General features: G+C 43.1%; 1 protein-coding gene across 1 annotated transcript; it reads left to right on the top strand.

Annotated features, from left to right (window-relative positions):
• Positions 1-980: 980 nt before the first annotated feature.
• map3k8 (mitogen-activated protein kinase kinase kinase 8) lies at positions 981-19,239 on the top strand. Its single transcript, XM_073054749.1, has 7 exons — positions 981-1,570; positions 2,612-2,782; positions 4,631-4,892; positions 4,986-5,092; positions 11,748-11,900; positions 13,021-13,267; positions 17,423-19,239. Exons 1-7 carry the CDS (start codon positions 1,199-1,201, stop codon positions 17,548-17,550), a joined length of 1,440 nt encoding a protein of 479 aa, XP_072910850.1. The 5' UTR covers positions 981-1,198; the 3' UTR covers positions 17,551-19,239.
• Positions 19,240-60,948: the final 41,709 nt, after the last annotated feature.

The raw sequence follows: 60,948 nt of genomic DNA, 5'->3' as shown, positions 1-60,948 counted from the left end.
CCGTCCTCTAGGGGAGGTAAAGTGACAAGATCATCCTTTTTGTATATTTAGCAGCGTTACAGGCTTTGCAGGCGCTCCCACTCCCCTGAGCATTTTATATTCTACATCATTACATGAACACACTGTAGCCAAAGAACTAAAAGCCAGTAAAGGCTATTAGAGGCGACTTGATATTCGCCTTAAAATGTATCACTAACAATTACATTAGTAATTGGTTTAATTGATTGATATTTATTTAAGACATTGGATATTATTAAATAATTGCAATAACGAAGTCCCATTGTTAGTTGTTTTGACTGATCTTTAGTCAGCCCCGATCAGCAGCAGCTGTGGCGCCGGTAGCGCCGCGATAGGCGCGGGGCTGGTCAAGCGATCTTCCCGCATCGGGGTGGACAAGCATACCTATTGCCTCACTGGCCCGTGAGACATCAACTATTTGTATTTTAATTTTTGTTATAGGTGCCCGCTTCAGGTAAGGCGGGGGGCAGGGGAAGGAGGCGCAGGGGTGGTCGTCATTACCGATCACTTTACTGCGGTGATCTTTCCCTCTTTCTTTCCGGACTTCGTACCAGATCTCGGATACTGGCTGCAGTTAATGTGTGCAGAATCTATTTGAAACATTTAATAGACAGCGTTCCGCTCTTGTTCAGTGAGGGCCAAGATGTTCTGGGGAGCTCTGACGACAAACAAGACGCTGGAGGTACTCAACGGGTCAGGCAGCGTTAGTTGAAAGAAATGTGCAGTCGACCTTTCTGCATCCTGCTTGTTATTATGGATTTCAGCATCAACAATCTCTCGTGTCCTTTACTACAATATGTAAGGACAAAGTCTGATTAAGTTTCTATTCCGCAGCACCCTCCTTTACGTTGCCTTGAATTAATATATGATAATAAACGATTGCTTTAACTGATAAGGTAGCATATACCGTTCATGGGTTTGCTTTGCTGACATTGATGGTGTTGTGATATTTTCGTGACTTTCAGATCTGGGGCAACCCCAGGCGCTCTACCCTCCGCCCCCGCTGATTTCCATAGCAACGCCCCATATGTCTATGTGCTCGGGAATCCCGGCACGTCACTCAGTCAGGCTGGTTAACAGAGAACAGCGGAGTATGTCCCAGACGCCGAGAGGAACGGCGGGGTGAGTCTGCGTCTGTTTCCGAGCAGCCCGCTGAGCTGATGGTACCTGCCGACCCCTTATGCTCAGCACGGACAGCCGGGAGCGACAGAAGGCGATGGATTCCATGTTGACCGAGAGCATCGAGAACGCAAGCTTGGAACTGCTTCTGGAACAGATGGACGACATGATGGATGCGCTGGAAGTGCTCTTCCCGCTGGAGGAGTGCACGGCGCTATACCAGCAGAATCTCCTGGGGCTGACCCAGGGCTCCGATGAACTAGAGAGGGGTCTTCGAGAGGAGGGAGGCGGGGACAGTCTTCAATCGAACTTGCTCGCCACTGTCAGATATGGGACGGTGGAGGACTTACTCAACTTCGCTAATCAGGTGTCAAGCACTTCCCATAGTCTTAAACGGGACAGAAACTACCAGGCAGGAGTCATGTTGAATAAGGTGAGGAATTTGCAAATCCAACAACTCTTGTCAAACACTATAAGTTTACTTACGATAAGCGAGTATTTACTGCGTGATGGTTCGGACCAATAACATAAGAAGTTTTACTGAGGCGGATGTCGACCATTTTAAACGTGTTCAGAACGGTGAAAGAAAAGCTGCGTTTATGCCGCTTAGGATGGTTGCTATTGTAACGTCGCGGCAAGATCTTACAGATGGCAGTGCCGTAAATGACCCAGTTGGTCTGTTTCGAAAAGTTTGTTTTCAAAATTACGTTAGGGAATGCATACAAGTTTTCCTGCGCTCAGGGGAAAGTTCCTGGGACGATGGGAGCCTGCACTTCCACCTATCGAAGAGGTAGAGTCATATAGCAAACAAGAGAAAATCTGCAGATGCTGGAAATGCTGGAGGAATTCAGCAGGCCAGGCAGCTGCTATGAAAAAGAGAGTCCCAAATCAGCGACTGTACTTTTCTGTATAGATGCTGTCTGCCCTGCAAAGTTATATATTCTTTCCCTGCCGACCGTCAAGTACTCTTCAATACCAATCTACTTACCAGCGCCTGATTTATAACTTTCTTGGAAATTCAAGTGCTGGTCTAGATATTTATTAAATATTGCGAGATGCTTTATCTCGTACAGAAGATGGGATTTTACCAGTTTTGCTCTGTGGTGCACTGAAGTGTCACATTCAGTGACAGTAGAAAATATTTTGCATCTTAAGCTAACTTAAATTTATTTCTCAACACATTTGATGTAGGTTGATGAATGCATTTTTAATCCATTCAGCGAACTGGGTCGTTAACATGAATTCTTTTTCTTGCTGTAATTTTTGATTGTTGATTCTTAATTGTTCTCAAAAGAAACAAATTCGTTCTTTTTTCCAATGCAACCCTTGGTGTTTCACAATTAGAGTGCTATCAGTGTAGCAGTGAAAGATAGCAGCTAATTTGCACACAGTACGCGCCCAGTAAAGAGCAAAATGATAATGACTCGAGAATTTACTTCAGCAATGTTAAATTATCAATCCATTTATTTAACAGACGGCAATAACTATCAACAATGGGCATTATTGGGTCAACACTGATGTCTCCTTGTTTCCATGGAAATTTGCCCATAGAAATATCGGGCCTGGCTACATCCCTCGAGGTACTTTTGGAAAGTGCCACCTTGCACAAGATGAGAAGACAAAAAAGCGCATGGCATGCAAATTGGTAAGCTGCAAAAGATATTTCTAAATCAAACTTCCTCCCTTACAGAAATACATATTCAACTTCAGAGAATAATTTTTTTAACACGGAGTATTTACACAATGCAGTAGGTTTGGTAATAGAAACTTGATGGCACGGCAATTCAATTCCACTTTGGTTAGTCTCAAAATCATGTGTTAAATACATCATCACATCCCGTAAGCTCTCTTCTCAGTAAAACAATTAGTTGACCCTTAAATCACGTATGTTCATTTTAGAGTTATGTTACTGGAACTTGCACCGTCGTTCTTTATGTAGAAATCATTTCCGTGTGACTTCCCTTAGTTTGCAGCCTGCTTTTAAATTTGCCACAATAATAGTAAGCCTGGATCAGATTTTTGCTAATTCTGTTCCTGATCTTTAAAATTTCATTGGTTTCTGACACAAGAGAAGGTAACTTAAATGGGGCAGATACCTTTACCAGTCTGTGTTTTGTCCTCAGTTTTCAGACAGTTGGGCACCCGTGCATTCCTGTACTGTGGTGGGATAGACTGAGGAAGCTCTCCTTGTGTTTCTGTTTAATTTTGGTGAAGGAATGCAAATGTGTACTTTAAAAAGTAGACTTATTTTGTGGAGTTTAAAAGAATGAGGGGTCTCCTTGGAGGGGTCTTGAGGGATCAGCAGGCTCACTGCAGACTGTTAATGAGAAACCTGGAACCTGAAACCTGGAACTAACCAATCTCAGAGTAAGGCGCAAGACATTCATGATTGACATCTATTTTCTTTCTAGCTTCTCTGCACTTTTTTCTGTAGCTGTTGCACTATATTCTACATTTGGTTTTCTTTCTACTACCCTAATGAACTTATGCGTGGCATGAAGACCACACAAAGCAGAACTTCTTCATGGTATCACAGTACTTGTCACAACAGTAAGCTTTTAAGTCATATTTCCGTGCAGCTGATGGTGTATCCTTGTAACTCAGTGTATTGAGTTCGTACAAAGCGGAGATTTTTGGGAGGGAAGAGATACGGGAATAATGCAAGAAAACAGCGTACTGGTAAATGTTCAGCCATCAGCTTAAGGAATTTGGAGAAGACTCCAAGGGCCAGATGGCCTACTCCTGTTTCTAATTCTTCAGTATTTATATTCTTATGAAGCTTATTTTAAAATTAGATCACAGTGCATACAGCTGAACTTTCTGAATGAAATGCAGAACATGAAACAACTGCAGTCAAGCTGCAAAACAGTTTGCTTTCACATATTTAACAGTATAATTATTTAATACAAGGGTGTGTTACAGTGGTGTGTCCCTAAGCAAATAAAAGTTCTCATTCAGTTGGAATAGGACGGTTGTAGCAGAGGGAAAGCTGAAAGGAAATTACAAAAAACTCAAAGTAAGAGGAAAGTTTTTAATTTACAACATGAAAATTCTATCTTTGGTAAAAGTACCCTTAATTCCTGCAGTACATATTAGCGGAAGGAATTCCCCAGAAGGCTCTTGTGGTGAGGTAGGCTGTGAGCTACTTTACTGAGCTGGCTAGGCTGGTGTTGTTGCCACTGACAGAGATTTATTTACTTGACCTCATTATTCTTTGGTAAAGGGTGTAATAAAGTGGCTAAGAGGCTATTGATCAGCATCATATAAAATTTTGCTCAAAAGTCTGCAGTCAGCAGATGTGGAATGTGTGGCACTCCCTAAATGTTGAAATAACTTGGACAGTCTATATTCTTACTTCAATATAAGCTATTTGTATAACATAGACAGGAAAAGAGCAGAAATAAACGTGTTTCTTTGTATTCTATATAGTATATAGATGTATTGCAAATCCAATTTCTTTAATTACACAGTGCATTTTCTTTTTAATTCTAAGATACCGATGGAATACTTCAAACCTGCCGACATTAAGATCCAAGCACGGTTCCGACATGAGAACATTGCAGAATTGTATGGGGCCTTACTCTGGAATGAGACCATACACCTCTTCATGGAGGCAGGAGAGGGAGGTTCTGTCCTGGAAAAACTGGAAAGCTGTGGGCCAATGAAGGAATATGAAATCATATGGTTGACTAAACATGTCCTCAAAGCCCTTGACTTCCTACATTCCAAAAGAGTGATCCATCATGACATTAAACGTAAGTCTTTTTTTTGAGATGTGTGAATAGCAACAAATCTGCTAAAGGATATTGGTGCATAAAATAATAACTGATTTGGTCTCTTCCTCACAGCCAGCAACATAGTTCTCATGTCAACCAAAGCAGTGCTGGTAGATTTTGGACTCACTGTACAGATGACTGAAGAAATCTACATTCCCAGAGATATTCGAGGGACAGAGGTAAGAATGACTATTCTGATAGTAACACTTCAGTTATTTCAGCCTGTACTTTTTTTATCTATCATGTTTCATCCCTTGAGTTCTTACAAACTGGATGGGTTCAGCTTTGATTCTTTTTCTGTGTATCTCCGAAATATTAACTCTTCCCCAATTTTTAAAAGTATGAAGGTAATTTAATATATGTTATTTTTTTTCTAGCTCTTTGCATTCTCTAGTTCTCTGCAACTACAAAAGGGCAATAGTATTTCTGATTCATTATTCAAACTGTACAGAAACTAGCGGAATCAACAGATCTGTTATTTTGCATGACCTCAGAACTGAGGTTTCAATTCCTTTTAGGGATTTCTGTTTTTAACTGCTTTAACAATTTGGAGTGCCTATATCTCTGATGTATTTTTATAATAGTGGGATATTTTCACAAAGTTTTGCTGGCAGACCCTTTTGGTGATTGCTTCTTATGTGAATGATTTGCTCCATGTTCCGTACCCATTTTATGGTTTATATTGACAGTAGCTGAGAACAGGGAACTCATCAGAGGGGGCCTAGTGTAGGAGAATAGAGAAGGTGGTCGAATGAAGGACAGAACAAGGGAATTTGAACCCAAGCACTCTTGTGTTCAGCAAACATTTGCTCCAAATAATCTTATCATGTTGTCATCGAAACGTCAATTATAATTAATACCCGTACCCAGCCGGAAGCAGGAGAAGAGTTTATTCGTCACATATGCCGGGAAAGCACATAATTTTTAGTGATATTTTTATGTGCAAAATTTTCAAGTGGGAAATTGCAATGCAAAGTTAGAGGCAGGATAAAGGTCTATAGAAAGCTAAAGAAGCAGATAAAGATGTGATAGCATATAACACAAGATTTGCATTTGTAATGGTGCATTCCAAAGAGATATGGTTGTGAATGTTTTGAATTCTCTATCTCAGAGAATTGTGGAAGTTTGATCATTAGGTAGAGTTAAGGACTAGATAGACATATTTTTGGACTATTAGGGATTCCAGGATTATGATGGAGTTGAGGCCCAGATCAGAACAGTGGTGATCATGTTATATAGTGGAACAAGTTGAGGCTTATGCCTGCTTTTATCTCTTACATTCTTATGGTTGTGCTTACCTGATTTATGATCTGATACTGGAGATGAGGCAGGTCAGCCATCCAGAGCCTAATGCAGGGAGCAGTGAGGGAGTCTAGAAATACTTAAGTGGTTTCTCAGCAGAAACTTGCACAATGACATGGGAAGATCACGGCAGCAAGGGAATTACAAAGGTAGTTATTGTGCAGGTACAGAGACGTGTTCAAACTATTTCAACTGATTACTGAATACAAACTGGTAATGTTATAGATACAGTCCCTGAGCAACCAATTTTGTGACCTATGCCAGTGATATTAAACCTGATTCTGACTCTGATTCTAAGCCCCACTCATCATGGAATTGAGCCAGCGTGTCAAGTTGGCCCAAACTCTGTGCAAGGTCTGTTGAACTGACCTCATGGGAGGAAGCAGTTTAAATGATGAGTGTCAGGGCTCCTGGGACATGAGGGCCTACGCATCCCTCAGGTTCTTTTCTCACAGACGTTATCCAGTCATAGCTGGAGATAAATGTGGAGGTTGCTCAAGAATTGGTCAAAGTGCCAAGGAAATGTTGCTAGTGACATTAAAGGTGAAAGTATTGATAGAAGATAGCATGAATGGGAATGAGTCTAGTGGTGTTAATAATAGCTTATCATTTATTTAAATCTGCATTAAGCCATGGGATGCCTTTCCCCCAATGGCTTATGTAAAGAATGATGACGTTCAATCAATTTCAGTTAAAGATGACAAGCAGAAACCTGCAAATCTGAACGTGAATAGAAAATACTAAAATCAGTATTAGGAAACGTATGAACTGAGTGACAAAGTTAAAATTTCAGGTCAAATATCCTTGTAAGAACTCGGCATACAAATAGTTTAATTTGCAGAGAGGATAGGGGAAGGGATGCAAATTAAATCTAACTCATTTCCTCTTCTTCCTGGTCTTGGAAAAAGGTCATTGACTGAACTGTTAATTCTGTTTCTCTTTCCACTTAATGAAGTTTGTTTCTAAGCATAAAAGGCAAGGAACTCATTAATAGATCCCATATTAATTCATTCCAGTTCATTTTTTTTCTTTTGGTAATTGAGGAATTAATGATGTATTTCTCATCAGTAAAGAATTCATTCCAAATAAAAGATATTGGATGGAATTACCCAGATTTTTATCTGTAAGTCACTGTAAAAGTTTCAAAGGACAGATTGCTGCCTTTAGTAGCATTTATGAACGCTACCTCATTGTGAGTCTTTAAAATGGGATAAACACAAATCCAGCAAAGTAGGTTCTACCATCAAACGTGGATCCTAAAGATTGTTAAATGTTGTAGAGGATGCAGGCTGTCACCAGATTTTTCATGAAGTCCAGTGGCAAAGCTTTGATAGGAGTTTCCAGTGTTACCCTGGAGAATTACCTTAAAGATAGTGCATCAATCAGACATGATGAGTCATCTGAAGGGCCACTGATTTCACTGGGGATTATGTACTTGCAGACAGGAGGCAATAAGATTTTTAATCATTTTTAAAGATAATTTGTGCGTGCTTTTAATGATTTTAATGGAAATATTTACTTAAGTTTAAATAGTTTTTAAGCAAAATCAATGGCAATATGCAGTGTGATTGGGGATGGGGAGACAGACTGTGTGCAGAGGATTGCTTTTCAGATTGGTGGTCTACCATAGGGATCGGTTTTGGGTTGACTATATGTAACACTTACCCAACAGGCTGGTATATGTCTAGGGGAAAAAGAGATCCAGCCACACACCAACCCACCTCCCGTACACGCAGGTGCTGTGAGAATCGCGTTTATGCCTCGCGCCCGCCAACAGTATCAAACCCACAACAAATACCGTTATGAAATACACTTTAAAGAGTTTACTAAAATTAAAAGAGTATTAGGCAATACAATATATATATATATACAAGAAAAAAACAAAAGGCGCCAACTTATCAAAGTTCAGTCAGTTTAGTGCACATCGGTGGAGCTCATCCAGCGAACCATTCGACTCCTCGGTAGTCGTCCTCCCGAAACTTCCACTTCGGACTCCCCGGTGGTCGTCTGAGCGCACGTCCTCCATCCTCGGCGTCTCCCTCTGGACTCTCCTCACACCCCAAGCCCGCGCAACCCCTCCCCCAAGTTCCCAGCCTCACAAAACACAATAACATTCCCCATTGATTAACAAATGAATACAATTACCATATCAGCCATTCTAAAGCGAAACAACGGCAAGAGAAACTTTTAACAGACAAAGAAGCATTCCTACTCGTAATAAACCAAAGAAGCCCTTTTTAGTAACATACACAGGACATTGTACATATACATTAACGATTTGGAAGAGAACTTAGGTGGGCAGATTAGTACATTTGCAAATAACACCAAGATTGGTGGTGTAGTGAACAGTGAAGAAAGTTGTTTAAGTTCAGATCAACTGAGAAGGTAAGGAAGGGATTGCCTGAGGAAGGTGCAAAGAGGTGCATTTTGGGAAGTTAAACCAGGCAGTTCATGAACCCCTCCACCCTCCCCCCCCCCCCCCATGCACTTATCCCTGCAGTCAGCCTAAGTGTTAATACCTGCCTCTATACCACCCTCAACACCATTAAAGGCTTTAAAGAGCCCTTTCAGGTGAGCCATTCCTTCAAATGTGAATCTGTGAGGATCATTTATTGCAGCTGGTGCACCTGGAGTGGCCTCCTCTACCACAGTGAGACCCAACACAAATTGGTAGGTGGGGGGAGGAGTTGCTTCATTGAGTACCGATGTTCCACTTGCCTTAACAGCTGGGATTTCCCAGTGCCCAGCCATTTTAATTCCACTCCTCACTCCTATACCAACATGTCTGTCCACAGACTCCTCTACTGCCAGGTTGAGGGTAGATACAGATTTGGAGAACAACACCTCATATTTCACTTTGGTCGTTCCAACCTGAAGGCATGAGCATAGACCTCTCTAACTGCTGCACCCCCCTGTCTCTCCCCCCCCACCCACTTCTTTTGATTTCTCTTATCCCTCCCATCCTAGCCCCCCCTTCCCTTTCTGTCCCCATCCTCCCAATCTAACCACAACCCATTTCTCCCTTTGGTACCCCTTCCCACCTCTTTCCCTTTATCATGTGACCCACTGTTCTCTCCTATCACATTCCTTCTTCTTTGTCCCTTTGTCACTTCCACCTATCGCCTCTCAACTTCTTGTACCATTCCCATTCCTCACCCCCCTCAACTGCCGGTCGTCGACCTCTCCTCTGAAAACCACCTATCACCCGCCCGCCAGCTCTTTCTCTATCCGTCCCCCCATCTTTTTATTCTGGCTATCTCCCTATTTCCTTCCAATCCATGAGTCTTGACCCAAAAAGTTCTGTCCATTTTCCTCCATAGTTTCTGCCTAGTCAACTGACTTCCTCCCACATTTTGTGTGTTGCTACATACACATCAATGGTAGGGCCCTGGGGAGAGTTATTAAACAGTAAGACCTTGGGGTGCAAGTATATAGTTCCCTGAAAGCAGCAACACAGGCAGACAGAGTGGTGAAGGAGGTATATACTATGTCACCTGAGGTGTTGTGATATTGTGTTACGGTTGTACAAGTGGTTGGTTAGGCCACACTTGGAGTATTGTGTGCAATTCTGGTCACCATACTATAGGCAGGATGTGATTAAACTACAGAGAATGCGGAGAAGGTTAATAGGACTGTTACCCGGACTGGGGAGTTAGACTTGTAAGCAGTGATTGCATAGGCTGGAATTTTTTCTCAGAGTGAAAGATGGTGATTTTAGAAAACTCTTACAACACTTACAGAACTTTTAATTCTCGTAGACCTTATAGAATTTTATTACATTCTAAAGCGCATAGATAGTCACAGGGTAAGGGAGTCTAAGATACAATAGGTTGAAAGAGGCTCTAAAGGCCACGCTTTTCATACAGAGAAGATAGTTGGTATATCGAATGATCTACCAGAGGAAATGATAGAGATAGACGCAACTGCAATGTTTAAAAGGTATCTACACGAATGGGAAGGGCCTAGATGGGTCAAATGCAGACAAATAGGATTAGCATAGTTAAGCATCTTGGCCAACATGAATAAGTTAGGCCAAATGGCATGTTTCCATGCTATATACTATCTATCTATCTATCTCTCTCTCTCTATATATATATATATATATATATATATATAAAATATAATATAATGTACACTTACTTTAGATGTGACAAGGTTTGTCCAAATTTTGATCCAAGGCAATTCTGTCTGTTGTCTCCAATCAACATTTACCAGGCTAAAAACTCCAGGTGGGATTACAAAAGATTATCAGCATTTTAATCAGAATAAAACATGAAATGAGCTATGTTATATAAGGAGCAAATCCTCTATTTGGTTACAAAATTGAACATTAGTGTTTATAATCAATCTTTATGTCATTCCAACAACAACTTTTCCCTTTTTAAATTCAAATTCTCACACTGACCTGGTGGAATTTTGAGAATTTTGGATTCCTAAACCATAGCACTATGATCATATCTATCTTTCATTTATTGGTTTATTAAAAAGTGCTAACCATATAATTTGACATGGTATTCTACATGGAATATACTTTATAAACACAAACACGAGAAAATCTGCAGGTGTTGGAAAACCAAATAGCACACACAAAATGCTGGAGGAGCTCAACAGGCCAGGCAGCATCAATGGAAAAGAGTCTTGCTGAAGGGTCTCGGCCCAAAACATCAACTGTATCCTTTCCCACTGAGTCCCTCCAGCATTTTTTGTGTATTCTACTTTATAAACATTCTTCATGTACTTGTGTAGCACATTGATGAATAATAGAGGTGCTTAACATAGAATGTTAATATATTTGGTACAATGTATTCATTGGGCAGACTGTGACTGTGTCTTGTACGCTCTGTTCCTTTTCAACTGATTAATATGGCATTATATCTATTCAGTGTACATAGAAACCGCTCAATTTCTCAGCTTTGTGCTGCGGGGGACAGGAGGTGGTCTAGGTGCCAAAGATCAGTTAAAGCCTATTCTGACGTTTAATTTATCAGTTAAAGGGGGGAATCATGGGGGTTCTGAATGTATGTCTTAACACTCCTGTAGGTGCCTGCAAGAAAATGAATCTAAAGGTAGTATATGGTATCGTATGTGTACTTTGATAATAACTTTTAGTTTGATTTTGACTTGTGTTGAATGTGAAATACTTCCTACACATTTGGAAAGATACTGAAGAGCGGATCCTTGTATGTCTAAACACAGAGTGTAACTCTTGTATTGAGTGCTGAACACTGGACATAGATTGCATGTGTAGAAATTTTACATTCTCCAGACACTAAGAAAGTAATATTATCTGAATTCAATATGAAATCCTTTTGACCAACTTTCTTTTTTAGACTGAGTAGTAATGATTTCATATTTAAAATGACCAATTCCGTGGTTACTAAATATTCTTAGCACAGGTGTATATTGTATGGATAGAAGGTAAAAACATTTATATCTCAGTGGTTCTGTAATTGCCAAGTGGAAAGATATTGTGAGAGTAATTATAAACCATGAATTAACCATAGATTTACAGTATGCATTTTTCAATTTTAGTTTTATATGAGTCCAGAAGTTATTACCTGCAGAGGACATTCAACAAAATCAGACATCTACAGTCTTGGTTCTACGATTATCCACATGCAGACTGGAAATCCGCCCTGGGTGAAGAGATACCCTAGATCAGCTTACCCATCATATCTGTACATTGTAAGTTTCCACCACAAAAGATCTGAATAAAAAGCAGGGATTGTTTCAAATTTAAATATGTTTTTTAAATCAAACAAATGCAGTGTTTGTTAAGATCATCTACATGGGATAAGGAGATAATCTATTTGATTTGCATTGAAATTGGTCCCTGTAATTGATGTAAAACTGTGGATTCCTATCTTAACTGGGTGTGTGGCCAAGGCATGGATTACGAGAAACCAGAATAAGTGAAAGAAGTCAAAGGGATGGTGAGACTGGAAAACATTAACCTTCAAAGAATCTGAGCATCATTATACATAAGCTACTGGAAACTAACATGCAGTGGGTATTTTAGAAGGCAAACGGCTCAGTGGTGTTTATTGAAAGAATACTTGAGTGCAAATGTAAGGATATCTTTTTGGAATTACTGCATATAGGATCTTAGTGAGATCACAACTAGGGTACTGCCAAATTAACTTAATCTGTTCTGCATGTGCATGATTCATATTCTTCCGTTCCTTGCAGAATCACATACCTATTTAAAATCCTCTTTAAAGCCACTTTTGTATCTGGTTCCATCAACACACAGGTACCCACCATCTCTGTGTAAGAAATGTGTCTTGCACGTCTCCTTTAAGTTTTCATTCTCTCACCTTAATGTTTTTCAATTATTTCATTCTACCCGAGAAAAGATTCTGACTGTTAACCTTTTCTACACTTATAATTTTATAAATTTCCACTAGATGTCCCCTCAGCTTCCAGCCCTCTAAAGAAAACAACCTAAATTTGTCCAACCTCTCCTTTTAGCTCACCCTCTAATCCAGGCAGCATCCTGGTAAACCTCTTCTGCACCCTTTCTAAAGTGAAGAGATTTCTTCTCAGTTCAGACTTAAATAGCATACCTCTTATCTTGAGCATGTGACCTCGAGCTCTGTAGTCCTTAGCCAGGGCATACATCCCTTCCTGTAACGCACAGTGACCAGAATTGCACACAGTGGGTATGAAAAACCAAAACACTGTAAGGACTTGAGTGAAAATTAATAATAAGGAATAAAAATATCAAATATAAAAATGTATTCCTTACTTCATTTCTAGTTTGTAAACTCTACATTTATTTTTGGTAAATTCTATTCTTCTGAAGATTCACAAACAGGCTCCGCCGTTAGAAGATATTGCAGAGGATTGCAGCTCGACCATGAGGCAATTCATTGAGGCTGCATTAGAGAGAAATCCAAAGGAGCGCTGGACTGCAGCGGAGCTGTTGAAGCACAAAGCACTGAGCCAACCAGCCGAAGATCAGCCACGCTGCCAGAGCCTCGACTCAGCGCTCTTTGAGCTAAATCGTACCTTCAGGAGAAAAGAGCTGGAGCTGCCTGAGCAAATTTGTGGTACGCCCTTTCATTTTCTTAGGGATGAGGGAATTAAAGGTTTTTTGGCAGCAACTTGAGTGGGTGATTTTAGCCCCACACAAGTTGTGGAACTTAGAGGATTGGGTGCAGAGTCGTGTTACTTTCTGTTCAGTATCACATTGCACTGGGAAGTGAAAGTGGCACTGCACCCAGTCCCATCAGTCTGATGATGGGCAAGCTAGGTTGTAATATTACAACACCTCACTGTTGGCTTCAATGGTGCTCTATCTACCAAAGGAAAATCTGTTGACTCTTTTGTACAGTGTTTGACTGCAGTAATTAGTCTCAGCATCTTTGTCTTGGGGAGGGTGGAAAGTGATCCAAAGCTTCTACTTCTAATCCTGCTAATTGATCATTGACTGAGAACAAAGTGCCATTACCTCTGATTCCCTCCAAACCCTGCACATTACCGCCCCTTCTCGGTGTAAGCTTGTGTGAACCAACAAGCACAAACATCTATTGGAGTAGAATTTCTCAAGGTCATTAAAGTCTCTCTAGTGGTTTATAGAAGGGGAACTCCTTTGTGGTAAAGTAAGTAACAGGACATGGAAATCTGAGCAGAGTTACAACATAACAATTACTAAGGCATTCTGTGATTCAGGAACAGCTTCTTCCCCTCTGCCATCTGGTTTCTGAATGGACATTGAACCCATGAACACTACCTCACTACTTTTTTATTACCATTGTTGCACTACTTATTTAATTTAACTATTATTTATTTATACTTCCTGCAATTCATGTCTTTTCTAATATTATGCATTGCATTGTACTGCTGCTGCAAGGTTAACTAATTTCATGACATGTGCCAATGATATCACACCTGAATCTGACCCTGATCTTGATTGTGAGGTAGGAGTAAGACTAATTTTTCAATGAAATGACCTTCATGTGATCACAGGATTTAAACATCTTCTGGAGGGAATAGACTTGTTCAAGAAGGCTTTGACTTAATGTGCCATCTGAAAACTGGCACCTGTAACAATGCAGCATTCCAAGTAGCTCACTGCGAGGCCTCTGCTAGATCATAAGGAATGCTGCTGAGGTGACTTACAGAGGCTGGATCTATCTGAGTACCAGATATCAGGACCTTAAGGTATATCGGATATGATAATAATAAAGAAAAATATAATTGAAAACAAATGCTGTAGCCAATCACACGGATTTGGGCATCTTAGTTCAAACTCAGGATAAAATTCAGATTTTTTTTGTGTTGACTAAAGTATCAGACATAAACAGAAGTGAAAAAACACATTGACAGGAAGAATGTCTTGGTGACAATGGTTAGCTCCAACATTAGGCACAGTATTTCCACTGTTTATGATCCATTATAAATAACATGCTTGGGTTAAAACAGATTGTAAAATAGACCTTGTTTAAATAACAAACAAATGCAGGTTATCTGAAAGCATTAAATGGTTTGTTCAAGATGACAAAAAAGGAATTTCTACTCAGACTGTGGAACACTGTGACCTGAGTGACAGAGTCTGTTGGCCCAATGCAAGAGATGGCTGAGTGTAATTTTCAGCCAACGTTTATCACCTTACACTGACAAGGTAGTTTTCATTGCTTCACCTATTCTGAACTCACTGCTCAAAAACTTCACACTCAGTTTTGCATTTACCACCAGTCCCATCCCCACCACTGGATTTCTGCTTCCCTCTCCCCATTGCTCAGTCAATACTGTACTTCAAGAGTGATAGATGAAACTGTTGGTAGTAAGGCTCCATGGTATTTTCCTTGTGCCATTTGCCGAGAATTAAATTATTGTTTGTTGTTGCAATAAAATCTGCTGGAGTTATTCACTGGGGCGAGCAGCATCTGTGTGAGGAAGGAAAGTGTTGACATTTTGGGTCAAGACCTTGCATTTTGAATTGGAACGTTGACAGTTTCCTTCTGCTCCACAGAACCATTGAGTTCTCCTCATTAACTGTCTGTTGTTCCCGATTCCAGCTTCTGAATTCTTTTGTGACTCCAATAATATTTCACCTTTCATCTTTGCACCCCCTCCTATCCAAAATAACGTGAACCAAATTTAACAGTCAGTCAGCAAGGAGAAAGAACATGTTCAAGGTCGTTTCCATATGATATGTAAAGAGGCATTCAGCTGATTTTCTCTGATGTTCAAAACCCATTCCCATCAGTCCTACTCCCCAACTTATTTCCCTGAATTATATACTCTAACACATGCTTTTTAACACCCATTCTAATTCTCCCACAGACCACCTACCTAGGAGCGACTTCCAGTAGCCAACAGCCACCACATGGTACAGCACAGTTAGGGAAGTGTAACTACAGAGCCAGCAGTCTGTGTTCAGTAGTGCCGCTGTCTGTAAGGAGTTTGTATGTTCTCCCCACGACTGTGTAGGTGTCCTCCAGGTGCTCTAGTTTCCTGCCACATTGCAAAGGTGTACCGTGAGTAGATGAATTAGTCACATGGGTAGCAAACGATCATGGGCAGGAAGACCCTGTTACTGTGGTATATCACTAAATCTAAAGCTAAGGCACCGATAGGGAAGGAAGGCAGGGCAGACCAAGGAAACCTCTGCAGTCACAGGGACACTGAGAGAACTCCACACAGGTAGCACTGGAGGTCAGAGCTGAAGCTGTGACTTGGGGTTAAGATTTCTGTTTATGTCGATGATAACTATTAACACAGACACACTTCATCAAATGTGCAGAGCTGCATATAAATCACTGATTCTTTTCATGAATTCGTATGTCTCCTTCCATGTCCGAGAAACTTTACATGAACCATTGAACCAGCTGTGACTTCCCAAAGATATTTTTGAATATGCAGATAAAAGTTGGCTTTGCTTTGATGTGCAGATATTTAGATCTCATACACAGCAAAAGGAAGGAATATCCTCCACAGGTCATGGTGGTGATATGAATCAACTCTCGTAAGAAAGTGGGAAAATGAATCTGGCACTACATTGCTTGCAGCTGATTGTGCAGTGTTTTACACTTGATTAGGCTCTTTTGCTGCGTGCTGACAAAACAAAGATATGAAGTGGCTATCCCTTTAATAAAACAGAATAAATCAGTCCTTTGACAAATATAAGGGATACATAAACTAAGAAAAGAATTTAAATGTAGCAGATGGAAACTTCCGCTGCATAGTATCTTCTGGGAAAGGAGATTAGGTAAACAATTCTATTCACTGTTATACTGTAAATATAATCTCAACACAATCCTTGATGTAATGTTTCCAAACCTGTTTTGCACCTGCAGTCTGCATAGCACTGCACAAAGCCATACTGAAGGCCATCAAACCATGATGTGTTTGTTGAGCCAAGATTCTCAGGAGGAAGCAACCAGGTTGCTGGTAACTGGAAGACTGTACGTGGGGCAACTGTGGTGTCTACCCTGCATGAAAGACCAGCTTTGCTGTAGTGTCAGGAGTGGTTTCCTACTTGCATTGTCTAGGGTTGCTTTGGGGTGAGCTCTTCAGGGTTTCGCAGGCTATGAGGCTCATTACATCTACATTAGTTATGCCAGTTGAACTGCCGTGGGTGCCATTTTGGATATGTTGCTTTGCCACCTCTCTGGAGGTCATCAGTGCAGTTGGCCAGACAGCTTCCTGACCTCAGCGAGGAATGGGACCTTACTGTAGATACAATGACCCTGGAACTTCAGTGTCACTTGGTGCAAATGAGTTCTTGGAACTCTCTTTGTTAGCCAAAAACCGCAGCAATTACTCAAAGGCACAAGAGAAAGTAGATGCTGGAAATATGAAGCAGCAAACAATCTGCTGGAGGAACTCAGTGGGTCGAGCAGCATCTGTGGGAGGGAAGGAATTGTTGGCGTTTCAGGTCGAAACCCTGGGACTTCTCCAGAAGGTGGCTGAAGCAGTGTTTTGATTTGAAGCATTGACAATTCTATTCATCCTGCAGATGCTGCTCGACCCGCTGGGTCTCCTCCAGCAGATAGTTCGTTGCAACCTTTACTTGCTGGCCAGAGGAACTGCAAGAATCTGCTAGGCTGGAGTCTGAGAATTGAGACCCTGCCAACGAAACAAGTTTACTTTTGTTTCCTTTCGAGTCCATAACATCAGATATCGTCGTCTTGAAGCTTAAGAGTGTTTTTTTTTCAATCAAGCTTGGTTTTCCTAACTTGCTTTTACTTTAATTCCAGATAATTCCATGTGCAGCACAGAAGAATCAACTGTGGGAAAACGGAACCGCTCTCTTTATATAGACTTTGGTGCCTTGGCTGGATATTTCAACATAATCAGAGGTCCTCCAGGATCAGAATATGGCTGACTTTTCTCCAAAAGCTCCGAGTTGCCCCCCGGTCTCGTCAGGCTTGAAAATACTGTAAACCGCTAGAGGAATCAGCAACGGGCTGTAGTTGTGTGGATTGCGAGGAGTAAGCAGGAGGGTGGACAAGGGTAGTTGTGACGGCGTGCGGGGGTCACAGATTCTTTTTACTCATTCTGATAGCAGCATTAAGGGAAGAAATATTGTAGAGATGTATTTTATCACAAATATATTTTGTTTAGCAAAACATCCATGGTGTGAATGGAGGGCAGTGCCAGGAAGACGAATTTTTGCTCAGTTTTCTGCAGCAACTTTATTATCCTCTGCTGCAGCTGGTGGTTTGAACGGTGCATCGTTGCTCCTGCTCGTTCTCTTTGTTTTCAGTGATGATCGCTGCTTAATGTATTTCTCTAATGAAAAATTACTGAAGATGATGAAAGTCTTATCAAAATACACGTGTTCCTATGGAAACAAGAGCATGTACATAATGAATGCCATGCAGCCAAATGAATTGCACACAAGGTGTGTTGTGGGTTCGCAGTGACCTAGTAGCCCTGTAAAGGTTTTGAGCTGATAGTTCTAGTATACCCTATGGGAGGGGTTAGCCTCTGCTTCATTGAGCAACTAATTAAGGAATAGTGCAAATACTTCATGTGTTAACCTTATGCTCTGTATTTTAGTCACATTACTTCATTAGCTGCTAAAATGAAAATCAATGAAACTTCAAGATAGTTCTCTATATTCTAAACGTAACATTTCAATGTGTTGTAACTTCTAGTGTGCTGTTATTAGTTGTTAACTTTAATGATGTGTGTTGTATAATACAAGTTAATTTGCTGCAAAACAAAAGCTGTGAGAATGTGTGCAGCTGAATTAAGCTAACATTATGTACTGTACTGATGCCTGCAATATTCAAATCAATATGTCTCTCCGATAAGTACTCTCTTTTACGATATTTGCCCTGATATCTAGTGGCTTGGATTGAGCTAGAGATTACTGGAGATCAAATTCCATTAAAAAGGAGATAATGAGCTAGTGTTAGTAAACTGCCTTGGAAATTATTGAGCTGTTGCAAAGACAAGCCGGTTCTTAACAGAAAAAAAACCTAGAAATCAAGTTTCACTCTAGTATTGTGCACTGAATGAACAGATCTGTCCCCACATTGAATGTCCAAAGAGTAGCAAAATTGGATAAAAATCCTTTATAGCAGGTCTTTGGCATTTGCACACAGATTCATGCACTATAATGGCATGATGAATAAAATTGTTTCTGTACATAAAAATGTACAATAGCTCAAATTTCCAGGCCTTTTATCAAGATCCGGTTGATAATATACTGTGTTCATACATGACTCTAGACACATTGAAGCAGTGACTATTTCAAGCAAGTTTCTCTAATAAGATTGTTCAAAAATGCACCCTTAGTACATTCTCTGGCAGTTAATGTAGAGATTTCATTATGCTAAGGACAAATTCAGCATCTGAAAATACACATTTTTTATAAATTTCCTTCAAGTCCTTTTGTATAACAATTGTTGGCCTATTTTTAATTGTGGCTTCCTGAAGATGTAGATTTGAATCTTGCAGTCACCCATAATGCATAGGTTGCTTGAGTTTGAGTCCGAGTTTTTGTTTTACGTCTTGTATCACTGTTTTACAGTCAAATAAAAAGTGTTAAGATTCCAGACCAGAATTTCGTTTGATATTGGACGTTTGTTTTTAGAGTTGGCAATATTTGTAAAACCATGACCTTCATTAATATCTTTAACATTTTGAGCCACAGTTTATTGGTGATTTGTATTTTTATAATACTGATGCAATGTCCAGTAACTGTGCTGGTGGGAAATCAGCTCTTGAGTATTTTCTTGCGCAATGCCATAGGGTGCACAGCGTAGCTGTGTGCTTCTCTCTGCCATATATGGACTTCCCCAGATTGACCAAAATCCATAATAAGTGAAGTGAAACACTGACCCTCCCCATTCTCACACACTGACCCTCCCCACTCTCACACACTGACCCTCCCCACACTCACACACTGACCCTCCCCACTCACACACACTGACTCTCCCTCACTCTCACTCACTGACCCTCCCTCACTCTCACACACTGACCCTCCCCATTCTCACACACTGACCCTCCCCACTCTCACACACTGACCCTCCCCATTCTCACACACTGACCCTCCCCACTCTCACACACTGACCCTCCCCACTCTCACACACTGACCCTCCCTCACTCTCACACACTGACCCTCCCCACTCTCACACACTGACCCTCCCCACTCACACTCACTGACCCTCCCTCACTCTCACACACTGACCCTCCCCACACTCACACACTGACCCTCCCCACTCACATTCACTGACCCTCCCTCACTCTCACACACTGACCCTCCCCACTCTCACACACTGACCCTCCCTCACTCTCACACACTGACCCTCCTCACACTCACACACTGACCCTCCCCACTCTCACACACTGACCCTCCCCACTCACACTCACTGACCCTCCCTCACTCTCACACACTGACCCTCCCCACTCTCACACACTGACCCTCCCCACTCTCACTGTCACACACTGACCCTCCCTCACTCTCACACACTGACCCTCCCCACTCTCACACACTGACCCTCCCTCACTCTCACTCACTGACCCTCCCTCACTCTCACACACTGACCCTCCCTCACTCTCACTGACCCTCCCTCACTCTCACACACTGACCCTCCCCACTCTCACACACTGACCCTCCCTCACTCTCACACACTGACCCTCCCCACTCTCACACACTGACCCTCCCTCACTCTCACACACTGACCCTCCCCACTCTCACACACTGACCCTCCCTCACTCTCAGTCTCACACACTGACCCTCTCCACTCTCACTAACTGATCCTCCCTCACTCTCATTCTCACACACTGACCCTCCCTCACTCTCACACACTGACCCTCCCCACTCACACTCACTGACCCTCCCCACTCTCACACACTGACCCCCCCTCACTCTCAGTCTCACACACTGACCCTCTCCACTCTCACTCACTGATCCTCCCTCACTCTCATTCTCACACACTGACCCTCCCTCACTCTCACACACTGACCCTCCCCACACTCACACACTGACCCTCCCCACTCACACTCACTGACCCTCCCTCACTCTCACACACTGACCCTCCCTCACTCTCACTGACCCTCCCTCACTCTCACACACTGACCCTCCCCACTCACACTCACTGACCCTCCCTCACTCTCACACACTGACCCTCCCTCACTCTCACTGACCCTCCCTCACTCTCACACACTGACCCTCCCTCAATCTCACTCTCACACACTGACCCTCCCTCACTCTCAGTCTCACACACTGACCCTCTCCACTCTCACTCACTGATCCTCCCTCACTCTCATTCTCACACACTGACCCTCCCTCACTCTCACTCACTGACCCTCCCTCACTCTCACTGTCACACACTGACCCTCCCTCACTCTCACACACTGACCCTCCCCACTCTCACACACTGACCCTCCCTCACTCTCACACACTGACCCTCCCTCACTCTCAGTCTCACACACTGACCCTCTCCACTCTCACTCACTGATCCTCCCTCACTCTCACTCACTGACCCTCCCTCACTCTCACTGTCACACACTGACCCTCCCTCACTCTCACACACTGACCCTCCCTCACTCTCACTCACTGACCCTCCCTCACTCTCACTGTCACACACTGACCCTCCCTCACTCTCACTCTCACACACTGACCCTCCCTCACTCTCACACACTGACCCTCCCTCACTCTCACACACTGACCCTCCCCACACTCACTGTCACACACTGACCCTCCCTCACTCTCACTGACCCTCCCTCACTCTCACACTCACTGACCCTCCCTCACTCTCACTCACTGACCCTCCCTCACTCTCACACACTGACCCTCCCCACTCACACTCACTGACCCTCCCTCACTCTCACTGTCACACACTGACCCTCCCTCACTCTCACTCTCACACACTGACCCTCCCTCACTCTCACACACTGACCCTCCCTCACTCTCACTCACTGACCCTCCCTCACTCTCACTGTCACACACTGACCCTCCCTCACTCTCACACACTGACCCTCCCTCACTCTCACTCACTGACCCTCCCTCACTCTCACTGTCACACACTGACCCTCCCTCACTCTCACACACTGACCCTCCCCACTCACACTCACTGACCCTCCCTCACTCTCACTCACTGACCCTCCCTCACTCTCACACACTGACCCTCCCCACTCACACTCACTGACCCTCCCTCACTCTCACACACTGACCCTCCCCATTCTCACACACTGACCCTCTCCACTCACACTCACTGACCCTCCCTCACTCTCACACACTGACCCTCCCCACTCACACTCACTGACCCTCCCTCACTCTCACACACTGACCCTCCCCACTCACACTCACTGACCCTCCCTCACTCTCACACACTGACCCTCCCCACTCACACTCACTGACCCTCCCCACTCTCACTCACTGACCCTCCCTCACTCTCACACACTGACCCTCCCCACTCACACTCACTGACCCTCCCTCACTCTCACACACTGACCCTCCCCACTCACACTCACTGACCCTCCCTCACTCTCACTCACTGACCCTCCCTCACTCTCACTCACTGACCCTCCCTCACTCTCACACACTGACCCTCCCCACTCACACTCACTGACCCTCCCTCACTCTCACTCACTGACCCTCCCTCACTCTCACACACTGACCCTCCCCACTCACACTCACTGACCCTCCCTCACTCTCACACACTGACTCCCTTGCATTCACACTCTCCCATTCTCACTCTGACGTAGTGACGCCCTCACACCCAGACTGTCTCAGACACTGGCCCTCTCCTACTCTCACACCCCAATGCTCTCTGTTGAAGCTTCCTGGTCCAGGAAACAGAAACAGAAAGGGAGTGTATTGGCATTGTGCAGCATGCGGAGAGATCAATGAGTGTGGACCCTGGTCAGGGGTCAGTGATCATCGGAGCAGGGGAAATCTGATGAGCGAGGCCTCGGGGAAGTCAGCCCATCTCACAGGAGCAAGACAGCAGGCTCTAGAACCTTTTCCCGTGATTGAATGGCAGGGAGTGTTGCAGCCACATCCTCTGCAGCTCAGGCACGAGGGGAAGTGAATGAGTCTCGTCACCCTCTCTCCCCTCATTCCTGGCAATCAGGCCAAGTATTATCCCACTCACTCCCCTTGCTTCCTTAAGGATGAGGCCTGACAGCTGAGGAAGGAAACCAGCTGGTCCTCAGCAGCAGCCACAATAAATCACCATTACTGATAACTTCCATCAATCCTCGGGTCACTTGAATGAAGCCAGATCAATAACAGTTTGCATATGGTGACATTCACAGCTGTCAAATATGAACTAATAGTTCGTCAAATACTTTTCAGAACTGAGCATCTGTTTGCAACCCTTCTGTCATGTATCTTAAACATTAGTGGAAAACATTGGCATATTTCCAATCAATGTCAACATTATTCGTTCAGTGCTTGGAAGCTTGCAGATGGCTACTTCCAGTTTTTAAACCCTCTGAGATTAGATTGTGGAAACAATTTAAGGTCTTACTTGAACTTCATGTACTTTCTCTTCCTGACTGCTGACCCTTCTAAAGATTTTGGCTGCTTGCTTGGGTACAGCTCCAGGGGCATCGGATTGCCCTTGCAACAATGCGCAGAAACTAACCTGAACAAACAATTATTTAAATTGACTCTTCATTTTGAAGCAACCAGCAGAGTTTTGAGTAATTCTTCCACTGATTGTCCTAGGATGTATCTCAGCATCAAAATTCAGCAGGAAGAGGAGACTTGCGTTCATTAAAGTGCCTTTCACCAGAGCTTACAACTGACAGGATATCTCTGAGGTGTTACTGCTATATAGGCTGCACAAAAGGTTAATATGGACACAGCCAAGCTCCCAGCTGTGGTGATTTACAAATGCATGTGATTTAGTGATGACGTGTGAGGAACTAATTCTCTGCTCCTCTTTGATAATATGTTCTGTTGCATTCATCTGCTTATTTAAAAGCTCATTGAAAAGGCAGTTCTCATTGTGTATGAAATTGTTTAAAAGATATATGAACAGGCAGGGAATGGGGGAATAAAGACCACACTCAGGCAGAAGGGAATACAAATTTGTCCTAAATCCCCTCCTGGCAGAAGGCGTGACAAATCCATACTGCTGGTCTCCCAAATGCCCGTTCATATGTAGGGGTTGTACATAAATAGGGCGCTGTCACCTTGTTGTGGTGGAGAAGCTTGTGTGGTCCTGAGATCCCGAGAACGATGCTGTCTGGAGCTATGCTCCTGGTAGGGTCACCCATGGCGGTAAGGTCGAGGGTGAGGTCCCTGACAAAGAACAATCCAACCAAGACCTCAACGGTGGAACAGGCGGACGAAGTTACTCCAAACTCAACGGCTGTGAAGGCGGATGAAGGCTGCAACAAATCCATCAGCTCCAATCGTCGTGGTTTCCATGCCATTGGAATCAGTTGGCTGTTTTGTGAAGTATCATGTGCTTCTTGGAGTGCAACATCAAGTACACGTTAAACAAATACATGCATAGCCGTGCACAGGCGTCTTCGCTCTGTGGGCCAATAGATCAACGGAACGAAGACCATCATCCTCGACCTCGAGGGATAGCCATGACGACAAGCTGGGAAGATTCAGCATGGGATGTGCAGCCTAACTCTCTGTATTCAAACATCTGGAATGAGACCTCCATCCAGAACTATCTGAATCAAGAGGTATTACTGACCCTTATTGTTCATTTCAAATAGTTTTGCTCTGGGGATTCCAGACTGCTTACAACAGCTGATAGTAAATTTAAGTAGCGTTCAGCAGTCACAGTGTCAACTAGAAGAGATTATTGATTTGTCCCATGATGGACCTCAGGTTTCAAATGAAATAGAATAGAAATGTCTATTTTAGACCTAGAACAATTAAGGAAGAGTTTATTGGTGGAAGAAAGGAGATGGTCTCATAAGCTGGCATCAAACTCTTAAACTCCTCTTTTCCCAAAAATATACTTTATAAATAAAATTTGCAAATAAGTAACACATTCATTTGTTGCCATTCACAGTACAAGACATACCATCCCAACTTGTTTATAAGATTTATACTATAACAACATATCATTTTTTCTAATACATGCATGAGCAGGACAGTGTGAGAGATCTTTAAATATAGCAGCCCCTGGTGTGCAATGGTGGGAAGACCTTAAACTGATGTCTTTCCCAATAGAAACTTCAGTGCATTCCTCAGAGCGTAAACACAGGATCTGTAAAATGCCAGTGGCAATTTTACTAGCAAATTTCAGCCAGGCCAAAGTGAAACCCTCACCAAGTTGATAGTCATTCGACAGCAGCAGATATTTATCGCAGGGCATCTTCCCAGGAATAGTTACAGCAGAGTCCTGTATCACACAGCTATTGGAGGCAAGCTTAATTATAGCCAAGGCATTGTTTTCCAGATCTTCTTAGCAAATGGACATTCCTGAATGAGGTGGATGATGAACTCATTCCCATCTCAGTCCCCTGAAGCAACACAAATGGTTCTGTGACTCTGAATGCGTGTTAAGGATTTAATGGGGAGGGCCCATTTAACAATTAGCCAAGCAAAGTCTTCATTCCTGCGTGAAAGTTACAGTGAGCAGGCAAAATACCAAACAGACTTTGTCAGTCAGTTCAGGAAAGCACCTAAAATAATCACCGGCTTATTTCCCTGCAGTGCTTCAGGGACCTTCCATGCAGAGCATTGCCTGATTTGACTGCTGGTGAAAGATGTTCAAAGTTCAAAGTAAATTTATTATCAAAGTACATATACATAAGTCACCATGTACAGCACTGAGACTCATTTTCTTGTGGGAATACTCAATAAGCCAATAACCATGAGAGAATCAGTGAGCGACCGCTCCAGCGGGGTGGACTGCCAATGTGCAAAAGACAACAAACTGTACAAAAACAAAAAAGAAAAATAAATAAAAAGGAATAAGTATCGAGAATATGAGATGAAGAGTCCTTGAAAGTGAGTCCATAGGTTGTGAGAACAGTTCAGTGATGGGGCAAGAGAAGTTGAGTGAAGTTATCCCCTCTGGTTCAAGAGCCTGATGGTTGAGGGGTCATAACTGTTCCTGTACCTGGTGGTGTGAGCCCTGAGGCTCCTGTACCTTCTTCCTGACAGCAGCAGCAAGAGAGAGAAGAAGAAGATATTCTGCTGCACGAACATTTCTACAAACATAGGTAGCATGGCATGGTCCAAATGAATGCCAGCCCTGTCCTTTGAAATACCAGGGACAGACAGATTCTGGTATATAGTAAGACTAGGTATTTGTTCACCAATAATTTCCGTGCAGCCACACACAGAAGTGTAGTGTTATTATTTTCTACTTCTGCTCAGCTATCTTTGGGGAATCAGGGTTGACTTGCTTCCATTCCTGTGTTGAGGGTTCTGAGGTGATTAAGATTGTGTAGATGGGATGCAAGACAAGCTTTCACTGTACCTCTGTACATGTGACACCAACAAACAAACCTACCAATTTGTTTGATGTATCATCTTGCTAACAAATTACTAACAAAACCTTCAAAGCTTCCGCTGCCTGAGTACTTGAAACTGCATCTCACATTTGCTAATGCCAAAGGGGGGTGCTTCCTTTCAATAAACATTGACGGTTATATGGCCTCTAAAAAAAACCTCAACATTCAAGCTTATAACAATTCATTTCAGTCTGTGGCCGAGATAAAAGAGATGGTGTTGGACCCACACATCTGTGCCCATGGTGGACTGTGTACCAAGCTGAAAATTGTTCTGTTTGCTAATAGTTCAATGCAGGAAGCTGAGGGGAATGGTTGTTAGATACCTCATTGACTGAAAGGCTGCAGTGAGAGAACAGTCCCACTCAATTTTCCCTCATTAATAATCCATTCATCACAGAAATTGATCTGGCAAGACTTCGTTGCATTTCCAAGGCCCTAGGCTTTGAAATTCCTTCCTTAGAGTGCACCATCTCTGCACCTCTCTTTTCTCTCTTAATCTACATAATTTATCAAACTTATCATTAGCTCTCTTAACTTCTCTGCTGTAGCTTGGTGTCAGATCTGTCTGATAATGCTCCTTGGAGGAGTTTGGCCCCTTAGTTGTGAAAAGGTGCTATGTAAGTGAAAATAGTTGAGTCAGTTTTGTCACCGTGCATCAATAACAGCTTCTTCACATCACCAAGAAGGAAAGCTGCTGAGGGAGCAAAGAGCAGCAGGGATAATTCAGGTTTAAAATGCTGGAAACAGTCAGTCAAGCAGCATCTGTGGGAAAAGACGCAGAGTTAACATTTCATGTTAACATGTGTTTAGAAGTGGGAGAGAGATAAAATAAATCAGTTTTAAATTGCAGAGAGTGTGGGGAATGCTGAGGAGAAGAAGCAGGTGAGGCCAAATGGGTTAATGTGGTTTCTTTGTCTGTGTTTTGTGTTGCTAATAACAAGGATGTGGGATACGTCCAGCAAGTCAGACTATACTAACAGTAAGCATAACCATATAGATAGATAGATAGATACTTTATTCATCCCCATGGGGAAATTCAACATTTTTTCCAATGCCCCATACACTTATTGTAGCAAAACTAATTACATACAATACTTAACTCAGTAAAAATATGATATGCATCTAAAAACACCCTCTCAAAAAGCATTAATAATAGCTTTTAAAAAGTTCTTAAGTAGTTAACCATACAACCATATAACAATTACAGCACGGAAACAGGCCATCTCGGCCCTTCTAGTCCGTGCCGAACGCTTACTCTCACCTAGTCCCACCGACCTGCACTCAGCCCATAACCCTCCATTCCTTTCCTGTCCACATACCTATCCAATTTTCTATTAAATGACAATATCGAACCTGCCTCTACCACTTCTACTGGAAGCTCATTTCACACAGCTACCACTCTCTGAGTAAAGAACTTCCCCCTTGTGTTACCCCTATACTTTTGCCCCTTAACTCTTAACTCATGTCCTCTTGTTTGAATCTCTCCTACTCTCAATGGAAAAAGCCTATCCATGTCAACTCTATCTATCCCCCTCATAATTTTAAATACCTCTATCAAGTACCCCCCTCAACCTTCTACGCTCTAAAGAATAAAGACCTAACTTGTTCAACCTTTCTCTGTAACTTAGGTGCTGAAACCTAGGTAACATTCTAGCAAATCTCCTCTGTACTCTCTCTATTTTGTTGACATCTTTCCTATAATTCGATGATCAGAACTATACACAATACTACAAATTTGCCCTTACCAATGCCTTGTACAATGTTAACATTACATCCCAACTCCTATACTCAATGCTCTGATTTATGAAGGCCAACATACCAAAAGCTTTCTTCACCATCCTATCTACATGAGATTCCACCTTCAGGGAACTATGCACTATTATTCTTAGATCACTCTGTTCTACTGAATTCCTCAATGCCCTACCATTTACCATGTATGTCCTATTTTGATTAGTCCTATCAACATGTAGCACCTCACACTTATCAGCATTAAACTCCATCTGCCATTGTTCAGCCCACTCTTCTAACTGGCCTAAATCTCTCTGCAAGCTCTGAAAACTTACTTCATTATCCACAATACCACCAATCTTCATATCATCTGCATACTTACTAATCCAATTTACCACCCCATCATCTAGATCATTAATGTATATGACAAACAACATTGGACCCAGTACAGATTCCTGAGGCACACCACTAGTCATCGGCCTCTAACCTGACAAACAGTTATCCACCACTACTCTCTGGCATCTCCCATCCAGCCACTGTTGAATCTATTTTACTACTTCAATATTAATACTTAATGATTGAACCTTCTTAATTAACCTTCTGTGTGGAACCTTGTCAAAGGCCTTACTGAAGTCCATATAGACAACATCCACTGCTTTACCCTGGACAACTTTCCTAGTAACCTCTTCAAAAAATTCAATAAGATTTGTCAAACATGATTTTCCCCGCACAAATCCATGTTGACTGTTTCTAATCAGACCCTGTCTATCCAGATAATTATATATACCATCTCTAAGAATACTTTCCATTAATTTACCCACCACTGATGTCAAACTTACAGGCCGATAATTGCTAGGTTTACTCTTAGAACCCTTTTTAAACAATGGAACCACATGAGCAATATGCCAATCCTCCGGCACCATCCCCGTTTCTAATGACACTTGAAATATTTCTGTTAGAGCCCCTCCTACTTCTACACTAACTTCCCTCAAGGTCCTAGGGAAATTCTGTCAGGACCCGGAGACTTTTATATTCCTTAAAAGCGCCAGTACTTCCTCTTCTTTAATCATCATAGTTTCCATAACTATCCTACTTGTTTCCCTTACCATACACAATTCAATATCCTTCTCTTTGATGAATACTGAAGAAAAGAAATTGTTCAAAATCTCCCCCATCTCTTTTGGCTCCACACATAGCTGCCCACTCTGATTCTCTAAGGGACCAATTTTATCCCTCACTATCCTTTTGCTATTAATATAACTGTAGAAACCCTTTGGATTTATTTTCACCTTACTTGCCAAAGCAACCTCATATCTTCCTTTAGCTTTTCTAATTCCTTTCTTAAGATTCTTTTTACATTCTTTATATTCCTCGAGCACCTCATTTACTCCATGCTGCCTATATTTATTGTACAAACGTTTGTAGATCTCCCTCTTTTTCCGAATCAAGTTTCCAATATCCCTTGAAAACCATGGCTCTCTCAAACTTTTAACCTTTCCTTTCAACCTAACATAAAGATTCTGTACCCTCAAAATTCCACCTTTAAATGACCTCCATTTCTCTATTACATCCTTCCCATAAAACAAATTGCCCCAATCCACTCCTTCTAATTCCTTTCACATCTCCTCAAAGTTAGCCTTTCTCCAATCAAAAATCTCAACCCTGGGTCCAGTCCTATCCTTCTCCATAATTATATTGAAACTAATGGCATTGTGATAGCTGGACCCGAAGTGCTCCCCAACACATACCTCCATCACTTGACCTATCTCATTCCCTAACAGGAGATCCAACACTGCCCCTTCTCTAGTTGGCACCTCTATGTATTGCTGCAAAAAACTATCCTGCACACATTTTACAAACTCCAAACCCTCCAGCCCTTTTACAGAATGGGCTTCCCAGTCTATGTGTGGAAAATTAAAATCTCCTACAATCACAACCTTGTGCTTATTACAAATATCTGCTATCTCCTTACAAATTTTCTCCTCCAATTCTCGCTCCCCATTAGGTGGTCTATAATACACCCCTATAAGCATTACTACACCTTTTCCATTCCTCAATTCTACCCAAATAGTCTCCCTAGATGAGCCCTCTAATCTATCCTGCCAAAAAACCGCTGTAATATTTTCTCTGACAAGCAATGCAACACCTCCCCCTCTTGCCCCTCCAATTCTATTGCACTGGAAGCAATGAAATTCAGGAATATTTAGTTGCCAATCACACCCCTCCTGCAACCGTGTTTCACTAATAGCTACAACATCATATTTCGAGGTATCAATCCACGCTCTCTCATCCACCTTTCTAACAAAGCTCCTAGCATTAAAATAATTGCATTTAAGAAATTCTCCACCTCTTACTCTCCGTTTATCCCTAATGGTGCAAACAACTTTGTTATCTTTTATCTTCCTTCTCCCCTACATCTTCGGTCTGAGCGGTCCCCTTCTCTATCACCTGCCTATCCTTCCTCACACACTGTTTACTAGCTTTCTCTATTTGTGAACTAACCTCCTCTCTCCTAGTCTCTTCAATTTGATTCCCACCCCCAACCATTCTAGTTTAAAGTCTCCCCAGTAGCCTTAGCAAATCTCCCTGTCAGGATATTGGTCCCCTTAGGATTCAATTGCAACCTGTCTTTTTTGTACAGGTCACACTTGCTCCAAAAGAGGTCCCAATGATCCAGAAACTTGAATCCCTGCCCCCTTCTCCAATCCCTCAGCCACACATTTATCCTCCATCTCATTCCATTCCTACTCTCACTGTCACGTAGCACAGACAGTAATCCCGAGATTACTACCTTTGCGGTCCTTCTTCTCAACTGCCTTCCTAACTCCCTAAATTCTCCTTTCAGGACCTCTTCCCTTTTCCTACCTATGTCACTGGTACCTATATGTACCACGACCTCTGGCTCCTCACCCTCCCACTTCAGGATATCTTGGACATGATCACCATTGAGGCAAACTACCAATCACCAGGTCTCCTGACTGCGTCCACAGAATCACCTATCTGACCCCTAACTATCGAGTCCCCTATCACTACCACCTTCCTCTTCCTTTCCCTACCCTTCTGAGCCACAAGGCCAGACTCTGTGCCAGAGGCACGGCCACTGTTGCTTCCCCCAGGTAGCTGTCCCCCCCCAACAGTACTCAAGCAGGAGTACTTATTGTCAAGGGTTACAGCCACTGGGGTACGCTCTAGTACCTGACTCTTCCCCTTCCCTCTCCTAACCGTGACCCACCTGTCTGCCTCCCATGGCCCCGGTGTGACCACCTGCCTGTAACTCCTCTCTATCAACTCCTCACTCTCCCTGACCAGACGAAAGTCATCGAGCTGCAGCTCCAGTTCCCTAACATGGTCCCTCAGGAGCAGCAGTTCGGCGCACCTGGTGCAGATGTGGACGTCTGGGAGGCTCGGAGACTCCAGGACCTCCCACATCCGACACCAAGAACAAAAAGCTGCCCTCACACTCAAAATTCCCCCTTTCCTCAAATAACAGGAAAAACAAACCTAAACCTACCTTGCCTCACCTGTTTCTGCCTAAGCCCATTGAGCCAAAGCCCTTAAGCCTTCACTCTGTTCCCGGCGCACTCCGCTGCCCGCTGTATAAGGCTGTGTTCTTTTGAACTCTTCCCCACTTCACTGCCCGACGTCACACACCTGCGCAGTCCCACCTCTCTTAACTCTGATGAGAAGAAGAAAAAATCAAAATGGCTCCTGCCGCATTCTCGTTCTGATTCTCAGACTTCCTTCTCCAAATTAAACCTGAACAAAACTGACTCAAAATCACACAAGGATGGCTGACAGAAATAGTGAGTGCCAAAGTGAGCTGGTGTAACAAAATATAAAGTCGGCAGACTCAGTAATGAGTCTGGAAAGCTGGTACTTGTATAGATAGACAGCAGATGCCGTTTCGCAATGCTGAAGGCCACAGACAGAAAATTCCAGGGGCATGGTTTCAACTTGGTGTTGAGAGCTCCTTTCATCTCACAGATGCAGCTTGACCTCCTGAGTTCCTCCAGCAGATTGCTTATTGCGCCCAATTCCATCATCTGCTGTCTCTCGGGTCTCCTGCAGAAACAATGATGGATAAACTGAGGCTAAACAACTGGAACTAAACAGGGACAGTGCCCAAACAATGATATCAGCTATAGAACTGTGTGTAGGATGTTGGGGATATAATTTTTGCAGCAGATAGTTTTTACGTGGATTTTATAAATATTTTGGAACTTTTAATGTGGACAATTACTAGAATTGTTAGTACAATTTATGCATTAAGTACTTCAGCTCTACTGACCTCTGAAACAGTTCATGCTTTAAACTTTTGGTAACATTTCACATTATTGTAAAATTCTTCTTTCTTAGTTTCAGAATTCTTAGTGGACTACTGCTGAAACAAAACTTATGAGCATGTTAATTTCTCACAAATCAGTCAGTAGAAACGGAAGAGGCATCTGGCTCAACACCTCAATAAAAGGAAGTTGTGGTAGCCTGAACTGTAATTTGTTTCGTAAACCACTTGGAAAGTACTGCTTCATTGGAACTGCCACTCCTATGATAAGTGCCCTGAGCCTGTAACTGCCTGTTAACCACTGTGAAATGTTTGTTTTGTGACTGTCAGAGGACGTCAAAAAACTAGTTACCATAATAGCGTTCGGTATTGCTGTCAACCTTGCACAATGTCACGATTGCCACTGAGATGGAATACAATGGACTCTGCCGCACACCAGAGGCTGGCAAGACTGGAACTTCACTACATCTGAGGAAGAGATTGCTAAAGTACCGTTTTCCAGATTAAACATTTAATGAAAACCCATTCTATTATATCGAATGGAAATAAAAGATTCAACCATTCTATCTTGTTTTCTTGGCAACATTAATATTTCAACTACCATTGATTTTTTAAAATATGGATTATCCAAGCACGTCATTGATGTTTGAGAAATCAAGAAATAAAGGAGGGACAATGATGTCAAGGAAGTATATGCTGGTTAGTCTGACATCAAAAGCATAGAATATGCAATGGCCAAGAAAGCATACTGACACATCTACCTTTTCAGAAATTCCGCATGTTCCCGACAACTCTTGCCAGTTTTCACAGATGCACCATGGAAAACATATTTTCCAGATGCATCAGGGTGTAGTACAACTGCTCAGCCCAAGACTGTAAGAAATTGCAGTCCAGTCCTTCAAGCAAACCAGACTCCCCTTTCCTTGGCTTGTTAATATGGTGCTAAGTGCCTGTCTATATTTCTGGAATGCAGCCGACATCTTAAAGGACCTTCACTCTTCCTTCTCCTCTCTCCCATCCGTCTTGTCATGACCTTGCATGCTTTTTGCCTATCTGCACTGCACTTTCTCTGTACTGTAACACTATATTCTGCATTCTGGTTTTCCTTTTCGCACTACCTCAATGCACTTTCATTGTCTGGATGGCAGACAAACAAAAACTTATCACTGTATTTGGTTTCATAATAAACCAATTACCAGTGTAGAAGCTATTATTACTTATTATGATATGAAAGAGTATTTGAGAGAACAGTAGAGAGTTATGAGAGAGTGGGTGAAACTGGGTTGCTGACTGCATTTAAGAGGGGCCAGGTGAGTAGTTGAAGCAACTATGTGTAAAGGGCATTAGACCAAATGCTGAGTGATGGGATTAATACAGAAAGTTGCCCACTGGTCAACATGGATGAGTAGGATAGAATGGCTAGCTTCCATGGTGTATAATTCTTATAACTTCTATCATAAAGAAAGAGGACATTTGGGCTATCAGACCATGCTAGCCCCTCGTCAAGTCCTGTCATCAGTGCTATTTCCTCTTTTTTTCCTGACACCTTGCAAGCTATCATCTCTGAGATGCCCATTAATTCCACTTTTTTTGGATTACTCACTTATACAGTGGGTATTTTAAAGAAACATCATTAAAGACCCTCACTATCCGGGACCCATCCTCTTCTCATTACTGTCATTGGGGAGGAGGTACAGGAGCCTGACAACCCACACTGAATATTTTAGGATCAGCTTCTTCCCCTCCACCATTGGGTTTCTGAACAGTCCACCAGCCCATGAACACTAACTCACGACTTTGCTCTCTTTTTGCACTACTGTTTTTTCTTTATATATTTCTTATTGTAACTTGTAGCTTTTTTAACGCGTTGCACTGTACTGCTGCTGTAAAACAACAAATTGCACGACAGACACTCAGTGACCATTTTATTAGGTATACATGTACACCTGGTCGTTAATCATGCAATCGTGCAGCAGCAACTCATTGCACAAAAGCATTCAGACCTGGTCAAGAGTTACAAAAAAAAACATCAGAATGGGGAAGAAATGTGATCTAAGCGACTCTGACCATTGAATGATTGTAGGTGCCAGATGGGGTGTCTTGAGTATCTCAGAAATGCTGATCCCTTGGGATTTTCATGTACAACAGTTATTAGAGTTTCCAGAGAATGGTGCAAAAAAACAAAAAATATCCAATGAGCATCAGTTCTATGGGTGAAAACATCTTGTCCATGAGAGAGATCCTTGACTTCCTAACTGGAAGATCACAATCTGTGCAGATTGGTGATCCTCGCTGACGATCACTGGCACACCTCAGGGAATGTGTGCTTAGCCCACTGCTCTACTCTCTATATACACATGATTGTGTGGCTAGGCGTAGCTCAAATACCATCTATAAATATGATGACGAAACAATCACTGTTGGTAGAATCTTAGGAGCTGACGAGAGAGAATACAGGAGTGAGATATGCCAACTAGTGGAATGGTGCCACAACAACAGCCTGGCACTCAACGTCAGTAAGACGAAAGAGCTAATTGTGGACTTGAGGAAGGGTAAGACAAAGGAATACATACCAATCCTCATAGAGGGATCAGAAGTGGAGAGTAGTGAGCAGCTTCATGTTTCTGGGTGTCATGATCTCTGAGGATCGAACTGGTCCCAACATATCGATGTAGTTATAAAGAAGGTAAGACAGCTGCTATACTTTATTAGGAATGTGAGGAGACTTGGCATGTCAACAAATGCACTCAAAATCTTCTATAGTTGTACGGTGGAGAGCATTCTGACAGGCTACATCACTATCTGGTGTGGAGGGGCTACTGCACAGGACTGAAAGAAGCTGCAGAAGGTTGTAAATCTAGTCAGCTCCATCTTGGGTACTAGCCTAAAAAGTACCCAGGACATCTTTAGGGAGTGGTGTCTCAGAAAGGCAGCGTCCATTATTAAGGACCTCTAGCACCCAGGGCATGCCCTTTTCTCACTGTTACCATCAGGTAGGAGGTACAGAAGCCTGAAGACCCACACTCAGTGATTCAGGAACAGCTTCTTCCCCTCTGCCATCTGATTCCTAAATGGACATTGAACCCTTGGACACTAACTCACTTTTTAAAAAAATATACAGTATTCCTGTTTTTGCACATTTTAAAAAATCTATTCAATATACGTAATTGATTTACTTGTTTATTTATTATTATTATTTTTGATTTTATTTTTATTTTTTTTCTCTGCTGGGTTATGTATTGGAATGAACTGCTGCTGCTAAGTTAACAAATTTCACGTCACATGCTGGTGATAATAAACCTGATTCTGATTCTGATTCTGAGGTCAGAGGGAAATGACCAGGATGGTTCAAGCTGACAGGAAGGTGACCTTAACTCAAATAACCATGCTTTACACGTTGTTCGTATACAGAAGGGCATTTCTGAATGAACAGAATTGAAGTGGATTGGCTACGGCAGAGGAAGACCACACTGGGTGCCAATCCGGTACCTAATTAAGTGGCCACTGAGTGTACTGTATATCTATACTGAATCGGATTATGAAACCACACAGGAAGGTGTGCAAACTCCACACTGGGTTCACTCTGAATCAGTATCATGAGGGGCAGCAGCGCTAACTGCTGCATCGCTGTGTTACTCATACATTCAGACCATTTTGCAGAGACAGTGTTTGTGCTATTGAGATGCCTGCTGCAGCTCTCAAAAGCAGACATAAGCTTTTTGCCTGGTCTGTGGTCTGGTGTAGCAGAACTGCTAATCAGTAGAATTGGCATTAGTGAGCCAATTGATGTGGTATACCTGGAATTTCTGAAAGCCATCACAAAGGTGTTATGTATAAGATTAGTAAACAAGCAGTACAGGAACGCACACAAAACGCTGGAGGAACTCAGCAGCCCAGGCAACATCTGTGGAAAAACAGTACAGTTGATGTTTCAGGCTGAAACCCTTTGGTAGGACATGGAGAAAGAAAGCTGAGGAGTAGATTTGAAAGGTGAGGGGAGAGGAATGAGGAACACTAGGCAATAGGTGAAACTGGGAGGGGGAGGGATGAAGCAAAGAGCTAGGAAGTTGATTGGTGAAAGAGACAGAAGGAAGGCCTTGGAAAAAAGAAGAAAGTGGGGCAGGGGGAGGGGGAAGAGCACCAGAGGGAGGCGATGGGCGGGCAAGGAGGTAACGTGAGAGAGGGACAAGGCGATGGGAAATGGTGAAGGGGAGGTGGTGGAGGCATTACTGGAAGTTTGAGAAATTGATGTTCATGCCATCAGGTTGGAGGCTACCCTAATGGAATATGAGGTGTTGTTCCTCCAAGCTAAGTGTGGCTTTATCCCAGAGGAGGCCATGGATGGACATATTGGAATGGGAATGGGAAGTGGAATTAAAATTGGTGGCCAAAGGAGATCCTGTTTTTTCTGGCAGACAGAGCATAGATGCTCGGTGATGGAGGAAGGGAAGGTCGTTTCTTTGAAAAAGGAGGACATCTCCTTCATTCTGGAATGAAAAGCCTCACCCTGACAGCAGATGTGGCAGAGACAGAGGAATTGAGAGAGGGGGGGTGGTGTTTTTACAAGTAGCAGTGTGGAAAGAGGTATAGTCCAGTAGCTGTGAGAGTCTGTGGGTTTATAATAGACATCGGTGGATAAGCTATCTCTGAGACAGAGATAGTGAAATCAAGAAAGGAAAGGGAAGTTTGCCATGCTACGTCAATGACTGCATTGGTGCTGCTTCCTGCACACATGCTAAATTCGTCAATTTCATCCATTTTGCCTTCAACTTCCACCTAGTCCTAAATTCACCTGGTCCATTTCCGACACTTCCTTTCCCTTTCTCAACCCATCTCCTCTATTTCACACACATCTGCTCTTACTCTACCCTCCAGCCACCCTACCAAGGATAGGGTTCCTCTTGTCCTTGCCTATCACCCCACCAGCCTCTGTGTCCGGCATGTAATTCTCCGAAACTTCCGCCACCTCCAACTGGATCCCACCACCAAACACATCCTTCCCTTCCTCCCCACTTTCTGCTTTCCACAGGGATTACCCCCTACGTGACTCCCTTGTTCATTCATCCCTCCCCACTGATTTCACTCCAGGCACTTATCATTGCAAGCGGAGCAAGTGCTTCACCTGCCACTACACCTCCTCCCTCACTACCATTCAGGGTCCCAGACAGTCCGTCCAGGTGAGTCTGTTGGGGTCATGTATTATGTTTGGTGCTCCTGGTGTGGCCTCTTGTATATTGGTGAGACCTGATGTAGATTGGGAGACCAGCTCACCGAGCATTTACACGCTGTCTGCCAGAACAAGCAGGATCTCCCAGTGGCTACCTATATAATTCCTCTTCCTATTCCCATTCCCATTCCGTTATGTCCATCCATGGCCTCCTCCGCTGTCGGGATAATGCCACACTTAGTTTGGAGGAACAACACCTTGTATTCCATTAGGGTAGCCTCCAACCTGAAGGCACAAACATCGATTTCTCAACTTTCCAGTAATGCCTCCACTGCCTACCCCCACTTCACTATTTTCCAACCCTTTGTCCCTCTCTCATGTTATCTCCTTGCCCGCCCATTGCCTCCCTCTGGTGCTCCCCCCCCCAACTTTTTTCTTTCTTCCATGACCTTCTGTTTCTTTCACCAATCAACTTCTAGCTCTTTGCTTCATCCCTCCTCCTCCGCCTGTTGTTTCTCTCTCCCCTCTCCCCACCTTTCAAATCTACTCCTCAGCTTTTTTTCTCCAGTCCTGCCAAGGTGTTTCAGCCCAAATCGTCAACTTTACTTTTTTTAATAGATGCTGCCTGGGCTGCTGAGTTCCTCCAGCATTTTGTGTGTGTTGCTCGGATTTCCAGCATCCGCAGGCTTTCTCTTGTTTGTGGATGGCTTTACACGAATGATATTAGCATGGTTTGAAGGTCAGCTGGCTGGCAGGAGGCGAAGAATGGGAATAAGGGGCTTTATCTGGTTGGCTTCCGGTGACTAGCGGTGTTCGGTGTTGGGACTGCATCTTTTCATGTTATACGTCAATAATCTGTATGATGGTATTGACAACTTTATGGCCAAGTTTGCGGACGATACAAAGATAGGTGGAGGGTCAGGTAGTGCTGAGAAGGCAGGGAGTTTGCAGAAAGACCCCCTGACTGGGAGAATTGACAAAGAAGTGTCAGATGAAATACATTGTAGGGAAGTACATGGTTACGCACTTTGGTAGAACAAATAAAGGCACAGACTATTTTGTAAATACAGAGCAAATCAGAAATCAGAGGTACAAAGGAACTTGGGAGCCCCAGTGGAGGATCCCCTGAAGGTTAACCTACAGGATAAGTCAGTAGTAAGAATGACAACTTCAATGTTACCATTCATTTCTAGAGGACTAGAGGGTAAAAACAAGAATGTAATGCTGAGACTTTATAAGGCATTTGTCAGATGGCACAGAATATTGAGATTAGTTTTGGGCTTCTTACCTAAGAAAGGATGTTCTGATATTGGAGAGGATCCAGTGAAGACTCAAGAGAAAGATCCCCAGAATGAAATGGTTAATGTGTACGGAGTACTTGAAGGCTCTACAGCTGTACTATTGGATATTGAAAGGCCTTGATAGAGTGGACACGGAGAGGATGTTTCCCATATTGGCAGAGTCTAGGACTATAGGGCACAGCCTCAGAGTACAAAGGTGACCCTATAGAGAACATTCTTTAGCCAGCGGGTGGTGAATCTGCAGAATTCATTGCCATGGTAGGCTGTAGAGGCCAAGTCTTTTTAATATATTTAAAGTGGATGTTGCTAGGTTCTTCATTAGTAAGAGTGTTAAAGGTTACTGGAAGCTGGTAAGAAAATGAGGTTGAAGGGGGTAATAAATCAACCATAGATAGAATGGCTGAGCAGACTCAATGGGCTGAATGGCCTAATTCTGATCCTACATCTTATAGTCTTATGTTCCAAAATCATGGTGCACAATACTCAAACTTCATAGTGGCAGGGATTGGGGATTGACTATTCAACAAAAAAAGACAAGACGGAAATAAATGGTTCATTATCCAGCTGAGAGGGTGGGAATAGCAGTGTGCCTCAACAGTATTTCCTGGGTCACTAGATGTTCACACTCTGAATGTTCGAACAAGGAGGATCAAGTGTAACATATCCAAGTTTGAGGATCATACAAAACTGGGCTGACAATGAAAACAAGGAGTGGTGAACGGGATAAATGAATGGGCAACAAAATATATAATAAATAAATTATATAATAATATAAATTATATAATAATAATATAATATAAAACAATACAATATACAGTAAAAAGAGGTCATCAGTATTGTGAGATTGAAAGGATTTGAAATTGCTTATCTGACATAGGAAGGCTATCAAATCTTGCAGCAGGATCTGGACCAGCTGGAGAAAAGGGTTGTAAATAGCAGATGAAATTTAATGCAGACAAGCATGAGGCATTGCACTTTAGGAGGTCAAACCAGAGTAGGAATTATTCAGTGAACAGTAGGGAACTGGGGAGAGTGGTAGAATAAAGAGATCAAGGGATACCAATCCGTAATTCCTTGAAAGTGATGTTACAGTTAGATAGGGCCATAAAGAAAGCTTTTGGCACATTGGCCATCATAAGTCAAAGTACTGAGTACAGGAGTTGGGAAGTTATGTTGAAGTTTTATAAGTCGATCGTGAGGCCAAATTCAATGCAATTCTGGTCATCTACTTACAGGATAGATATCAATAAGCTTGAGGTAGGCACCATGGTGGCGCAGCATTTAGCATGACACTATTATATATAGCTCAGGGCGTCAGAGTTCTGAGTTCAATTCCAGCATCATCTGTAAGGAATCTGCACATCCTCCCTGTGGAATGCGTGGCTTTTCTCAGGGTGCTCTAGCTTCCTGCCACATTCCAAAGACATGACGCAAAGTGAATTTTGCAACCAGCAGGCTGCAGACGATCCATTTCTGAGTATTTTCAAGACAGAGACTTCTAGGGATTTGGAGAATTGAGTGGTCTGGGTTTTGTAGACAACTAGTACAAACGATCAGCTAGTTCTTATTGAATGGTAGTGCATGCACTCAAGGGGGGCTGAACAGCTTAATTCTGCTTCATTTTCTTATGTTTGTGAAGCCATATTATATGAAGATTGGCTAACTTACCATGTTGTAAATGTTACTACACTTTTTTATAGAGTTATAACTATTAACAAGACATTGTCATTGCTGGATATTTCCAGCAACTGGCATCCTTTCCAAATTTTCCCTGAGCCGAAGAGGCAGTTAAATCTCAAATGCATTGATGGATTTGGAAACAGATGGCAGATTTTAAACACAAGAGATTCTGCAGATGATGCAAGTTCAGAGAAACACACAAAATACTGGAAGAGTTTAGAAGGTCAGGAAGCATCAATGAGGGAAATAAACAGTTGATTGCTTGGGCCAAGACCTTCGGAATCAGAATCACTGGGGAGGCTGGTGTCTTTGATGGAGCTAGCAGAGTTAACAACTTTCTGCAGCTTTTTCAGATCCTGTGTAACGGCTCCCCCAAACCAGACAGTGATGCAACCAGTGTTGTCCATGTTACATCTGTAGAAATTTTTGTGTGTCTTTAGTGACATAGCAACTCTCCTCAAACTCTTAATGAAATACACCTTCTTTGTAATTGTATCAATATGTTGGGCCCAGGGTAGATCTTCAGGGAAACACACACAAAATGCTAGAGTTACTCAGCACGCTAGGCACCATCTATGGAAAAGGGTAAACAGTCGCCGTTTTGGGCCGAGACTCTTCATTCTGACTCTTTTCAATTGATGCTGCCTGGCCTGCTGAGTTCCTCCAGCATTTTGTGTGTGTTGCTTTGGCTTTCCAGCATCTGCAGATTCTCTCATGTTTTAGATCTTCAGAGATGTTGATACCCAGGAAGAACCTGAAACTACTCACACTTTCCACTGCTGATCCGTCGATAGGACTGGTGTGTGTTCCCTTGACTTTTCCTTCCTGAAGTCCACAATCAATTCCTTGGTCTTGTTGCTGTGGCACAACTCAATCAGCTGATCTATCTCAATCCTGTATGCCTCCTTGTCACCATCTGAAATTCTGCCAATGATAGTTGTGTCATCAGCAAACTCATAGATGCATTTGAGCTGTGCCTAGCTATCGTCCAGATGATCTAATGCTGAGTGGATGAAAGGTCTCAGTCTGAAATGTTAACTGTTTATTCCCCTCCATAAATGCTGCCTGGCCTGCTGAGTTCTTCCAGAATTTTCTGTCCTGCCAATGACAGATTTTGCCTCCTGAAGGGGATTAGTTAGCCTGAGAAGATTAAATGGCAATTCAGTAGTTTCTTGGTTAATTTTACTGAGACAACATTAAAAAAAAAATTGCAATTTATTTAATTACTTGAAATTGAACACCTGCCTGCCATGGAAGGAATTGAACTTACACCTTTCAATCAAAGGCACAAAACCCTGCATGCTAATCCAGTAATATAACCACAACACAAAATTTTATATGATCTTTTAGTCTAGTTCTCAATCTGGATATAAAAGCCCATGGCACAATTTCAGAGAAGTGCCCTGGTTAATGATGCCTCACTTAGCTTCATAAGGTAAGATATCTGGTTATTATTTAAAAAACTGTTAATGGATGTTTACTGTGTGAAAATTTTCAATTTGTGACTCATATATTAAAACAGTAACTATTATCTGTGAAACTTTAATGTGCCCTATAAAGTTTTCTAGAAAGCACACTGGCAACCTTGAGGAAGATAAACATGATCTTGCATAGATGGTAAACACTCAAGACATTTATCTTACAGAACACTGGAACTACAAAATAACACAGGAAGTGGTTTCTGTTGGTGAGAACTCATCCATTTGTTTCCTGAAGTGATAACCTTCACATATTATGTGATGGGAAAAGCATCTTAATTACAATTCCTGTAAACGAGAAATCCAAAATCATATAGATAAGAAATTCTAGCAGTTGATATCGGGCAATCAGGTTTCAAAGAAAGAACCAATTCATGTCAAGGGTTCTTTCCTAACCAAGACCTGCATTTTATTGTTACATATGCAAAATCAAGTATCAATTGCGGAATTTCAGTTTCTTTATTCTTTAGATCTTACCTCTTGATGTAGCACAGAGCAAAATCCACCTTATCTAGTTCTACAGTTTTTTTTCATGTGTAATGCACCTTTATACTGTATTTGAGTGGGTGTTAGGCTTCCTAAACTATTATGATCTAATTGGTGCTGGAGACTTACTAATGTTTAGACCCTCATGAGAAATATTAGTGCACCCTTAAGTAAAACCTCTTTACCTCAGCCTGCAAGTCTCTGTTAGGGAAGATTTAATCCTTTGCATGATTGTCATAATCTGCTTATGCTTAAGACATGAATGCAGTGTTTCTTAAAGTGAACTGGCAAATTGGGTGAAGAATTCAGTGAATGGACTGAGAGATGTAAAGATCATTTACTTGGCTGAAAATTCTTATCAATGAGCTGATTGTATCATTAGTTTTTATTAACTTTTATCATATTGTAAATCCTGTTCAAACTAACTGTTCAGGAGGCCCGCTGCTGCCCAAGTAATAAGTTTCAATAAAGAGTGAAATTTTTTCACAGTTGCTGTCCTCCCTTGTCTGGCCACAACTGTTTCAGCCACTACAGTATGTTTATAGTGACACGGTGTGTCTCAGCCACGACCACATCCTTCCTTCTTCAGTGCACAGCGACATGCTAAGCACACTCACTGTCTTAACAATAAATCTTTTTTAAAAACGTGCTTCTTTGTCCCAGCAATGCACACAAAATATTGGAGGAACTCCATGAAGCCAGGCAGTATCCATGAAGGGGAAAGAACAGTTGACATTTCTTATAACCATATAACAATTACAGCACGGAAACAGGCCATCTTGGCCCTTCTAGTCCGTGCCAAACACTTACTCCCACCTAGTCCCACCTACCTGCATTCAGCCCATAACCCTTCATTCCTTTCCATAGAACCATAGAACCATAGAACATTACAGCACAGAAACAGGCCTTTTGGCCCTTCTTGGCTGTGCCGAACCATTTTTCTGCCTAGTCCACTGACCTGCACCTGGGCCATATCCCTCCAAACCCCTCTCATCCATATACCTGTCCAAGTTTTTCTTAAATGTCAAGAAAAATATTCCTTTCCTGTCCTGTCCATATACCTATCCAATTTTTTTTTAATGACAAAATCGAACCTGCCTCTACCACTTCTACTGGAAGCTCGCTCCACACAGCTACCTCTAAGTAAAGTAGTTCTCCTTTGTGTTACCCCTAAACTTTTGCCCCTTAACTCTCAACTCATGCCCTCTTGTTTGAATCTCCCCTACTCTCAATGGAAAAAGCCTATCCACGTCAACTCTATCTATCCCTCTCATAATTTTAAATACCTCTATCAAGTCCCCCCTCAACCTTCTATGCTCCAAAGAATAAAGACCTAACTTGTTCAACCTTTCTCTGTAACTTAGGTGCTGAAACCCAGGTAGCATTCTAGTAAATCTCCACTGTACTCTCTCTCTATTTTGTTGACATCTTTCCCATAATTCGGTGACCAGAACTGTACACAATACTCCAAATTTGGCCTTGTACAATTTTAACATTACATCCCAACTCCTATACTCAATGCTCTGGTATATAAAGGCCAGAATACCAAAAGCAATTTCAGGCCAACACCCTTATAAAGATTAGTTTGTTTCTCTCTGTGGATGCTGGCTGACTTGCTTAGGTCCTTAAGCATCTTGTGTGTGCTTGTGTGATGGTAATTAGGGCAGTGAAATGCTCTTCCTGCAAGATGTGGGAAGTCAGGTAAGCTTAGAGACTCCCTGATGCTTATATGTGCACCCAGGTGCAGCTCCTAGCAAAGCAGATTAATGAACTGAAACCGGAGTTGGATGCACCTAAGGTCATCTGAGACGCTGAGAAAATCATAGATGAGACTTTTATTGTGGTGGTTACACCCAAAGTACAGGCTTCAGGTAAATGGGTGAGTATCAGGAAAAGTAAGAGGAGTAGGCAGTCAATGCAAGGGTCCCCTGTGGCCATTCCCCTCACCAAGAGGCAAAACTCTTTGTATACTATTGGGAAGGATGATCTTTCAGGGGCTAGCAGCAGTGGTCATGTCTCTGGCACTGTGACTGGCCCTGAGGCTCAAAGGAAAGGTCAGTCTGACATGATGATAGGTATAAGATAGTGGGAGGGACCGACAGAAGATACTGTGACCGCAGAAGAGTCACCAGGATGGTGTGTTGCGTCCCAGGTGCCAGGATCGATAAGGCCTCTGAGTGACTGCAGAATATTCTCAAGGAGAAGGGAGAAGTCATTGTATTTGCTTATATAAATGTCATAGTTAGAACAAAGGATGAGGTTTTGCAGAATGAGTTTCGGGAGTTAGGCAAGAAGTTCCGGATCCAGGTTAAAGAATCAGCTTGATTTGCCATGTACATTTACATATGTTATGAATTTGTGAGGTATGTTGGCACGACATGCAACAAGAAACAACATTCAACAATTATAAAAAATAAAGAATTACATAAAAATAAGTTAGAGATTAAAGTACAGATATGGAATAAAATGTACATAAATACAAATACCAGCATGTATTTACAATGCAAACAGCATTATAAAAAGTGGTTTAAAAGAAACAGGACCTCAGTGGTGGTGACCCCTTGATTACTCCTGGCGCCATGTTCTAGAGAACTCGGAAATAGAAGGTTAGGCCAAATGAATTTGTAGCCTAGGAGCTGGTGCAAGGGGAGGGTGCTATGTATTCATGTATATTTTAACCTCACAGCTTGTCAAGCTTCCCTACGTGTTACGTACTGAGTGTAATGTGAGAGGGCATTCTGGGTAGATGACCTGCAAGCAAAATTAACAACTGCAGCGTTTGTTCCTCGCCCCTCCATCTCTCGTGTGTGCCATTCACGGCCACCCGACTTCCCCAGTACTATAAACATAACAAATGGCAACGCGGTGGCAAGTGCTCACGTGATGTTTATTGTTTTGTACCCTCTGGCAAACAAAGTCTACGTGGAACGCTGGCAGTGCACTGCTACGTATTGTGGGTGAGCGAAGAGAAGACGTCACACGCCACAAGATAAAGGTCGCAGCAAGCAAAGTGAGTGAAGAATCCGAGGGGAGAGAACAAGAATGGGACGGTTAACTAAAACAAATAAGGGAGGGAGAGAGAGGAAACGAGTAAGACAAGTTAACTTTTCTGAAACGTGATTGTGTTTGTAAATGGCAACAATGTTCAGAAGTATGATGAAGACAGAGCAATGGAGTTCATATAGGGAAAGATTTAAATATTTTGCACTGAAAAATCAACTTTCAAATGATATTTGTGTTTCAATTTTTCTGACTCTGATGGGTGCAAAAACATTTAATTTTTTACAGAGCCTAGTGCAACCTGCTAAGCCTGGAAATAAGCCCGAAGAGGACATGGTTGACGTCTTAAAGGATGGCTATCCACACTTCTCTTAGCCATTACCGCTCCAGAGAGATCCTTTACCTTAAGCAAGTACCTACAGCTCTGAAAACTGCAGCTCAAGTCTGGAAGCACACATGCACTGACCCTATTCTGTCTGAAGTGGTGGGCATGGTAACTCATGAATGGAAAGGAGAGCCAACCATAGAATCAAAACTCAATGGAAAGAGCTCACAGACCAAGCAGGCTACTATATTGTCATTTCTTCACCATTGAGGAAACAACTGCTTGATGAGCTTCATGCAGGACACTGTGGCGTAGTGAGCAAGAATGAAATAGCGTACAGCTACTTCTGGTGTCCAAGGCTGGATGAGAAGGCCAAAGCATGACAACATTGTCAGCAAGTGAGAAATGTTCCCCAACTTCCTCTCTTGCATCCATGGGAATGGCCTGAAGAACCAAGGCAGGGGATTCACATAGATTTTGCAGGACCTGTAGAAAGACAGATTCCTGATTCTTGGTTTGTACAACCTCAGAACGATTCCTGGTTGTAGTGGATGCACACAACGAATGGGCTGAGGTTGCCATCGTGAAGAGCACTACATCTGAAAAATTGCATTATGGAGCTTCATTTAAATCTTTAGCCATTTTGGGCTTCCACAACAGCTTGTAAGTGACAATGGCCCACAACTCTTGTGTGAGGAGTTCAAGGCATTTATGGTAACTAACAGTATTCAGCAACATATCATCCAGCCACTAGTGGCCTGGCTGAACGATTCGAGCAAACAATGAAACAGGCCCTCAGGACTTCAGTGGGGAGTGGATCCCTCAACCAGCGTCATAGCACTTTGTTGCTGACCTACCACAATCTGCTGCATACCACCAGCAAAATGGATTCAGCCACAGTTCTGTACTAGACTGCTTCACACCTGGCTTTACCTGCATGGACCTCAAAACACAAAACAGATTTTGCTAAATGAGCAGTCAACCCAAGCGGTGAGATGTGCCAAAACCGAAGTACAGAAGTTTCACAGCAGAAGAGAGAGCACTTGGTTGGAACTACCGTATCGGAACAAACAGCATAGCTGTGACAGTGGAGGCACAGAATGGTCCTGTGTCATACACAGTGGAAACAAGTGTAACGCCCTGGTTAAGACTTTACTGCTAATGTAGTAGGAAATTTAATTTCATGGCTTTCTGTAGAAGCAGTGTGTTCTGCTGGTAGTGTTTGGGCTACCGTTAAAGTTAGGGGTTGTGATGCTCAGCTTAGGAATGTTGGATCAGTTAGTGGAATTGGGAGAAGGTTCTAAGGAATGCTGGGCGGAGAAGTTTTCTGATGGACACAGAGGTGGGTTGAGGTCTTTTTCAGGGAGAGAAGAAGCTGAGAGAACGGGCCATAGGATTCGATCCAATGAGAATGCGTGACTCGATGGAGTCCAAGAGTGGATATCCTACAGGTGATTGGTGAATAGGAGTTGGCTCCGTGAGTACATCGGACAAATCAGCTTCTGGAGGATCTGTGCACATTTGACTGTTTTAATCATGCTGGGCCTTTTTGTGTTTTTTCTTTTTTCTTCTTCTTTAATAATGGTCTGGTTAAATTAACATTTATAAATATACTTTCTTTCTAACTGTATGTTATTTCTTGCTGACGGGTGACTGCATGGGGCAGTAATTACTCAATATTCACCCAGACCGGCGTTCCGGTGAGCGAGTTATCCCAACCTCCTGGGTCTGGTGGGACCCAAGTCATATCAACCCGAGACGTACGGAGCCCGAGAAAGGTGGTTTTCTCACTGCTGAGTCTGGCGGCTGTTCGCGAGGGGCTAACGAGCTGCACCTATAGAGACACCGGTTAAAAAAAAAGGGGGTTTCACTGGTAACCATAGCATCTGGAGAAGGCATGTCAGTCAGCTGTTGCCCACTTCTGGGGCTACTGAAAACCAACGCAAACTGACCAATCCAAATCCAGTTGTAGAAATGGGACAGGTGTCTGAGACAACAACTGCAGAACCTCTGTTAAGACCAAATAACACAGCCAGAGCTCCCCCACATCTGCACTTTCTGAAGTGCCACCTACTGACAATGCAGAACCCAAGTTTCCCTGTGTTATGTACTGAATGTAATGGGTAGATGACTTACAAGTAAAATAAAACGGCGACACGTTTGTTTCTCACCTCTCTGTCTCTCGTGCGTGTTATTCACAGCCACCCACCTTCGCAGTACCACAAACATAACAGAAAGGATTTAGGTTTTCGACCACTGGGGTAGAGGTGACTTGTCAAGAGGGGTAGGTTGCACTTGAACCGAAGAGGGACCTTGCAGGGAAACTTGTGGAAGGGCTTAAACTAGATTGGTGGGGGTTGCGCTGGGACTCTGCGCAGGAGCAAGTCATGAGATAAAGCAGTGGTCAGTGAGAGTGGGGCACAGTAAATGCAAGGAAAGGCATACTCATTTATTTCAATGCATGAGGTTTAACAGGTAAAGTGGATGAGCTCAAGAGAGTGGATTGGCTTTGAGAACTGGGCTGCTATGACCTTAATAGAGACATGGCTGAGAGCGGGGGGAGATTAGAGGCCCTCCAGTAGTCGGGCTTGGCCATGAACGTTGCGTCTCAGCTATCTACGTGATATGCAAGCCTGGGCAGTACAGTACGGAGAGCAAGCTGTTGCCCGTGTAGCAGGCTCCCCCTCTCCATGCAACTGATAAATAAGAAAGGAACGGCAGAGACAGGCACAATTTGAAACCAGCAGTGTCACAGGAGTTGACAGTCAGCATTGAACTGAATGTAGGACTGCCTACTCTGGAATTTTCCTTGGGGTTTATGCCTGAAGCCTTCCCTATGAGTAGGTATAGCTGCAAGGCAGTGGAGGTTTAAGTTCAGAGCTTTCCTTCTCCTAGATGAGCTGGCAGCCACGGATGACGAGCCCCATCTGCCCAAAGTGATTGGTTTTAAGGTGCCAATAACCTGCCTTTGCCCTGCCTCCTGTCAGTGGAAATGGTTCCTCCGGGCTTCGTAGCTAAGCCGCACGTAAAGCCCAGGAGCTGGACATGGCTTTGAGAGGCTATTTGAGACACATGCCATCGGGAGCATTTAATAGATAGTGGGAGCGACTACCACCCCTGGATAAAACAATATGACGGAACCTCAAGCAGACGACCGGCAGATTGATATTCCACTATACGGACGTTACGGGTATGATAGAGTTACAGGTAAGAGAGAACGGCTGTAGACTTTTTGATAAAGGGAAATGTAACAGCAAAATTCAGAGATGGCATTCTTGAAGGAAGTCCATATGGGTAGAATTTAGAAACAAGAAAGGAGGGTCTCTCTAGTGGGGCTGTATTATAGACTCCCCACCCCCAAATTCAGCATGAATATGAGGAACAGGGGTGCTGAGAAATTGCTCATTGTTATGAGAATGACAGAGTTGTATTAGTGGGAGATTTTACTTTTCCGGGTATAGGCTGGGTCAGCCGAACTGCTAAGAGTCTGGACAGGGTGAATTAGTGAAATGTATCCAGAAAGGATTCCTAAGTCAATATATGGATGGTACAATACTGAACTTCCTTTTCGGGAATGAGGCAGGGCAGGTAACTGAAGTGGCAGTCGGGGGGCACCTTAACTCTGGTGACCATAATCCTATCAGTTTTAGTATAGTGATGAGGAAGGATAGAACAATATACAACTTAGGCTCCTACACAAGGGCAGGGCTAATGTTAAGGGAATTAGGTAAAATCTAGCAGAGGCTGATTGGGTGAGCCTGTTTGGAGAGAAAGGTAATAATGGCAAAGGAGTTTTTTAAGAGTGTGATATCAAGAGCCCAGGAGCATGTTCCTGTAAAGGAGAAGGATAAACCTAGCAAGGTTGGGGAAACTTGGCTGATGAGAGATATTGAGACTCTGGTCAAGAAAAGGAAGGAAGCATACATTGGGCTTAGGAATTTGTGAATGCTTGAATCCTTCAACCAAAGATCAAGAATACACTTAAATGGAAAATTAGTAAAGCAAAGGAAGAACAAAAGAATGATCTGGCAGGTAAGATTAAGGAAAACCCCAAGAAGTTCCGTAGCTAGATTAAAATTGTAAATATGAGATTGGCCTAGTAGAGAGCGGGTCCCCATAGAGATCAGCTGAGCTGCCTAAGTCTTGAGGTGAAGGAGTTCGATGTGATTTTTAATTAATATTTCTTCTGAGTGTTTACTGTGCAGAAAATAATGGTTACTCAAGGGATAGAGGAAACAGGTAGAGATGTTTTGGAAGGCATTCATATTATGAGGGAGGGGGTATTTACAGTTTTACAGCACATTAAGGGGGACAGATCCTCAGGGCTTAGAACAGAATCTGTCCAGGAGGAATCAGCATTGATCAGCATTGCTTTCTGCATGGAAAGCCATGTTTGATAAATCTTTTAGAGTTTGTTTGAAGAAGTAACCAAAATGGTAGATAAGGGTTGGGCAGTGGATTTTGTCTACTTGCACTTTAGTAAGGCCTTCAAGAAGATCCCACATAATAGGCTGGTCAGGAAGGGTAGGTCCCATGGAATCCAGGGAGAACTAGCAAGGTAGATTCAAGATTGACTTGGAGGTAGGAAGTAAAGAGTGCTGGTTAAAGGTTGTTTCTCGGAATGGAGGCTTGTGATCAGTGCTGTGCCATAGGGATCTATGTTGGAATCCTTGATATTCATCATTTAAACAAATGATTTTGATGCAATTGCACAAGGCTTGATTAGTAGTTTTATGGATGATATGAAATTTGGAGGTGTTGCTGATAGTGAAGAAGGTTATTGTAGATTACAGGGAGATCTTTGTCAGTCAAGGAAATGGTTCAGGACTGGAAAATGGACTTCTCGACAGTGATGCACAATGGAAAGTCAAACAAGTGTAGGATTTAGTCTAGGAATGGTAGGGCACTGGGAAGTGTAATGGAACAGAGGCACTGAGGAGGACATGTACATAGTTCATTGAGGGTGGTGTCGCAGGTAGACAGGGTGGTGAAGAAGGGGTTTAGCACTTTGGCCTTCATTAGTCATGGCACTGTGCACTGGAATTGGAGTATTATGTTATACATAGTTGTTTAAGTTATTGGTGAGACCACTGTAAGTCAGAAAGAACTGCAAAATACAAATCAGTGAACAGAAACGACGCAAGGACAGTGGAAACAGACAAAGTGGAAGTCTTTGTTCTTGCCAAGTGTTGACAGGAATAGAGGTAGCCATTTTGTGCCACTGTCCTTGAAGCCACCATTTTGGGAACTGATTCTTGTTCTGAGATAACTTAATCAGGGAACTGGAGATGCAGCTTGATTACCTTCGCCTAGTCAGGGAGAGCGAGGAGGTGATAGAGAGGAGTTATAGGCAGGTGGTCACTCCAGGGCCACGGGAGACAGACAAATGGGTCACAGTCGGGGCGGGGGGGCGGGGGAAGGGGAAGAGTCAGATACTAGAGAGTACCCCTATGGCTGTACCCCTTGACAATAAGTACTCCTGTTTGAGTACTGTTGGGGAGGGACTGCATACCTGGGGGAAGCGGCAGTGGCCGTGCCTCTGGCACAGAGTCTGGCCTTATGGCTCAGAAGAGTAGGGAAGGGAAGGGGAAGGTAGTAGTGACAGGGGACTCTATAGTCAGGGGGTCAGACAGGCAATTTTGAGGATGCAGGAAAGAAACTCGGATGGTAGTTTGCCTCCCAGGTGCCAGGGTCCGGGATGTTTCAGATCGCATCCAAGATATCCTGCATTGAGAGGAAGAACAGCCAGAGGTCGTGGTACATATTGGTACCAATGACATAGGTAGGAAAAAGGAAGAGGTCCTGAAAAAAGACTACAGGGAGTTAGGAAGGAAGTTGAGAAGGAGGACCGCAAAGGTAGTAATCTCGGGATTACTGCCTGTGCCACGCGACAGTGAGAATAGGAATGAGGTGGAGGATAAATGCGTGGCTGAGGGATTGGAGCAGTGGGCAGGGATTCAGATTTCTGGATCATTGGGACCTCTTTTGGGGCAGGTGTGACCTGTACAAAAAGGACGGGTTGCACTTGAATCCCAGGGGGACCGATATCCTGGCAGGGCAGTTTGCTAAGGCTACTGGGGAAAGTTTAAACTAGAATTGTTGGGGGATGGGACCCAAACTGAAGAAATTGGGGAAGAGCAGGTTAGCTCACAAATAGAGAAAGCTTGAAGACAGAGGGAGGATAGGCAGATGATAGAGAAATCATGCGCTCAGTCCGAAGGCTTGAGATATGTCTATTTTAATGCAAGGAGTGTTGTAAACAAAGCGGATGAGCTTAGAGTATGGATCAGTACTTGGAGATATGATGTGAACCGGAGGAAATAGCAGAGGTACTTAATGAATACTTTACTTCAGTATTCACTATGGAAAAGGATCTTGGTGATTGTAGTGATGACTTGCAGCAGACTGAAAAGCTTGAGCACGTAGATATTAAGAAAGAGGATGTGCTGGAGCTTTTGGAAAGCATCAAGTTGGATAAGTTGCTGGGACCGGATGAGATGTACCCCAGGCTACTGTGGGAGGCGAGGGAGGAGATTGCTTAGTCTCTGGTGATGATCATTGCATCATCAATGGGGACGAGAGAGATTCCGGAGGATCGGATGGTTGCAGATGTTGTTCCATTATTCAAGAAAGGGAGTAGAGATAGCCTAGGAAATTATAGACCAGTGAGTCTTACCTCAGTGGTTGGTAAGTTGATGTAGAAGATCCTGAGAGGCAGGATTTATGAACATTTGGAGAGGCATAATATGATTAGGAGTAGTCGGCATGGCTTTGTAAAGGGCAGGTCATGCCTTATGAGCCTGATTAAATTTTTTGAGGATGTGACTAAACATATTGATGAAGGAAGACTAGTAGATATAGTGTATATGGATTTCAGCAAGGCATTTGATAAGTTATCCCATGCAAGGCTTACTGAGAAAGTAAGGAGGCATGGGATCGAAGGGGACATTGCTTTGTGGATCCAGAACTGGGTTGTCCACAAAAAGCAAAGAGTGGTTGTAGATGGGTCATATTCTGCATGGAGGTCTGTCACCAGTGGAGTGCCTCAGGGATCTGTTCTGGGACCCTTACTCTTCGTGATTTTTATAAATGACCTGGATGAGGAAGTGGAGGGATGGGTTAGTATGTTTGGTGATGACACAAAGGTTGGAGGTGTTGTGGATAGTGTGGAGAGCTGTCAGAGGTTACAGCGAGATATAGATAGGATGCAAAACTAGGCTGAGAAGTGGCAGATGGAGTTCAACCCAGATAAGTGTGAAGTGGTTCATTTTGGTAGGTCAAATCGGATGGCAGGATATAGTATTAATGGTAAGACTCTTGGCAGTGTGGAGGATCAGAGGGATCTTGGGGTCCGAGTCCATATGATGCTCAAAGCAGCTGCGCAGGTTGACTCTGTGGTTAAGAAAGCATATGCTGTATTGGCCTTCATCAATCATGGAATTGAATTTAGGAGCACAGAGGTAATGTTGCAACTATATAGGACCCTTGTCTGACGCCACTTGGAGTACTGTGCTCAGTTCTGGTTGCCTCACTACTGGAAGGATAGAAGCCATAGAGAGGGTGCCGAGGAGATTTACAAGGATATTGCCTGGATTGGGGAGCATGTCTTATGAGAATAGGTTGAGTGAATTCGGCCTTTTCTCCTTGGAGCGATGGAGGATGAGAGCTGACCTGATAGAGGTGTATAAGATGATGAGAGGCATTGATCGTGTGGATAGTCAGAGGCTTTTTTCCAGGGCTGAAATGGTTGCCACAAGAGGACACAGGTTTAAGGTGCTGGGGAGTAGGTACAGAGGAGATGTCAGGGGTAAGTTTTTTACTCAGAGAGTGGTGAGTGTGTGGAATGGTAGCCGGCAACGGTGGTGGAGGCAGATACGATAGAGTCTTTTAAGAGGCTTTTAGATAGGTACATGGAGCTTAGTAAAGTAGTGGGCTATAGGTAAGCCTAGTAATTTCTAAGGTAGGGACAAGTTCAGCTCAATTTTGTGGGCCGAAGGGCCTGTATTGTGCTGTAGGTTTGCTATGTTTCTATGTTTCTAAGACAATACTGCTTGTAGCTCTGGGCTACATCCAATGAGAACTGACACTGGTTAGTCCGATGACCTCCAGCCAACAAAATTGACCCATCATAGATTGATCTAATAAGGAAAAGGATAAGAATGAGGATATTGAGAGCATGGGCAGTGACAACTCTTCCAGAGACCAACCATCACAGATGTGGTGGACCCCAGCTCAGGCACGTGGAAATCACATCAGGTCCATGAGAAATGCTTGGCCAGTGTAGGTACTTTTTCCTGGGTATTACCTTTTCTCTTCTTTGACTGTTCCTGGAGAGTCAGGGAAACTTTGTGGCTGTGCACACAGTTGTTCAATTGTGTAAATTCAGATACTTGTGAACTGAGCCAATAAGGGTATTTGTCAGTAAATACATAACCTTTCTGTGACTAACTGATCATTATTATTGAAGGGTAATACTTGCAACATCACACTTGGAGAACGGTGTACACTTTTAGTTGTCCTTTTATACGAAAGATGTGGCTAAACTGGAAAGAATGCAAAAAAGATGTCACCATGTCCAGAGAGCCTGAATTATAGGCAGAGGTTGGCCAGGCTAGGCCTAAGGCATGTTGTCCTAGCAGGCAAGGTGAAGGAGAATCTTAAGAGATTCTACAGATATGTTAAGAGCAAGAGGATTGCGTGGGACAAGACTGGTCCTCTGGAAGATCAGAATGGTGATCTTGTGTGGAGCCAAAAGAGATGGGGGAGACCTTAAATGGATTTTTTGCCTCTGCATTTGCTCGAAAGATGGACACAGAGTCTATCAAAGTGAGGCAAAGCAGCAGCACGGACATGGACCCTATATAGATTACAGAGGAGGAGATGTTTGCTGTCTTGTGGCAAACTGGGGTGGACAAATCCCCAGGGCCTGACAAGGTGCTCCCTTGGACGTTGCAGGAGGCAAGTGCAGAAATTGCAGGGGCCCTAGAGGAGATATTTAAGTCATCCTTAGTGATAGGTGAGGTACCAGAGGATTGGAAGATAGCTAATGTTGCCCCGCTGTTTAAGAAAGGCTCTAAAATTAAACATGGAGATTATAGTGAGCCTGACATCAGAAGTGGGAAAGTTATTGGGAGGTGTTCTAAGGGATTGTGTGGATAGACAGGAACTGATTAGGGATAGTCAACATGGCTTTGTGCATGGTAGGTTGTCTCTAACCAGTCTGATAGGGTTTTTCAAGGAAGTTACCAGGAAAGTTGATGGAGATAAGGCAGTGGATGTTGTTTACATGGACTTTAGCAAGACATTTGACATGGGAAGTTGGTCAAGAAGGTTCAGTTGCTTGATATTCAAGATGAGATAGTAAAGTGAATATGACATTTGCTTTGTGGGAGAAGCCAGACAGTGGTAATAGATGATTGTCACAGGGATTGGTGTTCATCATCTATATTAATGATCTGGATGATAATGTGGTTAATTGGTTAGCAAATTTGTGGATGACACTAGACTGGTAGTGTAGTGGACAGTGAGGAAGACTATATGGCTTGCAGCAGGATCTGGACCAGCTAAGAAAAATGGGCTAAAAGCTAGCAGGTGGTATTTAATGCAGACAAGTGTGAGGTGTTACACTTTGGTAGGACCAACCAGGGTAGGTTACACAGTGAACATTAGTGAACTGAGGAATGCAGTAGAAGAAAAGGATATGAGAATACAGGTCCATAATTCATTGAATGCCATGGCACAGGCAGATAAGGTCATAAAGAAAGCTTTTGGCACACTGGCCTTCATTACTCAAACTACTGAATACAGGAGATGGGATGTTATGTTGAAGTTGTATAAGACATTGGTGAGGCCTGATTTAGAGTATTATGTGCAGTTTTGGTCAGCTAAAACTAAGGTTGAAAGAATGCAGAAAAAACTTACAAGGATATTGCTGAGGAAAGATTGAAAAGGTTTGGACTTTATTCCTTGTAACATAGAAGACTGAGGGAGATTTGATAGAGGTATACAAAATTATGAGGGTTGTATACAGGGTAAATGCAAGCAGGCTTTTTCCACAGAAGTTGGGTGGGACGACAACTAGAAGTCATGGGTTAAGGGTGAAAGGTGAAAATTTTAAGGGGAACATGAGGCGAAACTCCTTCACTCAGAGGACTGTGAGAGTGTGGAATGAGCTGCCAGTGCAAGTGGTGCATGCAAGCTCGATTTCAATGTTCAAGAGAAGTTTGGATTGGTACATGTTTGGGAGAGGTGTGGAGGGCTATGGTCCAAGTGCAGTTTAAATGGTCTTGGCACTGATTGGATGGGCCGATGGGCCTGTTTCTGTGCTGTACTTTTCTATGACTCTATAAAAGCAAATTTCTGCTGTGCATGGACTGAGGTGTTCACAACAATGCTATTAAAGAGTGTTGCTCAGGATTTCACCCAAATGAGGAACTTCAGGCTCTTGCTTTACAGTTGTGTTTGGGTATTTTTACACTGATGGCTGTCCCACAGCCACTTTGCTATCCTATTCCTCATTTATAATAATAACAATAGCTTTCCCACGGTTATCCCCTGTACCTGCAGAATTTGTGGAAGAAGGATTAATTTGCAGCTTACAAGAGACAGAGGGAGAGAGAGAAGGGAGAAAGAAAGAGACCGACAGACAGACAGAGAGACGAGAGGAGGGAGAGAGAGCAATCTTTTACTGAGAAGTAATATAACATGAACATCTGCCCAAAATATTAAATTCCACTCTCCTCAAAAAGCAACTGTTATGTTGGAATTGATATTCTTTAATTCCATCAAATTGATGGTTCGGAATACCTTTCAGATGTAATATGTAGGGTGCTTCAAGTCAGCAAATCATTACTTTATCAACTTAAAAAGGCAAAATGCTGGAAAGTAGCTTCAGAATCAGCAAAGAAAAGATTCTATTTTTATACACCATTTTACAGGAATCAGATTACATTATTGTTGAAGTGCAATAAGATTTCAATAAAGCAGCCTATTCTGGGCTGCCCTACTCAACCGAACTTCCCTAATTTAGTCTTCAGTGAAAAGCTTCACTTCCTTCTGAGAAAGTTGTCCTTTTCTGTTAGCTTCCTTAATGAAGCTGCCATTCAGGAGCCTTTGCCAACCTTGAAGATGGCAGCACAGACTGACTACATAAAAAACAGCAGTTCTGTTAACGGGTAGGTAAAATACGGAGTACAAATTATAGACTTTTGTCCCTATTCTCTGTAGAGTGGGCCTCTCCCATACAAACTGGAAACACCTACAGAAAACAAAGTGTTGGTAAGTTTCTCAAGCTGTTGCAACTTTGGCTATGCAGTTATGATTAATAATGTAAAACATACACGCCTCAAGTTTTCTTTCCATGTTTAAAATGAGAAAATTTTACACTCTTCATGTTGGAAAATTGTCTGATATCTCTTTTATAGCAGAATAGTGCAAAGACAGTAGTGCAATCATATTTCAGATTTATAGATTTATTTATTTCTCACATGTACATCACAATGTACAGTGAAATGTGTTGTTCGCATTAATGATCAGCACACCCAGGGATGTGCTGGGGGCAGCCCACAAGTGTCGCCACACATTTCGGTGCCCACATTGCATGCCCACAATCTACAAAAAACAACACAATACAACACAACAAAACAGTGACAGCAAAACAAGAGCCTTTGCCACCCACCCTCTCACACACATACTCACACACCAATCCCATGATAAGATACTTCTTGGCCCTGGACTCTCAGATTCACAGCCACCAGGCCTCCAACCTCCATCTCCAGGTCTGGCCTCAGAGATTCACTGACATCAGGCCTCCAACCTCCATCTCCAGGTCTGGCCTCAGAGATTCACAGTCACCAGGCCTCCAACCTCCATCTCCAGGTCTGGCCTCAGAGATTCACAGCCACCAGGCCTCCAACCTCCATCTCCAGGTCTGGCCTCAGAGATTCACAGCCACCAGGCCTCCAACCTCCATCTCCAGGTCTGGCCTCAGAGATTCACAGAAACCAGGCCTCCAACCTCCATCTCCAGGTCTGGCCTCACAGATTCACAGACACCAGGCCTCCAACCTCCATCTCCAGGTCTGGCCTCACAGTTTCACAGCCACCAGGGCTCCAACCTCCATCTCCAGGTCTGGACTCGCAGACTCACAGACACCAGGCCTCCAACCTCCATCTCCAGGTCTGGACTTGCAGATTCACTGACATCAGGCCTCCAACCTCCATCTCCAGGTCTGGCCTCACAGTTTCACAGCCCCAGGTCTGGACTCGCAGACTCACAGACACCAGGCCTCCAACCTCCATCTCCAGGTCTGGACTTGCAGATTCACTGACATCAGGCCTCCAACCTCCATCTCCAGGTCTGGCCTCACAGTTTCACAGCCACCAGGCCTCCAACCTCCATCTCCAGGTCTGGACTCGCAGATGCGTCTTATGCGTTATATGCGTCTTCAGACTATGCGGATCCACAGTTTAGAATGGAGTCAGCATTTCAGTCGTTCCCTGCTGTCAACCCGTCTTCCTTACAAGCAAATTTATGCTGCAAATCAAGATGCTGCCAAGCAAACAACCCTCACCACTTACTTTAAACTGGTGCCGGCAGTTCTAAAAGTTCTGTGAGTCTTCCTTCACCCCGTGCTGTGCTCGATATGATCCTGATGACCACAACCATCCATGCACCTTATCCATGTAAAGCTGCCCAACACACAACAACCACTCATCTCCCGAAGCGAACACACCTGCTACTGTTGGTGAGTACTCTACACTCTAGTATGTTAACTTTCTGTGATTTATTATATTGAATATTACCTTAAATTGATGAAATATAATACGAATGTTGCTTGTGATACTGCTTTTGTGCCATATTGGTATGAAAATATGAATAAATTACAGATAAAACATATTTAGGAAGCCCTCTGGAACACATCCCTATTTTCTCCATTTAAGTAATTATTCGCATTATGCGTCGACTACGAGGAACATATCCCCTGCATATAACGAGGATAGGGTGTAGTTCATTTACTGCTCCTGACAATTAACTCTTGCTCATCCCAGTCCTTAAACCCTTATGTGACCCCGAACTCTCCATGTTGTCCCCAAAGCAATCCCTACAAACCTAAACAACAACTGAGCCGCAACATCTATGGAGATTGCAGCTCAATGCCATCTTGATCTATGATGCAATCGGAGGTAGTGCAAAAAGAAAGCTGAAGTGACAATAAAGGAATACTGAGAGAGGTAGAGTAAAGAGACCGAGAGTGTGGCAACACCACCGGGCAGGGAATGTGAAAGAGGCGATTGGTTCAGAAGTCCATAAGACCACGAGGTCATAAGATATTGGAGCAGATTCAGGCCATTTGGCCCATCAAGTCCTCTCCGCCATTCCATCATAGTTGATTTATTATCTCTCTCAACCCCTTTCTCCTGTCTTCTCTCTGCAACCTTTGACACCCTTGCTAATCAAGATCCTATAAACCCCTGCTTTAAATATACCCAATCACTTGGCATCCACAGCCATCCATGGCAATAAACTCCACAGATTCACCACCTTCTGGCTAAAGAATTTCCTCCTCAATTCTGTTAAAAGGACATCCTTATATTCAAAGGCTGTGCCCCCACGTCCTGGTCTCTGACACTATTGGAAACATCCACTCCAGGTACACTCTATCTTGGCCTTTCAGTACTTGATAGGTTTCAATGAGATCCCCCCCTCATTCTTCTAAACTTCATTGGCTAAGGCCCAGAGCCATTAAAAGCACCTCATACATTAACCCTTCCATTGCCAGGACAATTCTCGTGAACCTCCACTGGAGCCTCTCCAATGCCAACACATTCTTTATTAAATAAGGGGCCCAAATCTGTTCACCAAATTCCTAGTGTGGTCTGACAAATGTTTTATAAAACCTCAGCTTTTGTATTCTAGTTCTCTCAAAATGAATGTCAACATTGCATTTGCCTTCAAGCTAACCTGCAAGTTAACCTTTAGGGTATCCTGCACAAAGTCTCCAAGTCCCTTTGCACCTCTGCCTTTTGAATTTGGTCACTGTTTAGAAAATAGTCTTCATCTTTATTCCTTCTACCAAAGTGCATGACCACACATTTTCCCATACTGTTTTCCTTCTGCCATTTCTTTGTCTATTCTCCTAATCTGTCCAAGTCCTTCTGCAGACTGCTTGCTTCCTCAATACTACCTGCCCCTCCACCAATCTTTGTAGCATTTTGCAAACTTGGCAACAAAGCCGTCAGTTCAGTCATTTAGGTCATTGACATATAACATGAAAAAAAGCGGTCACAATACCAACCTCTGTGGAACACCACCAGTCACTGGCAGAGACCACTAGTCACTATTCAGATAAGGCCCCTTTTATTCTCGCTCTATGCTCCCAATCATCTCCCAATCAGCCAATCATCTATCCATGCTATTATCTTCACTGCAATACCATGAGCTCTTATCTTGTGTAAAACAAATGCAGTAGCAGTGGGGGAAGAAACCGTTCTTCAGTTTGGTTATCTGTACTTCCAAGCTCTTGTATGTTTACTTGGAAGGTAGAAGAAAGGCAAGGGTTGCAGGTTGCAGACATCCTTGACGTTATTTGATTTTGAATGTTTTTGTAATCTTCTGAATGGCAGGAACTAAATAAAAACAATATTGTTGTCGGACAGCAACAGCGCCGGAAGTGAGGTTTGACAGACTCTCAAAGTTCATAGCCTTCCTTGAGGGTAAAACTTGCTCTGGACTATCATGCAACCCAATAATATGTTGCAAGATGCTACTGAAAAACAGGAAGTGGGTGCCTTTAGCATGTATTCACCTTTACAGATATGCCTTAGGTTAATTTCAGGCCAATTTCCTTTCTTAATGCCAAATGTGGGCTGTTATCTCTACTGGGGAAAGTCCAGGTAATAAACCATTAACTTGGTTCTCACCCCAAGGAGGAGCAGAAAAGGCCCCTTCTACTCCTTTGATTCTTCATAAATCCACCGCAGTAGCTTAGCAAAGAGATCTGTGGTGCGGTGGGGAAGGGGATTAGGGATCTTATGCTCATTGCAGTTCTCTCATCTTCACTTAATGCTCTCTATCATCCAGCTGCAGTTCCTTGAAGGATCTGGAGTGGCAGCTGGGTGACCTTCGGTGTGTACGGGAGAGTGAGGAGATAATCGATCAGAGTTACAGGGAAGTAGTCACCTCCTAAGCTGCAGGATGCAAATAGCTGGGTGACTGTCAGGAGAAATGGAAATGTGAATAGGCAGTTAGTGCAGAGCACCCCTGTGGCCATTGCCCTCAATAATAAGTACAATATACTGTTTTGGATACTGTAGTAGGGGATGACCTCCAAGGGGAATGCCACGGAGAATGGGTTACTGAGCATAGATCCATGCAGAAGGT

Source organism: Hemitrygon akajei, chromosome 8 (assembly GCF_048418815.1).
Source record: "Hemitrygon akajei chromosome 8, sHemAka1.3, whole genome shotgun sequence".
Classification (NCBI taxonomy): domain Eukaryota; kingdom Metazoa; phylum Chordata; class Chondrichthyes; order Myliobatiformes; family Dasyatidae; genus Hemitrygon; species Hemitrygon akajei.
The sequence above is the reverse complement of the archived record's forward strand: the minus strand, read 5'-3'. Positions and strand labels throughout refer to the sequence as shown.

Coding starts and splice junctions, on each gene's coding strand:
- map3k8 (XM_073054749.1), top strand. CDS start 1,199: ATGCTCAGCACGGACAGCCGGGAGCGACAGAAGGCGATGGATTCCATG. Junction 1,571..2,611: donor CAGGAGTCATGTTGAATAAG/GTGAGGAATTTG, acceptor TTTATTTAACAG/ACGGCAATAACTATCAACAA. Junction 4,893..4,985: donor GATCCATCATGACATTAAAC/GTAAGTCTTTTT, acceptor TCTTCCTCACAG/CCAGCAACATAGTTCTCATG.